At 28.5% G+C, this 52,941-nt stretch overlaps 2 protein-coding genes across 2 annotated transcripts; both read right to left on the bottom strand.

Moving 5' to 3' along the window:
• Positions 1–25,122: 25,122 nt before the first annotated feature.
• LOC129314607 (uncharacterized) lies at positions 25,123–30,285 on the bottom strand. Its single transcript, XM_054958086.1, has 2 exons — positions 30,107–30,285; positions 25,123–25,383 (listed from the first exon to the last, which is right to left on the bottom strand). The coding sequence occupies exons 1-2, from the start codon at positions 30,247–30,249 to the stop codon at positions 25,260–25,262; spliced, it is 267 nt and encodes an 88-aa protein (XP_054814061.1). The 5' UTR covers positions 30,250–30,285; the 3' UTR covers positions 25,123–25,259.
• Positions 30,286–32,556: 2,271 nt separating this feature from the next.
• Positions 32,557–38,534, bottom strand: LOC129312684 (uncharacterized). Its single transcript, XM_054955355.1, has 5 exons — positions 37,986–38,534; positions 37,600–37,650; positions 34,536–34,669; positions 33,789–33,889; positions 32,557–32,934 (listed from the first exon to the last, which is right to left on the bottom strand). The coding sequence occupies exons 1-5, from the start codon at positions 38,352–38,354 to the stop codon at positions 32,753–32,755; spliced, it is 837 nt and encodes a 278-aa protein (XP_054811330.1). The 5' UTR covers positions 38,355–38,534; the 3' UTR covers positions 32,557–32,752.
• Positions 38,535–52,941: the final 14,407 nt, after the last annotated feature.

Here is a 52,941-nt window from a genome sequence, read left to right as displayed (position 1 = left end):
TGAGAGAAGTAGTATTGTTTTATATAACTCATGTTAATCCAGCTAGTTTCATATTTTGAATTTTACTTTTGAGGTAATATTTTATTTTCGGTAAAGAAAGCGACTAAAAGCTGAGGTGTCCCATGTAACTATTGCATGCATATTCCCATGCTTGAAGCAATTTTTTAAAAAGTATTTTACTCATATTAAAAATTACTCAATTAAATCTTGGACGCTAGGAAATCTATTAATAGAGGGATTTCACCGAACAGGATTTTTGAATTATTTTATTTTTTAATCAAGAAAATTGAAACTTGTATCCATGTGCAAGCCGAGAATTCCCATCTAGATTATTATTAACAAACAATTTATATCAATTAAAATTTTTTTATTTATTAAATTAAGTAACATGGCAGTTTCTTAAGAATTATTAACCCGTCAAACATATTTTTTTTATATTTTATTTTTACAAGGAAGATACAGGCTTTTATAAATTAATTAATAATAACTCAGAAGTAAACGCGGAAAGAATCAAACTTTAACAATATTCAAACAAGCGTAGCCATTGCATTTAGAGAATGTCACTTCAACTAACTATTGTCAATCTTATAAAATATATAGATTGTTGATATACCGTTCGGGAAAATAACGCACACACACACACAGACAGAGAGAGAGAGAGAGAGAGAGAGAGAGAGGCACACACGCACGTTGGTTTTGATTTGTGGGCGATGACTTGGCAACTATGGCTTATTCGTGAAAATTAATTATTTAATTTTTATAATTTTAATTCAATTATCTATAATTCAATCTTTTAATTTTGACTCATTATAATTTAGTCTCTAAAATTTTAACTCGATTATAATTTAATTTTTAAATTTTAACTCCTATAATTCACACTACAATCAAACTAGTATTTAACCATGGTTTCATTCATTTAGTAGTCACGTTTTTTAAATATGACAAAATTTCATACTAACAGTTAAAAAAAAGTGGCTATTTTAATTATGGCAAAAAGTAAGCCATGGTTTCAAAAAAATGTGCCTCCAAGCCACGCTTTTTGGGAAAAAAAAAATGTGAATATTGATAATCTAACATATTGTCAGATTTCAACCATGTTTTTTCAAAAAACGTGGCTGTGAGGCTTAGAGCTACTTTTTTTATAAAAAAAAAAAAAGCGTGACTCATTACTTTTATTTAAAAAAATTAGTAACATTTTTTACAGTAAATTATATATTTTAAAAAATTTTCAAAAATTTAAATATTACATATTATTATATTAAAATCATGTTAAATGTGGCTGCTGACTTATTTTATTAAATAAAATTTGATAAATTTCTTTTGAAAATTTAAATCTTTTTCACAACCTTTTGAACTATTTAAATACTACAAATTATTATATTAGATTGTTACTTTTTATAATATTTTGAAAAAATTATTTCACACAATTTAATTTTTAAATTGTTTTCGATAATTAAATTGTAATTATTTTTTGATTAGATTATCAATCCAAATTATTTAAATTATTTTTGTTATTGATTGATGTATATATATTTTTTTCTATTTTTAAAATATTTTTAATCAATATTTTAAATATCTTATTAATATATTAGATTTCACAACCTGTAAAACAGAAAAAAAATATAATAAAAAATTTAAAACAAATGAAAAAGACAAGTAGAATAAAATAAAATAAGAAACGAAATAAAAAAATTAATAAAATGATAAATAACTTACATAAAAAAAAAGAAATCAGAGTTGGAGGATTAGAGAACCTAAGAAGATAAGATATGGTGAGAAATAAATAAAGGGCGAGCAACAAAAAAAAAAAAAACAGACAGAGATATATATAAAAGCAGATAAAGTCACGTTTTTCATAAAAAATGTGTATGAAAATTTGAAAAAAAATGTGCCTTTGAGCCACGTTTTTTATAAAAATGTGGCTCAACATGAGCCATTATCAATTTTTAAAAATAATTTAATTTAATTGTTTTATTTTTTATTTTATATCAATAAAATCAAATACTTTTATTAATAATTAAAAATAATTAAATAGTCCTAACAAAAAAATTATTATATTATTAACTATTTTTATGTAGTTTAATTATAAATTTAAGTTAATAACATTCATAATATTAATTATAACTCATTAATTAATTTTTAACAAATTAATTAGTCTTAATAATTTAAAAAATTATTTTATTTTATACTGTACAGAAATAATGATTGTGAATAAATTACTCTAACATAATCATCATTATATAATTAAATATATTTTGTTATGCTAATTTTTTATAGTTCTAATTTTAACCAAACAATATTTATATAAAAATAAGTATATTATATTTGCGATAAAAAAATTTTATTTGTTAAACAAAATTTAAGTATAAGATTATGAAAGTTATGTTGTTAATATCAATACAAATAATTTATATATTATTCCTGACAAAAAAATTATATATTATTAATACACTATCATACCCATAAGGAGAATATTATAACTCAAAAACAATTTAATAAAACATTCTTCACCAAAGTTTTAGCAAAGTTAAACATAAAGAAAACAAAAAAAAATATTTATTAATTCATTACAAATAATGATTTCAAAAAGAAAATTCATTCATAAAAAGAGCCTAAGAATTGTTCAAATTCATATTTGACATACTGTTTGAACTAGCATTGAAAGATGAATCCTATAAATAAAAACAAATAGGTAGCATTAGAAAATATAAGATGAAAAAAGTATAAATAAAACAAGTTAAGCGTAATTACTGAATTAAAGTGTCGCATTTGCCATTTCATTTCTTTCATCAACCGCATAAATCTTTCTTCCATTTTCTTTTACATGATCAAAAATCATTCCTCCCATTCCCTTTCCCTTTCCCTTTCCATAGCCATCCTTTCTCTTTCTAAAGCTAACTCCTCTTGCAATCTTTTGTTTTATTCTTCAACTTGTGACATCCTTACTCTCATTTGATCAAATTCATTTTCTGCAAAGGGGCCTAATGTGCCTTGACTTGAACAAAAATGTCTAAATACCTGTGTTGGTGTTGAACATAATCCCAATCTCCTCACATGTCTATAGTGATTTGGGCTTAAACGTTATCATTACCAACACTAGAACCTGATAAATATTGACTTTCATATTCTGAGTTTTTCATAATTAAAAAAAGAAAAATTAGAAAAATTTTGAATTGTTAATTGTTAATCAAATAATTATTATCTTATAATGGCTGCAGTCATTTTTTTCATTGGAAGGTTTGCCCTCTCTATTTAAATGAGTTGCTTTGTAAAGTTCTACGAAGTTCACTTGCCATCCATCTTCTTCTTCCTATAAAAAAATATCTCTATTATTGAATGAATAAATAAATATATATATATATATATATATATTTGATACGACAAATTAAAAAAAATATCATATAACCCCTTCTTCTCGCGAAATTGAGAGTTTCACTCATATGATGAATCTTCAAATGACCCTTACTTATAGTATTTTTTCGTGAAATCATCTATAAAAAAATAATTATTATTAATAAATATATTTTATTTTGAGAAAAATTATTCAAAAACAAGATCTTACTTCGGTGTTGGAATTTGCACAATTATCAGTAAATGTTGCCCAATCTTCCCTAGAGACACCACTCGACACAACATTTTTCAATTCTTCTACTGATTTAGTACCATCTTGATTGTTTTTCCACAAATAATATTTTAATTTTTTTCACTTTTCTCCCATTTCTTTTAAAATAAAATTTTTGTATCCAAAATCATCAACCAAAAATAAGCCTGCATAAGATATATAAAATATATTAATTAATGACAATTATGAAAAAAAAACATCACTCTTCTTCTAATTACCTTGACAATATTTTCATAAACATGGTCTTTCATTATGTCAAGAATCTTGCACCAATTAGGATATCTTAATGGAAAATTATTGTAATTAATCACAAGAATTCCTAAAAAACTTGTCAATAGCCCGCCAACATCTCCAATTAGTTGATTAAGTATGTTTCACTCCACATGAATTCTTCCACCATTTTGAAGCAAAAACACATCTTTTACTTTCAAACATTAAGTGAAAGTATTTCCACTTTCATTTGGAAAAAAAATTATTTGAAAAAAAAACAAAAAATGTACATAAAAAATATTGACTTTAAATACTTATAACTGTTACTCTTCCTTTGAAACCTTGTCCACGATGAGTACACCTTTGTCTCTGCATAGATTCTTGTTCCCTTAGCTCCTCTTGATGCATAAATGCCTCCTCTTATTGGATGGGTGTCCCTTCTTGGCTTTGATTTAAATAGTCATTAAGAGCATCAAGCATGACTCTATCATTTGCGAGTGACATTGGGTCAAAAGGCATATCGCTGTACAAACATTTAATATGACACAATCTAATTAGAAAAGATAATTTTGAATATTTCTCACACCCATCATATAATTGCTCTTACCCATCTTGCATCAATTCAAAAAATTCTTTCGTCTCTTCATTCATCCTCTGATTTTGATTTTGTGATGATTCTTCAATTGAAATTAAAGTTTCATTTTCTTGTTACACCCCAAATGCATCACAAACTAATTCATGAATATGATTACTCATCTCATTTCCTTCTCTATTTTCTATGTTAATTGGACCACTGGAAGTAGTTCATCTAAATTCACGTTTTCCACAATGTAAAACTAAACATGTATATTTAGAAGGGAATGGTTTAGCAATTAAATGGTTTCAAACATCCTCTCGAACATTTCATTTCCTAAAATTACACTTAGGACAAGGACAAATAATTTACCCTCAACACCACTGTTTGCAAAAGTAAAATCTAAAAATTCTTCTAAACCATTCATATATTCTCTTGTATTGCGAAGTTTAGATATCCAAAATTTATTCATTTTTTGTATAAAATAATAAAACAATTACATAAAACTTTAACATACTTTTTATTATTAAAATAAACGTAAATAACATAAATAAAAATTTCAACATGCATATCATAAATTTAACCACATTACATAAATTTAATTTAAACATTAATATAATATTTAAATCATTCTATATAGAAAAAAAATTAAACCTAGTAAATCACGTCATATTTCATCCATAAAATTTAATTTATTCAATTTATAGATATCAAATTCAAAATAAAAATAAACTCATAAATATCATCCATAAAATTTTATATAATTTAAAATGAAATATAAAATAAAATAAAAAATAAATTACCTCAAATGAGAAAAGCAATGAAAGTGAATAGAACAGCAAAAATGAAGAGTGAAATATCAAATTGATGATTGAAAGAACTTTTTTAAATCCCTAAAAATATATAATAAAATATAATAAATATAAAAATATATATAAAAATAAACAAGAAAAAGAAGAAGAAGAAGAGACACACTTGTAATGCATTGCATAAATGTGAAACTTTCAAAAGGGGCGGGAGAATTTATAAGGCTTTTGAGCCACGTTTTTGCAAAAAAAGTGGCTCCGAGCCATGTTTTTCAAAAAAATATAGTTTCTATCGGTGTCAATACCTGTTACCCACTATTTTTTCTTTCAAAAAATTAAATTAATCATGGTTTAAGAAAAACTGTGACAAAAAACCGTCGCTATTACTACCATATTTTGTAGTGTCATTCCTTATATTTTTAATCATTTAAATATTAGACATTAAATTTTAAAAAATAAAATTGTAAATATTAAAATTACGCTAAAATTTATGACTAATATTTTAAATTACTAAACTATTTTAATCTTTATAAATATTATAAATATTAAAATTTTAAAATATTTTAATAGTTTAATATTTTATTTTTTAAAATATAGAAACTAATATTTAAATAATTAAAATTATAAGGACTGAATTGTAAGAGGTAAAGTTCATGAACTGAATTCTAATCAATTTAAAGTTATAAAGCCCAAGTGATAATCAGTTAAAGTTCAAATATTATTATAATTGAGTTAAAATTATAAGGATCAAATAAATAATTTTTTTTATTTATTTTGTCAAACGTGAAACGATTTTTCTTTTGATGTTTCCATTTTAATTTGCCTTATGAGGGATATCGTTTGGGGGTGCACGCTAAGTTTGATAGCTAAGTCATCAGCTCCAAGTAAAAGGGATTAATGACAGCCTACGTGAGTGTACTTCATTAAAAAAACAAAAAACAAAAAAAAAAACCTAAGAAGAAGAAGAAAAATTGCATACTTTTTATATATGAAAAAAAGGAAAATACACCAAATAATTTGTTAAAGTCCAAGGGAAATTAAGTAACCATCTTATCAAGTGTTGAACTTGTTGATAAGGATGCCCTTGGTCCGAGCATGAGAGAAAAACAAGAGATCAAAAAACCGGTCAATAATTGATTGAACCAGTCTCGAATTGATCACTACTTTTTTTATTTTTTAAAAATTTTAATCCATGCTTCTAAGTTACAATTTATGATTAAATGTAACAAATAAGCATGAAAAAAGTGAAGAAAAATGAATAAACATGACACAAATATGCAAATATGTATGTATTCTAAAACTATAAGTTATAAATTATGAAATAAGTAAATAAATTCTGGATGAATTTGGCCAAAGAAACAAAATAAAGTTTGGATGAAGATATGTAATGGAGTATTGATCAATGTTGCCTTCTTTACTGTCATTGGATTTAATTATTCATTTTTATTATTATGGATGATTTTTTCTTTTTATTTTAAGCATATGTTATTTAGAATATATTAATTTATTTATAATCAATTTGACTACGATTTAATCATAATCTGACCATTCAACTATGATTTAGTATCTCAATCAATTTTGCCTGATCTAATTTTCAGAACCATATTGAAAAATTGTTTATCTTCTCATGTTGACTTTTTTTTTTTGGCTGGAGGCCACATGGAATTGCTTCCAACAGTTACTCACAAGTCACAATCTCCACCTAATGCAAACATATTTGTGAAAATAATAAGAAGTCGTGCGCCAAAAAAAAAAAGTTGAGTAAGCAAAGGTCCATTATCAAAGAGTCCAATATTCTTCACTCATTTCATGTCATGGAGTGGGAGTATGTTTTCATGATGTAAAATGCAGTGTCGTTTTTAATTTATTAAGGTTGGCCCTTCATCATAGTGAATTTTCATTTTTTTTATATAGTTATAATTATTGTGAATGGTAGTGTCCATAATACGAGATGAGATTGTAATAACCTCATCTCACATCCTGTCATGTTAGTGATCAAGACAAGACAGAATTAGGACATCTTAATAAAAACAAACAAAAGGTAAAAGCGAGGTTTGGATAACAATATTTATTAAATTACATAATTTAAAATTAATTATATAATAACTACAAATGACTTCTGGACTACAACTATAACAATTACAGAATTATTGTGTCGGGCAATTCAAGTGAGCTTATGGTTATGTAAAAAGAAAATAAAAAAAAATACTCTGAATCTCACTAAATAAATCAAGTATTAAAATTAAACATTGATAATATATATATATATATATATATATATATAAGGGATGAAATGTCCTCATGATAATCTTAAGTTCTATCACATTCCAGACATATTTCATCACGTCCCACAAAGTTTCAACCCTTTTTTTTTTTCATCTGAGATAGACCAGTCCTTACACTAACACTCCTAACTAACTATTATGATAATCAATATGATTTGATTCTCTAGACAAATAATTTTCAAAGTGTCTTGTGTGAACCTCTAAGAAAATGAAAATCTATAACAAGTCTTTTTTTGACTTATGATATGCATAACCTCCTTCTAGGCAATAATAACATTTCGTTACTTATTTGTCTATCTTAGATGAAATTGCTCTGGTTAATTATTTCGAACCGAAATGCTCATAATTACATTAATTACATTTTTATTTGTGATAAGGTGTTTGGGTAAATGGCGTAAAAAAACAAAAGAAGCTTCACACAACCTCTGGATGGTGTGAAGCTGACTCACTAGCAACCATCAACCCTTCCTTTTTTTTATATTATCTTTTGTTTTTTGTGTGGATAATAAAATAATATTAGGTAAAACTTTGTTCATCCTTGATTTCTAAAGCATGCCAACCTTTCATTTGGAGTTAATCCTTATATGTTCCCTTCAATTCTATTTATAAAACGTTTTTAATTAAATCACGTAAGTTAAAAAAATTGGTTAAAATCAGTTAAGAGAATAATTTTTTCAAAAAGTTTTATAGAAATTCCAAATTACCTTATTTCAAAATTATTAGATATACCTTTAAATGTTAAAGTTAAACATGCCACCTAAATGAACTAATTGAATATATGTAAATATTTTTTGAAAATAACTTATCAATACTGGATCAAGTTTTATATGGTATTTTATATTAAGAAAAGGAGGAAGTATGTTTCTCACACACACATATACATATATTTGATCAATATATATATATATATAGCTATAACTATATGAAACATTTTATGATAGGAGAAATTCTTGTATATATGGATCTGATGCATCACGTCATTCCTGTTTCATCTAATAAAAATATGACATTCAGATGATATTAAATATAAATTAAGTATGCCATTAATGATAGTAAAGAAAGAAGAAACAAGAAATTAAATATATTTTCTATTATATAAATAAAAGTAAGTAAAAATAATAAGATATAAAATTTTAGTTAATTGAATTGATGTAATTTTATTAAATGGAATATGGATGGCGTGATGCTGGTCCGTGCAAAAATTTCTCATATAATCATTGTCAATGGGTGAAAATAAAGATAACTTCTCCCTCATTTTCTATTCCTTTTTTAAAATTTGAATATATGACGATAACTTCAAGCTTTTTTGTTTTAAAAATTGTAATCACTTTTTTCGTTGATCATATGATATTTTTTATGGATGTTTTTTTTTTTCCGTGGCCACTGGCTGATAGTTTAACTTATCAAGCATCAATCTCAAAATCAATACTTTACTCATAATTTCTTATATTCTCTTAATGTTAGGGAGATCTGCCTATTTTATATTATATTTCTTAAGATTATTATCAATGGTCTCTTATAAATGTTGAAATTACAGATCTGCCCCTTATGGGAAGCAAGTAATTATGTCGAATTAATGAGTAATAATTTAGTATATTCTAGTTTAATGAGATTTGACTAGAAATCAACGATTAATTTTCGGTTGAATATAAACCAAGACGTATATCTCCACATCAATGTGTAATACTCCATCATGATAATTCTCTTCATTATGAGATGAGCTTAATTATAACCATTGTTTTGGAAACTGGAATGGAACTTGCTAATCAAAATGACCCGGTCCAACGTTGGACCAATCTAATAATTGAACTGAATTGATCAGAGTTGACCAATATGGTTTTGAGAAAATCGAATTTGACCTGAAAACCAAAGTGGATCAACCTAGTTCAAAGCAAAAAAAAAAAAGTAAGTTAAGTTTTTAAAATTTGCGTTTTCTCTTTTCTAATCTCTAATTCTCTTTTATATTCTCTTATATCATCTCTTATCTCTCCTCTATAGCCCAAGCTCAATCTCTGACCTCTCCTCCATCCTCTGCCTCTAGCTCTAACGATCCAGCCTTTGACATCGAAATCAAAAGCTTGTGAGTCAAGACATGATGGTGTGCCTTCAACTCCAGCATTTTGCTTTGAAATTGCAAGCTTGTGCCAATATACCTTTGCCTCCAGCGAGCTTGTGCCAACATGCCTCTACCTCCAGCTCTAGTAATGCAAGTGTCTAGCCTTTAGCATCAAGATCAAAAGTACCATCAACAAATTAATATTTTATTTATATATTTGTGTATATAAATATTATTTTTATTTAATTTTTATATTACAGGTTCAACTGCCGATGTAACCAATTGAACATAAAAACCGCGACTTGTTGCTCTTTCCAATTTGATGTCCAGTCTAGGTTTTAAATCACTGCTTATAACAATTATTAAAATTTCCCTTTCTACAATGGCTTATAGTATTGGTGTGGTTGGTTAGAGCGAACATTTCTTCTTAGCATTAGTTCTTTTCTCCATCTCTCAATCTTGAAGGTGCATTTGTTGCGGACATTAGAAAAGATTGGGATGACTCTAACCTGAACTCTTTTATGTTTCACATATTTGTTTACATGGTTATTTCCTTCCGTAAGGTCCTCTCCAAATTATTTAAGTTTTTTCTTTTCCTAAATGGTGCTTTTATGTTCTCTGGGCTCTAGCTAATTAAATAACTTTATAACTATCTTATTACCCTTTGTATAATGAACTTGTTTAATTTGAGAATAATTTTACAGAAATTTAAAAGAATTAATTAATTTTAATAGAATTTTTTATTGTGCAATATTATCTTAAAAAAAGTCCTTAAAATAAGTCCAGGAGGAAGTGCTAATTATTTAAAATGAAAAAAAGGAATATTAATAGCTTGCTTAGGGAGACAAACAGTTAATGTATAGGAACAAAAAGATAGAAAAACAGCATCACGTAAAGGTAATAAAACACTTAAAGTAAACAAGAAAAAGCATTCACTTGACTTCCTATTAATGTAAATATGCACAAAATATGAAGGATAATTTTGGCAATTCATTTTTCACTCATCTATTATGCTAAAAGACATATGTGTCCTTTTCTTATATTCTATCTGGTCCCATTTATAAATTACTTTCAGCCTATTTTGCTGGAATTAAAGAAAACCTTAAATTTCATTAACTTTATCTTAAAATTTAATAAGTTTTTACTTTTATCCTTAATAGATATTCTTAAATTTCATTACTAATATTTTTATTTAAAACATTTAATAAGAAAATAAATGTAAAAAAAAAGCAATGAGAATAAATAAGTGTTTTATAAATAGAATTAAATTTTTTTTTCTTTTCTTTCTATACTATAAACACGATAAGAGGAGTATAGCCTATTCCTTTGAAGTAAATGGATGAAGCATACGAAACAAAATATGACAAGTGATTCTCTATCACATTTTCGTTTCCAATACGCTACCAGACACGGCTTTATCCAAATCATCATTGCCTCTCACCAGAAGCACTTCAGAGTTCAAAGTACCACACTTTCGTATTTCAATTTAGTTACTGGTAATAACAATGATTAATGATTAGCTAATTAAGGTAAGTGTACAACCAAAATAACTAGATAATAATTTAAATCAAACAAACTACAATTGTCATAAACTACATTCAACATGTTGAACTAATCATACATTGGATTTTTGCTCATCTATCATTGTCAATAATAGTGAAATTAATACTATCAAATATTCCCTCTAAATCATAATATATATTATTGGTAATTAATTTATAGTTTAAAAAAAGTTAGGTGTAATCTTGGTCTTTTTTAAAAAAATTTATATCTTTTTAATTTATATCCTCATTAAACATTTTATATAAGCACCTTAATCATGATAATTGAAATTTCAAAATATTTTTTTTTCAAAAAATAGTTAATAAATAAAATGAAGGTATAGTTAAAAAAATAATTATAAAAACTATATAATACCCTATATTTTGGAGGAAACAAAAGTTTTAGAAAATATGCTATATTGTGGTTTGAAAGGAGTAATTTAGACTTTCCTATTATTAGTGAAAAGTACTTGCACCTTATTAAAAAAAATTAGAGGATAAATAAACCTATTGAATATTAGAATATTAGGTCCACTTTGATTGTGCTCTCATTTTTTAAAAAAAAAACTATTCTGTAATATGATTTTAAAAATTATTTTTCAAAACAAAACAAAAAGAAAACTCTTGATAATGCTAATTGAAAAATAATTTTAAAATTAAAAATTGGCTGCTAGTAATGGTTGTTAGCGATTAATGGTGGTAAATTATGATAGTAATTATTATTTTTTTGCTTAAAAATAAAAAAACCTCTTTTTTGGCAAACAGAAGCCAAACAAGTCCTTTTTTTTTGGGTAAAGTAGTCAATTATATTATATGAAAAGATTAGTCCATAAAATAGTCACACACACAGAGAAACCAACTGACCGAAAAGTTAATCTGAAAATGCACAAAGACACCAACCCAATAGAAAGAAGGCCAGCAATATTTTTCTACACAGCTTGAATGTTAGAAAAAATATGCATAATTTTTCAAAAATTTTCAAATTCACTCACCTTAAATCTCATGCACTGAAAGGAAGAAAAATGACTCGAAAGGGGGATTGTCAAAACACATACAAACAAACTAATACACAAGGAGATCATGCTAATATTAGTTTTCTGATTATGCCCAATTAATTCATCACAAAATAAAATCAAATCTAATAAAACAAATATTAATGAATACTGTAAGTACTTACTCATACAGGATCATGCTAATATTAGTTTTTTTGGGATTTGTCTTGAAATTGCAGGTTGTCACGGGATATACATACATATATAGTTAATAATGATGATGATGATGATTAGATGACATAATTAACACAAATATGCATCCTCTCTGCATTTTTATATTTCAAATCAGAAATTGTTGTTGGAGTGTAATGATTAGTGCATGAATTGATTAAAAGAGTTTGATTAGTGAAGGAAAAATCATTATGAAAATTAAATACCAAAATATGACAAAATGGAAGAATCTGCCAAGTCAACTAATTACCCAAATTTAGTTAGTTCCTTGTCTCGCAATCTTCTACTTCTTCTTCTTCCTTCTATCTGCCTTACCCTCTAATTAATGATGATCATTAAGAAATTGGAAGGTCAACAACCCTTGAGTTGTCTCTGCTTTTATTAACTTCTCAAAATCTTGACGCTGATCTCTCATTGCTTTATATATATATATATATATATATATATATAATTGTCAACACAAGTAAACAAACAAACAAACAAGGCCTTAGGTGGTTGTAGTTGTCATTGTTTCTAATCCCACCCACATGACCTGTCCCAACCAATAATGCCTCTGTATTTTGATATTTCTTATCTTTCATGGAATAAAGCCTTTGAGTTAGTTTTCTCTATGCTTTTTTTTTTTTTTTTGGGGCTTTGTAGAAATAATGCACATTTGATTACAAATGTCAGCATGATTGGTAACGATACAAATCATGTCCTATGAGAATATCAGTTTAAATCTCAACTCTCATAGTAAAAGATTTTACTAATTGGTAATTTATAAATATTTTAAAATTCATGTCCTATAAAAGTAAGTTTGGCCTTTATGCCTAACGTAAGGTCATAGGTAATTTGTAAACATATTTTTTTAATTTTTTATTGATATCCTTCAATTAGAGACTATTTTATTCAAAGTATAGTTGATCATTAAATGCAGGTATCTATCCGAATGAAGATTTAAACCTTAATTAGTCATGTTGTATAGTATCTTATAAATACTTTTTAAGTTATAATCTTTAAAAGTAAGAAGAGAATGGTATTGTTTTTGTCACATTTAATTTCTTTATATCTATTCACATGTTTGTCTCTTCTATTTTAAACACAATTCACAATATTTTTATTTCATTATGATTATTTTTTTTCTTTTTTACTTTCCTTTTTCTTTTTTTAATATCTCTTTTACTCTTTAGAAGCACTTTATAAATATGGCATCTTAAAATTTTTAACTCCCATTGAAATTTGCCTTCTACATTACTGCTCTGAATTTAGCTCCACCCAAAATATAAATTATTAATTAAACTGCAAGAGAGTCATACTCTAATTATAAAAAGTTTTAATTAATTCAATTATTTTAAAAAAAATGAATCCAAGGTCCACCAGTATTTTTTTAGAAATTTGTCTTTTATGCAAATAGCCACAATACCATTATATTCAGTCTACTGTTTTTTTTTTTAAGAAAGAGATTTTATTTTATATAATAGCCATATGAATAATTGAAAAGCATGAACCCTAATAACAACTCATTGATAAAAAACAACTTATCAATTTTTTTTTATTATATGAAAGAAATGTGCCAACCTTCATTTGTACGAAATAAAAGGCTTTGTCAGATTTATGGATCAATGTTTTGAGAATTATTAAGGAAAAAAAAAGACAGAGAAAGGAAATTAGAGAGACAACTGGCGTCCACATGGGAAGTGGGGATCAAAGTAAAAGAAAAATGGCAGGGAATGAAAACACTAGGCATGTGAAAAGAAAAGCTAAAAATTATTGGTCACACTCTGGCGAAAAAAGAAAAATTGGTCACAATATTCATACAATTTTTTAATTTAGTCCTTGAAATTAAAAAAAAAATTCAAACCCCTCCCTGTAATTTTCCACCTTATTTAAGTTTTTTTTTTTACCAACACCTCATTTAAGTTATTTCTTATATTTTTTTGGCCAAAGTTCATAATCCAACCCAATTTATGATTTGGCAAAATGTTATTGATGCGTGGATTCCGTAGCAAGCATGGTATTGCATATTCCAAGAACTTCATGTCATTTACAGTGACATGTCCATGGTTGAAGCTTTATTTTTATTTTTAAATTAATATATGAAGGTGAGGTAATTTTTTTTTAAATTATGTGTTAACATAATTAGAAATTTAAATAACAAATTTGAAAAATTATGCAATCTTTATCCAACATTAAGTCATGGCAATGAGGATTGGTCTTAAAAAACATGGTTAATTTATGAAATGTGGGTTTATGAACTTAAACCCCATATATCAAGCTCATAAGAGCAGGACAATTTTTATTGATAGCTCTACTTGTGCTACAAAATTTTATTGAAAATTGTTTGGTTTTTATTCTGAAAAAATTTAAATTAATTTTAGCTCTCCATTTCATATAGTTTTGGAAAAATATCAATTGAAGACTGTTGGAACAAATTTATATCAGTTGAGGATTTATATCAGTCGATGATTACTTGTTGTTAAAATTTAAATTGATATTTGTTGATTCAAATTAATCTTTTATCAATAAGTATTCATTTAAATTTTAATAATAACTTATACTAATTAACAATAGTATTTTCAAGCTTTTTTTCATTTATAATTTGACAATCAACTTTTGATTAATATAATTTTTTTCTGGTGATCTTTCGTTGCTATTTTTCCCTATAGTTTTTCATTTCTGCCCCATCGTATGTTGGTCCTTGGTTTTGTCTTTGGTCATCTATACTCTCTTTTCTTGTCTTAATTATTATAGGGTAAAATTTTAAAGTCTTCAAGCATGAAATACCAATAGGATAAAAAAAATTTAATAGTTAGGGTTTTTTTTAATATTATCCCACCTTGATTATATCAAGTAATAATTCCAAGATAAACTTTATTGCAGTAATTAATTTTTGTAAAAGGAAAATTTGGAAAGTCAAAAATTTTTACAAGTTCAATAATATTAACTGCCATGTGTGAAATTAGTCAATTTTGTCTTAAAAAATATACTACCACTCAACAACAATAATTATATTTTGAAAAATAATATGATAAAAAATTGATAAAGAGGATGTAAATGCATCGGAATGATAAAATAATTACCGTATTACTTAATTTGATAGCATATTTTCAATATTATGATTGAATGGAGCGTAAATGACGCAAGATACATCATATATGTACTACTTTTTAAAAACAAATTAAAGAATAAATTTCGACTTGAAATTTTAGGCAACCGGCCACAAAGACAATTACAAGCGACATTTTACAACTGAGCTTTTTATTTGATATTTGAGATAAAATATATGGGAAAGCTTGATATATTTTACTTTTTTTTATAATTGATTTTTTAAAATTTAAGAATTTTATAATTTATCATTAATTTGAACTACTTTTTTAATCTTTATAATTGAGCCCTTCAGTTTTTATATTTAACCTTTTAGGATTTGTAAACCAACTACGACTATATTGCTCCGGCCTGCAAAAAAAAAAAAAAATACTACTATAATGCACACCATTTGAGGGAATTTTTGAGCTTGTTTAAACTTATTTTTATTTTATGATTTTGAGAATTATTTTGTATAATATGAAAAAGAAATATGTATTTTTTTTTCATTTTTGAATGGAGGGAGTAAAAGATATTTCTATTTTTTTATTCTTTAAAATAATATTTAATTTTTTCATTCTCCTAAATATTTTGTTAAAACATGTTATCAAACATTTTTTTTAGTTTTTTTTAGAGAATAGAATGTTGTTCCTAAAATAGGTTGTCAAATAGGCATTTTCTCTATTCCTTCGATAACATCCAAATCGGATAAAGAGAATTTTTATTTATTTGTGTGTGTGTGTTTTTGAAAATCTCCCTTGCCACTTACTCAGAAATTTTGGGTTTTGAATTTTTTATTTGAAGATTAAAATTTTCTTAAATTACAAGATTAAAAAAAGTTGCCCCATCATGCATTCATGCCAGACATGCATCTTTCATTGGGGATGGGTCCTGTTTTAGCTTCTTAAATTTTGAATTTCAATTTTTTTATTTTAAGATTAAAATTTTCATTTGAGATCTTCAATTAAAATCTTCTTGGGAGTATAATTTTCTAATTTAATATTAATATCAATATATTTACTTTATAACATTAAATTATAAGATTAAAAAGAAGTGCACGATCATGCATTCATCCCAGACATTCATCACTTTTGCTTTTGCTTTCCAACAAACAAAAGTGACTCGCTCTGCATGCAAGTCACGGGATGTTGAGACATCGTTTAAACTGGGTGGGCCCAGGTATGTGAATTTTGTGAAGTATGAAAACTAAAAGGAGAATGACGATAAAATTTTAAAAGAAAAAAATTAATATCATTTAGTTCTTAATAATTTTTAAAAAATAAATTATAAATATTAATTTAAATAGTTGAAAATAGAGATTGAAAATGTAAATTAAGATATACATTTAAATTTTTAATGTCTTATTTATAATTAAAATTCCAGAATTTATTACTATTTTTTAAAAACTATATAATCGCAATTCTCTCAAAAATAAATTATATTCTCCATAACCTATAACTGTTGTATTTTTGTACTGGTGGTATTGATTATTTGAACATTTTTTAAATAAAAATACCCATTTCAAAATATTAGTCTAATTATATTCTCTCTCCCTCATTTCTTGAGGGTTGGATTTTAAGAATATAAAACATTTTAGTATTATAAGATATAATTAATATATATTTTTTAAGTTCTCATAATAAATGAAGTATTTTATATTTATTTTTAAGTAAAATATCTTATTAAATAAAAGTAAATATGAAAAGATGATGTTAATTTAAAACAATTAAGTAATTTATAAGAATGAGATTTAATTAAAAATGTCATGCATTTTTTAATATAGAGAGTAACTTAATATTAAATCAAATCATTTTTTTGCCAGCAATACTAATAAATAAAACTGAGTTTAACTTAAAAATATTAACTTCAAAATTCAAAAAGCATAAAGATAAAGCCACAGCTTTGTTCAACACTTTTTGAGCATGGTATTGGCTTCCAGTTTCGTTGATGAACAGCATGACGTGGCTTCTAGAAATCGATCAATATGTAAAATATACCATAAAAAATTTAAATTAGAAAGCATCTAGCACCTCCACTTCAATGCCAATTTATCAATATCAATTAACATACATATATAAAAAAATTATTACATTAGAATACCATAGTATATTAAATAGGGTAAATAGGCAAGTTATTTCTTAAATTTTGAATGTAATTATACTACGGATTTTAAATTTATTAATTATATAAATTGTTCGTTCAAATTTTTTAGAAGCAGTACAATATAGCCCTTGTCTATTAAAAAAACTAACTTTAACAATTAATTAAACAGAAAATAATAAAAAATGTACCTTAAAAATTACAAAAAAGGATCAAAAAATATTTTTTATATTTTTTTTCAATCTTTGTCTGTAAACTTTGTGTCCTTTATGGTAATTTTTTTTGTCATTTTTCAGGTTTTTTTATCTTTTTCTAGTTAATTAATTGTTAAAGTTAACTTTTATTAACTGTAAAAATTAAATTATATCGTTTTTTAAAATTAAAGAAATAAATTGTACAGTAAATAAATTCAAGATTTATTATGCTACTTGGCTTAAGATTTAGAAGATAAACTGTTCATTAATCCTATTAGGAATTCCTTCCTCTTGTTCCAAGCATAGTCCCTTCGATTTTAATTACGGTATAAAGTTTTATAGTTCTATCTGAAATTCTGAATGTAAATATATGGTAGAGATGCAATAGTAGTTAAAGTTTTTATAACATTGTCCTTTTTTAATTGTGCCAAATTGTAACTGATAGATAAACCTTATCATAGTCATTAATTTTAATGAATTGTAAAATTGAAAGATCAAATATTTTTCACAAATTTAAAGATATTAACTAAATTCATCTATACTCGATAAGTTGATTAACTTTTCCATATAATTAAAATTTAGAAAGTAAGTCACTTCTAATTACCTTATTGAAAAAAGTTAACTCATTAATATTATCTAAAAAAATTTTAAAAATAAATTCTAATTTATCTACATTTTTATATAATTATTTGATTAGGTTAAATTTGAGTATTATCATATTCTATTAAGATAATTCTTTTAAAGGCATTTTCAATATTTAGAAGCACTTGGATTTAAAATCTTATGCTTGAGCGGTTATAACCCCTTCCACTGGAATCAATACGTGGTAGTTCTAATTTATCCATATAAAAATGCATCATTTTTAGAAATATTTTTTTCCTTATAAGTTACATGCAACTTCCTACCTAACCTATAAAAAATTGCTAAAGGGTAAAATTAAAAGAAAATGATTCATATTAATAAAAGTTAGTTCAATTGATAAAAATTTAACTCATAATTTATAAGATAGTCTGTGATTGAATTGAGCTGCTAATATGAGGATTGACCCTAGTGAGTTTCAAGATCCAACTCACCTTAACTTTTATTTTTTTATAAAAAATAAAGATTTATAGTTCATATTTTTATGCAAAGTAACTTATTTATATATAAAAAAAAGACCATAATTTTTTTTAACAGAGAAGCTTTTATATAGGACTAGAGTCAGGCGGAATTAGTGCGTAAATGGAACTCACGTTCATTCAAATTCTATCAATAATAATAATAAAAAAGAGAGATGACACATTTTTTTTAAAAAAAATATGATCCAAGGGGTTTTTTTTACCAAAAAAAAAGAGAAAATGTAATCTAAGGAGTTTTTATATAAAAGAAGCACCATAAAAATATAAAATTTCATTGCACTTTTTTGTTACCTAACTAAAAATAAGATTTCATGAAAAAAAGCATAATTATCCTTAATAAACTTTAATAATTGAATGGGCTGATTCTAATTACATATAATTAGTTATTAAAATCCAAATAAATATTTTTTTATATAGGATCAATATTTATACAATTAAATCTACGCTGTCACTTATAGTCATTTGTTAATTTTGAATTAGTTGTTGTTAATTAACTATGTATAATTACTAGTTAAAACATGAATGCTTGTTTATATAGGATCAATATATGTACAATTAAATTTATGCTATCAATTATAATCATTTATTAATTTTGAATGAATTATTATTAATTATGTAAAGTTATTCGTTAAAATCTATATTGATACTTGTTTATATAAAATCACTTGTACAATTATATAAACACGCGTTATTTATTTTTTGCAGCTTGTTTATTTTCAGATAAGTAGTTATTAATTATGCATAATTATATATTAAAATCTAAATATATATTTATTAATGTATTTATAAAATTTTATTTTTAGACATGCATCGATGGAGTGAAATTTTAGATTTTTAAGATATTTTTTAATGCAACAACTCTAAAAAATTCTGTGTCTTTTTTTTATTTTTTTTTGGGTGGGGGCATGAAATTAAATGGAAAGGCTCAAGAAGGGCGTGAGTATCATAACCGAAGTCCCGAGCTCATGCAGACATTCATTAATGCAGAACCCATGTTTCTGCCACATGCACACATCCCTTTGTTTCGGCTTCCATTGTACGTACCGTAGCATTTATGATTCATCAGCCTTCACCTGCGCTGCTCACGCTTCCCAATTAATGTTTCTTTTTTATCTGACCATCCATTTATGAGAAACTGACATTCAAGATCCTGGTCTTCGAAACGACTCGCTGTCTTCACATGTCTTCCCTCTCTTCCTATTTACTAAATATTTTACGTCTTCTCGGGTAAAAAAAAATTGGTTAAAAATTTAATTCTTAAATTCTTTTTATATTTTTTCAAACATATTTTAAAATACAAAAAAATATAATATTTAATTTATTTAAAATAATATTAAATATAATAAAGTAAATGTATAATTAAAACAATATATAATACTTACTAATATTCTATATTTTGAATGAAACAACATTTTAAAAAAAAATCTTTTATCATAATTTAGAAAGAGTATATTATAAGTCAGTCACTAAATTATTATTATATTTTTATTATTTATTAAATATTGGTGAAAAAAATATATTATTACATTATATATATTTAATAAAGATAGAATTAAAAATTTATTAAATTTTAAGAGTTAATGAGTTTTAATTTTTTTTTATTTTAATAAAACATATTAAAAATGACGTATTTCGATCCTCATCCTATATATAAGTTGCCTTCCGAAAGTAATTCATGATTCTTTTTATAATCATTTTGCATAAAAACTGAATCATTAATTATTTTTTTAATTTTACCCTTTCATCATTTTTAATGAGTAGATAATAAAAAGTTACACAATAGAGAAAATTATTTTTAAAAATTACTTATTTAATAAGGATAAATTAAAAAATTTTTTTCTTTTAGATAATATTAATAATTTAACTATCATTCTTTAATTTTGATAAAGCAGCTGCAAGAGACTTATAAATAAGATTAATGTGAGTATAAATGAAATTAGAGGAAGATGTAAATTTTAACCAACTCACATAGTTTAAAAAATTGGTTAAACATAATAGTTACTCCCTTTGGATCATAATATAAGACATTGATAACTACTTTTTAATTTTTAAAGAAGTGAGGTAAAATTTTAATCTTTTAAAAATATATATATCCTTTTAATTATACTCTCATTATGTATATTATTTATGTGCCTTAGTCATGACAATTGAAATTTCAAGATATTATTTTTCAAAAAATAAGTAATAAATAAAGTAGGGATATAATTAAAAATAATAATTATAAAAACTATCTAATGTTTTATATTTTGGACTAAATAAAATTTATAAAAGATGTCCTATATTGTAATTTAAAGGAAATATGGTAAAATTAAAAAATTTAGACTAAAACACTCTTGCATTTAATCTTTTAACATGTGAAAGAATTGAGGCCCCGTTTAGGATTATTGAATAGTTTTTTATGAAATTTGAATTGAAATTAAAATTAAAATCAAATTAAATTTTAAAAATATTTTTGGTATGTAAAAAAAAAATTTGATGGAATCCTAGTACTATTTTTGTTTGGTATATAAGATATAGAAATAGAATTATACTTAAAAGACAAAAATATTCCTAAAAATTAAAATGTATTAAAAGCATAACTATGATTTAATTTTTCATATACTATTTAATATATAAATGAAATATTATATAGATGATAGATATTAAAAATAAGTAAAATATTTTATAAAAAAACTATAAATATATTAATTATTATATGTATATATATATAATTTATATATATTTGAGAGAATAATGAATGAAAGCACAAGAGCTCGGCATTTTGAATTGTCCCTTTCGCCACCAAGCTCAATTCTTCCAGTATTAACTACAAATGAGCAAGGGTATAATCATCTTTTTAATTTTTTTATGATGATAAAATTATTTTTAAAGTTACAATTCTATATAATTGCTCCAGCTTTCATAGCTCCTCCCAAATAATCTAATTCAATCCTTTATCCTTGAACTAAGATTCTTGAGAATTCAAATTAATATGTAACGAATATAACTATTTCATGATTCTAGCCCTGATTCTTTTTCTAGTTTTATGATTGCACTCTACTAAACATTGCATGAGTGTCTTGTGAGAATGAATTCTAATTTTATAAGGGACAATTTAGAGAAAATGTGATAATTGTTTTTGGAATTTTGTAATTTTGTTTATAAAAAAATAAAACAGTTTCTTCCACAATAAAATACGGATTGAGTACAATGAAAACTTATAGTCTTAATGGGGTAAGATTACTTGTAAATCATGAAAACTAAGTCGTAAATACTAGTAAAAAGAAGTATTTTTTGGCTGAAAGTTAAGAGAAACATGATGTTCAATACATTTAGGCCTTGTTTAGTATACAAGTCTCAATTTAAAAAGATTAAAATTGAGATTAGGATTGGAACTAGAATTAAAAGTGGGGATGAGATTTTAAAATTATGTTTGTTATGGAGTAATATTTATGAGGAATACTTCCTTTTATTTTATTTTATAATTAAATATAAATTATGAAAGATTATAATATCTCTTGAAATAATAATAATAATAATAATAAAAAGCTTAGAAGCCCCTTAGGAGAAACCGCTGGTTCTAATGCAATTTGAGTTGTTCTTTATGCGCGTCTTTTTTTTGTTAATTCCTAAGCTTCTTACTGTTTGCATTCATGGCAGATTGCTGCTATTCTTTGTGCACGACATACTCTCTCGCCTCCCTCTTGCAAGGACAAAGCCAGGTCCTCCTTTTGCTTATTGTACAACTGCTAAGTCCAAAATGCATTGGAACTCATTGCACTTTAAGGATAAGTACAGTGACTTCATCTAGCAAATCAAATCCCATCCCACCAAGGTTGACACTGGTAGAAGAGAGGCTTGGGTCATCAATCACTCTTCTTCTTCTCTCATCTTTGATCTCCTTCTCCCTTCAGCTTTGGCAATGGTGCTGGAGGACGACGTCGACATCGATGGATGAGAGGACGACATTGGCGGATGAGAAGGGCATTGACATTGGCATTGCTTAGTCTAAAAGTACATTGACTGAGTGAGTGAGGATTGAGGGAGAAAGACAATGGGTGAGAAGTGAGGGCAATTTGGTTTGAAAATAATCAAACTCAAGATTAATTTTTTAATATTAAAAGGTGGTGGTATTGAGTAATTTCAGTTAAGTGAGATTGGGATTATGATTGAATTTTTTATTTTTCATTTTCTTATATCAAACATGAAAAGGTGGGATTATTCAATTTCACTACCAATCCCACACTTTCAATTCTTCCTACCAAACAGGGCCTTAATATGATGAAATGGAGTTTATAGATAGGCAAAAATGATATTTTTTTGATTTTATGTATAAGATAGAGAGAGGAGATTTCTATTTTTTTGTTTTATTTATAAATACTATATTAAATTTTCATTGTAAATTCTTTCATTTCACCTTTGTTAAATATTAGAGAAAAAAATATATTATCAAAGTATGCATATTTAATAGAAATAAAGTTAAAAAATAATTAAATTTTTAATAGAGTTAATAAATTTTTAATTTTTTTAATTTTAATAAAACATATTAAAGTAGTTTATAAATAAAAGCTGATGAATATCTTAAACGAAATTTATTAATACTTTTTTTATTGTACATCAGCGTCTTTTAATGGAAAATAATCCTATTCGTACGTGCACACTTTTCTAGTGAACAGTCGAATCATCATCCATACTTTTCTACTTTGAACATCAATCTATTTATAACTACTCTCTCTATTTTTTATTATAAAAACATTATCACTTTTTATTTAGTATTTTTTGTAAATAAAATCATCCATTTCAACAACTATTTTTTATATATTTTTAAATCACCCTCATAATTTATATTAATAAAAAATAATTATATAAAATATTTTTAATTCTTTAAAATGTAGTTATTGTTTTTTTAAAAAATTATTTTATTAAAAATTAAATTTAATTAAAAATATTTTATATTTTTAAATATAAAGAGAATATATATATATTCAATCAATGTCAAATTTTAAAATTTTTTTAATTGAAAATTCTTAATTCCTAGTTATTATTTTTTTAAAAAATATTTTTATTAAATAAATAGTTTTATATTTATTTTAAGATAAAATATTTTATCAAATAAGAATAAATATAAAAAAATAAAATTAATTTAAAAATAAAAAATTATTTTATTAAGGATTAAATTTAATTAAAAATATTTTATATTTTTAAATATAAAGAGAATATATATATTCAATTAATGTCAAATTTTAAAATTTTTTTAATTAAAAATTCTTAATTCCTTTTGACGAAGAAATATGTAAAAATAAATGTCATACACACACACACACATATCATGTAAATGTCTAATTTTGTTCCCAGAAAAAGATTGAAATGTCGGGGTTGTTAAGTAGAAAGGATTTTTCATTTTACCCCTCATGCAATGTCTAATCAAATGTCCTGCGTCCCTACAACAGCTTAAGTACTCAAACCGAGAGATAGTACCTATCCAATGAGGTCCTAAATAAAGACTATTCTCACATTCCAAGCTAGCAAACGGACAAAAAGCAATCAGACATGTTAAAGTAAAAGTAAAGCATTTCAACGCACCCCACCACTCCCACCCTTTGCTTTTAGCTCGGGATGTGGACGGGGCCAGACCAGACCAATCATATTCATCATATCAGATATTGTAAAACTTCGATATCCGATAGACGCCCCATATCGAGTTAAAGGGACTTAATAGAAACCCAGACTAAGACTCAGAGCAAGTAGGGGCATAATTTTTTCAGGTAGAAGCTTTATTATTAATACAGTTATATTTCAAAATTTGAATTCAAGACATGCGACTAAATTAATACAATGCTTTTACCAATTGAGGAGAGGGTTGGGTGGGTTTGTTCAGCAAAAATGGAGCTGATTTTTGCATAAAGCATGCAGTATGCTGAATATACTTCCGTTATTAAAAAATATAAAATATTTTTAAATTTTTTAAGATATAATCATTATCTTTTTTTTAAAAGTGCCTTGATAATAACTTTATATTTATTGTAGAGTGTTAAATAGAGATAAATATAAAAAAATAAAATTAATTTAAAAGTAGGTAATTTTTTTTATTAAATGATAAAATTCAATTAAAAATATCTTACATTTTTTAATGAAGGAAGTACTTTATATTAAATTGATGAAAATTTAATGAGAGCTTATACTAATTCAAATTAAGTCAGGACAAGATCTTTTTGAATAGAAACTCCTACATTTTCAACACTGGAACTCAAAACCTATAATTAAATTGATACACTCCTTCACCAGTTTGAATCAAGCGTTTGGTTTGGTGGTTTGTTGAGCATAAATATTGATAAACAAAGAGGGAAATAATAATTAAACTTTCCATTGGATAAAGTGTAGCTGAAGAAATTTGAAAATGATATCTACATACAACAGTGAGAAGGATACATGAATGGCACTAGGAGACTGTCATATACCGACAAGAAAAGGGATGAGATATTACATCAGTCATCATCATATGAGACATGAAAATTGGTAGTGCAGCCAGATGCCTCTGGGTCCTCAGCCCCACAACAGTCATAAAACCTGGCCGCATACGGCGGGTCATTGGGCCCCAGTTCATAGTACCTTCAGAGATAAGAAAGAAAAAGGCAACATGAGGAAGATCATGACAACCTAAAATAGCAATAGCCAAACTAATTCTTTTGTATTCGTTTTTTTTTCCCTTTTTACTCACAAAATTTGAATTGAAATTTAAATTCAAGATCTTAACAAGAAAATCAAACCCCTCCTTATTTGGACCAACGGAGCAGCCAATGTGGTCGGTGGTCATGTGTTCATAAAAGAGGACAATGTCACCGTAAACGATAGGCTTGCTCTCTAGCTCATGGAGTATGAAGAACATATAAATACAAGGCACCTTATCAATTATAATTAAATCTAAAGGTTGCAGTGATATATATATATATATATATATACACTCTTTCCGTTTAAAACTATAAAACATTTTTAATCGAATCTCACCTTTCAATAAAATAATTACTTACTTTTCAATTAATTCTAACTTTTCATATTTATCCCTATTAGACACCTTACAATAAATATAAAGTCATTATCAATAAAGACACTTTTAAAAAAAAGACAATGATTACACTTCAAAAGATAAAAAATGCTTTACATTTTTGAACATACAACTTCCTAAAAAATGCTTTATATTTTTAAACAAAGAAAGTATATATATATATATTGCATATTATAAATTTATATTCTTCAGGGCAGACATTTTTATTAGAGATATGGGAATATACATGCCGCTACTGGGGAGCATGAATTAGCATACTCTGCTTTATTTAATTTAAGGTATTGCAGATTATAATTACTTCTAATATTACAGAGTATAATTACTTCCAAGATTTTCAGAATGAGTTGAAAAATCCAGATGATGAAGAAATGGTTCAGAGACACTAAAAAAGACAATTAGGGATATAACATGTTTCACGCTATTTTTTTTTTTACCAACATGTTTCACGCTATGACTTATCTGATTCTAGAAAAATATGGTCTGAACAGTACTATGTGGAAAAAAAAAATGTTTCTATAAACTATTAAATGTATTAAAAAATCGCCAACAACCATACCACACCTGTAATGAATCAGCCAGCTGAATTAGTTGGTCATCAAACATATGATGACTACCAACTTTTCTTCTGGAGAAAATAATCCTAGAAATCCCTAAGCATTTACTGAGAGGCAAATAAGCTTGCATACAGAAAGGCAGAAGAACCACTTTTCATAAAATGTCAGTATTGCTACTGAATAGTGTCTCAAATTCATACAGAACAATAAGACACTGTAACAAACACACAAGAAATATTATTGGAAAAAAGAAAATTCAGGGAAGACTTTTCAGTTTCCTTTTAAGTTTCCAAATTTGGAGGAGAAAGGGAAAACGATGAGATGGCAACAAGTCTACACGATTCATAATCATTGATGCATAGCCTAATAGTCTTTTTTTTTTTTCCGGTTGACTTTAATTAGGATCTCAAATTGGATTTTTCAGACCTGATCTTGAAGACACCTCTTGTATCATTTAGCCGAAGTTTATTGGCATACAATTTTTTTGGGTTAATTTTGAATCTGATAAGGATTTGAACTCAAATTTTCAACACTAGAAACAAAGCACCACTGATGCAACACACACTCACACACACTAGCATAATTCTGGACAGAGGGAGAGAGAAGAGAGAAATATAGAAGCAGGGAGGGGGAAGTGAGAATGAAGAACAGATAGAGGCAGATTAGGGAGAGAGACAGGGGGAGAGGGAAGAACAGAACAGTAGGGGAGTAAGAGATTGAACAAGAACGTAGGGAGAGAAAGAGCAATCAGATTTCTACTATTCATTCATCATTCAAGTGTGTTTTTCCAAATATAAGAGGCAACATATTTATAAGCTTAAGGTTATCTAATTATTCCATTAAGAAATCATCCCACTAAGAAAACATGGACCCAATCATCCCATTAAGAAAACATGGACCTATTAAGAAAACATCCCACTAAGAAAACATGGACCTAACATCCCATTACGGCAAAAGATCCTACTTTCTTCTAAAATAGCATTTTCCAAATTTCCTATCAATCACTGAGCATCAGCCCATTGACACAAGAATCATGCAATTTTGCAGCGTTCGAATGAAGTAGAAAATGCACTGCTACTTGAGAACTTGAGATTACAATGACGGGGTAGGTTGACACATCCCAAAGAAGGAAAGAAAAGAACGAAAAAGGAACCAAATTTTAATGAGTTTTAGTAGAATTTGGAAGAGACTTGGAATTTTTGAGTGGTAAGAAAGTAATATAATGGAATGAAAGAGATGATTTTCGTTTCACAATACTGTGGCTAACAAGCCTAAAACTACGTACTGTCCTCTCCCCTTTTCTTTTCCTCACATGCCTTTAGTGCTTTACTGGTCCTGCGTCAATGAAGCTCTATCTGGTCCTTGCTATTTCTAAGATCCGTGATGGAAGTGCAGATGTGGGTTCAATAGCAAACTGCTATTGATGGAGGCCCATCAAATTGTTTAGTGTTTTCTTGGGTGAATGTAGGTAGCTGAACGAGCTCCAAATCTTTTTTCCCCCAGAAACAAGCTCCAAAATTCAAACAAACAAAAAATAGAGATAATTGGATCTTTAGCTTGTGAGTCTTGAATTTGATGCTGGCGCATCTTGCATCAATTGTATACTGAGACGATTATATTACGAAGTAGGTATTAATGGAAGTTTCCCAACAGTCAGCTTGCTAGTTTCTAAGGCAATACTTGCAATAAAAAATTGAATTCCTTTTGTATGAGTCTTTATTAGTGTCAACCTTTTTGTTTTCACAAACTTCCCTTGTGATGGGCAAAATAATCCAAGCTTAGAGTCTTAGAGTTGAAAAATAAAAGCAAATTCCTGCATACTTCCGAGCTATAAATCAATTCCCCATGGAATTCTTATCCTGATCATGGTGTGACGCTTTATCATAATACGTGGTCTCTGGATCTAGGGTAGTCTTACTCGGTACACTGTTTTGTGCTCGATAAAGTTGAATATTTTACAAGAACGAGTCTCTATTTTGTTACTGCTGTCTTATAAGAGTCCAATGTTCTAGCTTTATTTCTCTTAACTTGCAAATAGCTTAAAAGATGCTGAAATGGAAAGAAACTGCATAACGAATGTGGAGGAAAAAACCAAGCCCAAAAAACGAAACCAAAAAAGGAAGGGAGGAAGGAAAGAAAACAGATGAAACCAAAAACCTGTCAAGTAAATCAGAAAAAAAATTAGAAATTAACGTGATAAATCACTGGTATATTCTAAAAAGACTCAAGGAGAGAAGGTGGAACTAGAGAGTTGAGAAATTTGAAAGATACAAAAATAAAAACAAATAGTTGCCAGAAAATCACTGATTGTATGGGGGGCAAGTTGGAAACGAAAGAAAGTGGCAGTCAAAGAGTATTTATAAAAATGAGTTATAATGGAAAAGGTGTGGGCAACATTAGAGGAGCATGCGGGGAGTGCTAGCCTCTAAAGTGCTAGCATGCATTCTTGTTTATATTCATGTATCTGTGACTTTGTATAGCTGTCTCAGTGTGATTTTCTATGTTTATGCTGCTGAATTTGAGGGTTCCATTGCTATTTTCCTTACTGTCTGCTTTACAATGCTGAGTGTTAGTTCTTGTATGTGAACATTGTTAAGGGGTGTTATTCAGTTTAATTTTCCATGTCTTCTTTTCCCATGCTAACTTTCTCTGGAATACTAGAGGGTTCCATCATGATGAAACGTTTCACAGTCAAAGAAAAATAATGCATTTAACATGATCTCAACTCCAAACAACGAGTTATATGATTGATATATAAAGCTGTAAAATCAATAATTGCAAGAACCAAAATGTCATGGACTCTAAACCCATAGCATGCTGTGAATTCTTCAAGACTAGCACTGGACTACTTTGATCTACAATGAAAGTGTCTCATGAAATGGAAGCAATATCAAGTTATGCTTCGAAATGTGAAGTATAGAATCTGATAATACTGGTCTAGATATAATATAAGTGAAATAGGCCCGAATCATAACAAAAATATGATTAATTTGATACAATTTGCCGTGTAATCTACATATCCCCAACTCCTCTTGTTAGGGAAAAAAGAAAATTGAAAATTAAATAAACATAAGGTTTAAAAAAGAGTCTTTCACAATCGTGAACTTACAACATTATACATGACATCAATCTATATTAAGGGAACCTTTTCTTTTCTTTTTTCTTCTCAAGTAGCATAAACCACTCCAATCTCCCCTGCATTTTCTAATTGTCTTACAAGCCTCCATTGAAGCCGTAAAAAACCTACACATACGTCACCTCTAACCCCAAATAAACTTCTATGATTTTTTGGAGATAAAAAAACTCCATGTTCTAACTTTCGAATAATGGAGCGAAAATCCAAGATATTAGAGTATTATAGTATTTTTCCCCTCACAGAAATACACAAGAAGGGGGAGTTCAAACAGATAGAAAGTAAAGAATTAGAAGAAAATAAAATTGTAAACCAACTACACAACCAGGTAAATAAACTACAAAGATTAAGCGTCTTTTTTAAAAAAAAAAAAATTGAAAGCATATGAAACTCTCACAATTCCCACATATGAAACTAGTGGCAGATGACACAAATGGAGACGACTAGCGAAAGAGCTGTGCTGGAAGAGAACAGAGGATAAGGGAAATCCATGACATGATAAGAATTCAGAGATTTAAAGAACTTAGGTTGTCATTCAATCGCACGTGAGATGCTGAATCAAAAGACAAACATGGAAGGTACCTTTTCTGATCGTCGTGACGGCGACAAACGAAGAAGGAACGGTGGAATCGGCAAGACGCAGAAGTGTTGGAAGTAGGATCGTAAGATTGATTGCATCTCTTGCAAAGCTTCAACTGATTGTGCTTTTTCTCACTCTTCTCCATTTTCCAGGTTCGGACGCTCAACTCTCTGGTCGCTTACGGAAAGCTCTTATTATTATTATTATTATTATTTTTTAAAGTTATAAAAGCATATACATATAATATATTAATATCAAAATAAAATGCGAAATCCAGTTTGGCCAAAAATTATCTCAATTTCGAGTTTAACTTTTATTTATATGATCGTATTAAAATTTACACACAAGATAATATAATATTAATAATAGTTATGTAAATTAGTAAAAAAGTGTAATTATTTAAATAAAAAATAGATCGCAAATTAAAAAACAAAATTAATTTGATATATGTGGCACAGAGAATTATATTAATAAAAATTGAATTGATCTGAGATTTAATTCATTCTCATTTAGTGTGTGTATGCACATATGTCAACTCATCAACATGTTTTTACATACTTCATCCATTGAAAAATATAAAATATTTTTAATTAAATTTTACTCTTTAATTAAGTAATTATTTATTTTTAAACTAATTCTATCTTTATATATTTATTTCTATTTAATAGGGTGTTTTACTTTAAAAAAATATAAAGTAATTTATTCAATTAAAAGTACTTTTGAAAAAAAAGTAATGATTATACTTTAAAAGACTAAAAATGTCTTAAATTTTTGAACATCTAATCCCTCTAAAAATATTTTATATTTTTAAATGGAGGGAGTATTAGATTAATTTTAGAGTTAATTTATGTTTAAAACTTAAAAGATTAACATAATAATTAAGAAAAATGTAAAGGATTAAATTGATTAAAATTAACCGTAAAAAACAAATCAATAACTAAGGCTAACTTGAGGTGTTAAGATAATGAAACTTTTAATCTCTTAAATTAGTTATCAATTTGGTTCTTCAAGTTTAATTTTTATGAATTTAATTTTTTAAATTTGTTTCAATTATTAATTTAATTCGTATTATTTAAAGATAAGGTAATAATGTTAAAATCTGTTGACAGAAAATTAATGGCAAATATGTATATTAAATAAAAAATAGAAAAAAATTAATCTTTTAGTCTTTTAACTTTTAAGTCACTTGTAACTCAATCCCTTAACTATGACTCGCTGTGACTCAGTCCCTCAATTTTTGAATCACTTACAAATTAGTCCCTTAACTTTTGTTAATTTTTTTTTTCATGGTAGCTTATATCTCATATTAATGAATAAGAAGAGAATATTTTAAAATAATATATGAGCATTTTTTATCCCTCTTATTTGATAATTTTTTTAAAAAAATTAAAAAAAAGGATCGAGTTATAGGTAAATCAAAAGTTGAGGGATTGAGTTGTAACGAGTTATAGTTGAGGGATTGAGTCGCAGTGAGTCATAGTTGAGGGACTGAGTTATAAGTGAGTTAAAGTTGAAGAACTAAAAGATTAATTTTTCCAAAAAAATATAATTATTTAGATAGAAAAAAAAGATTCAATTTTTTTTAAAAATGCAATGTAAGAGATTTGATTAATAAAGATTAAACTTATCTTAACTATATAAGATGTCAAATCATTCATGTTCTTATATATTAAATTAATTTGAAAGTTAATTTATGTTTTAAACTTTAAAGAACTAACATAATATGCTTAAATAAAAAGACTAATATAATACTTTAAGAAATTGTAAGGGACTAAATCCAGCAAAAAAACTTGTGAGATTAAATTAATAATTGAATCAAACTTGTGAGAGTGCAAATTTCTTTACTACAAATTTTATTATCCCATTAGAATTTGTATCCAGCTTCAACATTTAACTACTTAATTTTTAGCTTTAATTAAACGAGATGGGTTTCAGTGCACTTGATGAGCACCATGGAGCTCATCAATTAAACATATTATTTTGCTTATTACTCCCTTTGTCTCAGTTTACAAGACATTTAGATAAAATTATAAGTATCAATAAAGTTTATTAAATATACTTTGCAAATTTATTTTTTCAAAACAAAAATATAAATTTTTAAAAATATTTTTCATTTAATATAATTAAAATAGAGAAAGTATAACAAGAAAGAAAGAATAATATTAAAATAAGTATAATTAATAAAGCTTTATTTTTATTAAAGTTTGGAAAGCTTTTCGTGTGGTCACAGTTGATGGTTCATTAAAGGCTGGAGGAAAGTCTGAAGGCCAGAGGCTGAGGCTTGACGTTGGCAAGACGATGAAGGTAGAGAGACACGATAATGAATCGGCTGGAGAGGGCAAAATGGGATACCATGGAAAAGATTCAGATTGTTTAGAGGTGAGGGAGGAATCTGATTCCAGAAATTTTGTCAGAATAAGGATTCTTAAGAATCCTAAATAAAACAAGTATATACCATGATTCCATTTCTGATTTCATTTCCTTACTCCCGATTCTTGGATACCCTTAAAATGGGTCATTTTATATACATGTGACCAAGAAGGTAGTTCAGATTTTACAAACCTTTCCCCTCCTACACTATCTATGTATCATTGGGCAAAAAGAACATGCACATAGTGGAACAATCCAAAAGGGCAGCAATGAAGTCATCATAAATGTTCCATATTCATTCTGCCTTCATCATTCTCTTCTGATGAGCCTTCACTTCTAGAAATGATGTTCATGAAGGCCTTTGTGGCTTGGCCAACTGCTCTAGATGTCTTTCTTGCAGCTCCAGCAACAACCGGTTGAAAGGATATCATAGGCAAGCTCGCTCTCTCTTGAATCAAGGCTGTTCATATAAACTATCATCAGATCAACAAAGAAAGAAAAAGTGTTCTCAAAATCTCCTCATCTAATCCAGAGACATGGAATTCTACAATGTAAGTTGTTTTTTAATGGTTGAACAGAGAATAGGCTACTTAGTATTGTGATTTTCTGTCAATTGAAATTTAATGCTGAATGTATATAAACAGAGAGAAAAAAAATGAACTCATTTAGTGAGGAGAAAAGGAAATAAAATATAGTTGAACAATAAGATTTTCAATTTGAGAATCCACAAGTCCTTATACCATTTCATGCCTGAAAATATGAGTTCGTTCAAATTCCCTCTTCCCAAGACACTAATGTCCTATAGGCTCGAAACAAATTTTATCCTCAAGCACTAAAGTGTGTGCGGGGTGCTAAAGCGACAACAACATTATCATTCCATGACATCGTTCATAATAAGAATAAACACAACAAAGTTCAAATGAATAGATTATAAAGCAAAATAAGCAAAAGGAAGATAAAAAGTGAAGTTACTGTAACATAGTTAACCATTTAGATTTTGAAAAAATGCCTTTGTGATGTAATGAACCCTGGCATTCTTGAATAAAAATAACAGGGAGGAGGATAAGACATCCCAGACACGATGCATATTTAGCTTCTATTAAATTCATCCCAGACCATGCTTGTTTAGCTTGAGCTATTGCATTAAACCCAGAAAAATTTGATAAACTAAAGGAAAAAAGACACCCCGGCGAGCTGTTAAATGCTGTAACTAACATCAATCATTAAACCAAGAATAAAATTAAATGGTGGGGAGAGAGAGAGAGAGAGAGAGAGAGAGAGCAAAAGGAACACTAATAAACACGTCACACGTACAAACAGTTTGCTTCTGTGCCACAGAACCAATCTGTCGAATTCCAGCTTCAGCTGCTTGCAAAGCTTGAGCTGACTTGTTAACCCCGTCATGTATCTCCTGGCTGAGTTCCAAATAAATTATTTTAGATATATGCAAAACGTGGTTAGAGCATCACTTGGAAAATAATCCCAGATGAATAGAAATGGTCATCAAAATTATTTCAACCACTGTTCCCCACATTCAAATAACCTATGTTCTTGCATATGAGTCTTCAAATTTTTATAGAACTTTGCACCAATGTTAGATATTACATTCCCACATATATCCAACAATCCTGATTCTATGTAAGATCAAAATCTTATAGGATCCCATTTACATCTAAAGATCTTAATCTCGGGCTATATGGCCCCTAAAAGTATCAAAAGTTATGAGCCAGTATATCATTATCTCATTGCTTACTGTTATCATTTTACTACATGACGCCAAAACTTTCAGGTTAAATGTCGCAGCATTAATCCTGATAGTAGAAAAATTGCAAAAATTTCAAGTATCAATAATTGAAGGCACCAAGGGATTTCCCCTGCAATTTTGCTAAAACAGTTCACTTCTGCTTATTAATTATGACTCCATCCACAGCTTGTCAAATACAAGATTTGGACTGACAATTAGACAATATTCATGATTGAATTTCCTATTGCCAAATTTTGAAAAGAATTAAAAGGAATGGAAAATAAAATAAAGGGAATAACTCAGAAATTGATTTTCACCTTAGATCACTTAGTTCTAGTGTAAGATCACTGATTTCCATGCCTGAAAGCCTTATAGCAGCCATGGTACTAGGGAGTTCCTCACGAGCTGTATCTGCTAGCTTTGAAAGAGACACTGCAGCATTTCTCATTGCCTAACAAAAATTTAGAAATCTTAACATGAAGTAATCAGAATCTAATTATGAATAACAATTGAATAATTATGATGAGTATAAGGATGACATGTAGCATGTGCAGACCACAGAACATATAGTTAACCAGAAGAGCAGGATCACAAAGAAGAGTACTCTCTCCATTCCTTTTTATAAGTCACCTTTTAAAAGGAATTGATGATCCTTTTTACAAGTCACTTTGCATAAAAAGATGGATAGTTAATTAATTTCTTCCAACTTTACCCTTTTGCAATTTCTACGAGTAAAGTAAAAGGTTATATATGCAAGAGAAAGTGTTTTTAATGATAACATATTTAACAAGGGTAAACTGGACTTTTTTTTTCCATTTTCAAACAACATCAATAATTTAACTGTTTCCTTGGTTCTGAAAAGGTAGTTGAAAGTGACTTATATATAGGACTAAAGGGAGTAGTAACAACCTTAAGAGAGTAAACAAAGATACTAGAAACTCAAGTGAAAATAAAATGGTTTCTGCAAAGCCTAGAAAAAGAAAAATGGAAAATGGAAAAGATATTCGCAAGAATCAAGGTTACAAAAGAAGAAATCACCAGCACACCATTGGATACAATACTATGTTTGATATATTTCTACGAGTGCACATGCAAATAGAAGATTCCATGATTGGCAGTTTCACATTTAAAAGACACAACATCTGCAGAAACATGTATGCCTTTAAGAAAAGTTTGATGCCTATGTCTCGAATAGTTCAATGCAGCATGACCAGTTGTAGTTGGGCAGGTAGTTTCTTGGACCCAGAGTAGTTGTGCATCCCAGTACATTATTATATGATCAAGGCACAAAGATTGATGTATAATCATGTAATAAGAGTTTTAATCTAGGGCAGTTAAAGCTGGGTGGAAGAGATGAGATCAGGCCAGATATAGATAGTTGTTAAGACATAAGACTCATCTCCATTCCCCAAGATCATGTTCTCGCTTGTAAAATTTTTGAAACAAACAAGTTTACATTTCACTTCATTCATTGAATTAAATGCAAAAAATTGGCGAAACTGGCTATCTGCCTGTATGCACTGAAGCTTGAATTAAAGCTACTTTCTCATCCCTTTTCTTAGAGGTTGAATAGAGGGATTTCTAGATGTTTAGCTGTCACTTTATTGCTAGTCAAAAGCAGATTATTAAGGGCATTGATGCAATTGAAGGGAGAAATTGGCAGAAATAGTGTCAATATATGGTTATCCTAGCTTTCAGAATGACACCTGATGTTTTTGGACCTGCAAATAGAGTCGGGAATAAAGGCCGGGCTTGGAGGGCTTGTTTAAATAATAGTTTGTGCTTGCAAAATGGGGGACTTTTAGGATAATCGGGTTTCTGGGCCTAGCCTTGAAAAAAAAAAGGCTCGAGCTCGGGCGACCTGCAAACCTTGTTCTATTTTTTTTTTTCTCTTTTACATTATAACACACCATTTGGCAAATAGAAAAAAAATCCTAAGTATCGACCATTTCAAGTTCTCTAGCTCTCGTCCTCTTTCAACTCAACCTCTCCCTCTCACCCTCTTCTTTCTTCAAGTTGTCTCGCCTCTCTGCTCATCCTTTGGCTCTCTCTGTCTCTCAACTCACCTCTCCCTCTCATCTCTTGACTCAGCGTACCTCTCTCGGCATTCTATTGCTTTGTTCTTTTGGCTCTCTTACTCTCAAGCATTTATATATTTTGTTTCTGGAACTTTGTTGTGAATTCTAATGGCATCAACTAACATATATTTAGACTTTTAAATCTTTTACTTATTTTCTAGATGATGTGATGCCTGGATTTATTTTTTGTTAAATTTTAGAGTTAAATTATAATGTTAAATATTATGATGTTGAATTAAATCATTTTCCAAAAATAAATAAATTATAATATTTCTTTTTTTTTTTGAAACAAGGCTTCTGGGCCCCCCCGAGCTCTTTCAATAAGGGCCGGCCTCAAGATTTGGTAAAAATTTGAAAAATGGACTTTAGGACTTGGGCCCTTAAGGGCCTATGGGCTTGGCCCTAAAGGACTGGGCCTGCCCGTTATCCTATCTACCTGCAAAACCAGAGCCCTTGTACGACCAAAATTGAAAGGGATGAGATTAGATAATACAGGAACAGGAACAATATTCAGAATTCCATGGAGCTCTTAACTACAGGAATTGAAATATCAAGAGCATCAAATAAGGAATCGAAGAATCTACTGCTAAGATCTGGGATTTTAAGTATTTTATTATGACTTATGCCTTCTCAATACACAGATGCAAAATTCTTTATTTCAAAATTACAAAGACTAGGACTTGAGCAGAGATAATGAGTATATTTTGAATTTAGGGATCGTAGCCCAATCATTTTTTATCTGGTCTATTTGGATCGAGAGACAAGCTTGAGTTTTCAACAGTTTCCCTTTGCCTAGTTGCCATTGAATAGGGGCAGCCTTATGGCTTCAATTTGGTGTTCAGCTCAAGATCCCCATTGTTGGCATTTGGACATGTTTCTGGGCTCAGTTAGCCTGAGCAGGCCTAATTAATTATTAATTAGTTGGTCCAATTTGAAAAAATTTCCGAATTTGATCCTACTGATCGCGGAACAGGTTTCTCCCTTTCAAAACCCCAGATCTGATGCAGCAGTCAAATACATCAAGCTTGCATTATTTTCTTCCATTTTGTATCTTTTAAGACATAAGGAGTGCCTCTCTTGGTTTACAATTACTACTTTCTTCATGCATTATTAAATAAAGGGCAGAAAACAGGATAGAAATAAGCAAGAACTGAATTAAAATCATAAAATCGTAAAGCTTAAAAGCATCTGCAGCTATAACTACAATAAATAAATGTAAGCACAAACAAACAACAGGAAATAAATCTGACATAGAGATATTAGATGAGATCATCAAATATAAACATTGCGATTGTCAACTTACAAATAGTGTGGGAACAGCAGCAAAAACTAGGCTGGTGAATGCCACTGAAGTCTGCATATGTGAAAGTCAAGGTACCCAGAATGAGAGACAGATAAAATATAATTCAAATGTAAAGAAAACAAGTCCTCTACATACGCAATTTAGTTCAAAAATAAATTGCTCTATCTGTTTGTGTTAGCCTACCATGTTTATTCAAAATCTTGATTTATTAAAACATTACCATGGCCATTTTACGAACATTGACATATGGTAATATAGCATCAAACAGTAAGGATTTAAAATTTATTCTCTAAACAGAGGGCCAAGAAACCTTTAGAAAACTCACGAACTCTAATTTACTGTCACTACCAGTACTGAAAAAAATAGGGCGGAAACGTCGGTCATACCGTGCATGCAATGAATGCCAGGAGAAAGAAAGCTTGATCACTCAAACTTAAATTGGCCATGGGAATAACAAAAGATGGTGTTCTGGGACTCCCAACTGCACTATGAAATTTGTCATTCGCAACGACCGCTTCAGCCGAATCCCCCTCAATAGCTTTAGCCCGAGAATCTGATGATTGCGCAGAAGGGGTGGAGCAATACGTAACAAAGCGGGATGAATTGGGCTGAGAATTCAAGAAAAGGGAGAGGCGGACGTTGGATTTTCGCAGCAAGAGATTCAAAGTTTTGCTGGTTGGGTGTGGGAAGCCATGAATTAACGATGATGAAGCACAGAGATGGGTAGGATGCGAGGTTATGATTAAAGATCTCATAGCGGATCAGGAAATGAGACTACAACGACAATCAGAAATGATACATTAGAGAGATGGAATTCGGAAGAGCAGGGCACAGAACGAATATGTAAAAATGAACGGCGCTAGCTATCCTGTGACTTGCAGGCGGTCACGAAGAAATCGAAGAAGCATTCACTTCGAAGCGGTGGGTTGTCTCCCCCCCCCCCCCCTCCAAAAAAAAAAAAAACAATTTTTCTTGACCCTCAACACTTGAGGCCACCCAGGTGGCAAAAACGGGGAAAAAAAATATCAACCGAAGATTGCTAGAAAAAAAATGAAAGTATTTAAGAATTAATAAATTTTAAATTTTTAGTGTAGTTCCTTATATAAAATTAACTTTTTAAGTGAAATGATTAAATTTCTCCTAAAGTTTAAAATAAAAAGTCACCTACACTATCATTAGCATCGGCCATTGGATTGTCAAAGACCTATTAGTGTTTAGATAGCTAAAGCCCTTGCCATCAATGGGGTTGTTAGTGGTCAGCTATTGGAACTTTGATACTGGTGACACTTTTATTCATGCATAATTGATAACGGTGACTAAGGATAATTTGATTTCATAACCTCTTGATCGACTGAAGCCCCAGCCACCAGTGAGCATGCTAGCAATTGATCATTGGAGCTAAGGTGGCACTAACATTTTTGTTCAAGGATAATTGATAAATGGTGGAGGGGTTTGATCACAAAACTTCTTGGCCATTTAAAATATTTAGTGGCCACAAACCATTAAGCTCGTTTAATTATATGTGGCAAAAAAAATATAAGTAGTAATTTAAGCTTCTAAATCACTTTCATGTTATAATATAATAGTGTATTGTTAATTTTTGAATGACACTTATTATTTTACTAATATTTCTTGTTAATCAAACATGGTCAATTATAAATTAAGAGCTTTACAACTTTATACATTTGGATTATTGTCAAAATATGAATGGATATTTGTTGATGATGAACTAACACGTGCAATTAACCCTATCTTATTAGTTTTTTTAATTAACTTGTTAAAAACTTGCATCGATTGTTGTTAAAACCTAAATGGATATTTATTTATGAAGGATAACACTTTTATAATTAAGCTTATCCTATTTGTTTTTCTAACTTATTAAATCCCGAATAAATTGTTATTAATTTCAAATGAGTTATTATTAAAATTCAAATGAAAACTCATTATTAAAAGATTAAAACGTACAATTATTTAAAATTAATAATAATTCATTCAGGATTTAATAAATTAGAAAAGCGAATAGAATGTGCTTAATTGTACAAGTGTTGGTCCTTCATTAACAAGTATTCATTTAGATTTTAATAATAACTCATTCAAAATTAATAACAACTCATTGAAAATTAATATGATAGGTATAATTGTATGTATTAGTTCTTCATCAATAAATATTAATCTATTTAGATTTTAATAACAACTCATTCAAAATTAGCATAAATCCATTTAGGTTTTAACAAGTCCTTCCTCAAGAGCAAAAAATATAGAGTCTCTTGAACACAAAATATAGAATCTGCTAGACACAATATATATATATATATATATGTATGTATGTATGTATATGTATATGTATATGTATATGTATATGTATGTGTGTATGTATATGTATATGCGCGCGCGCATACATATAAATGAATGTGTGTGTACGTATATAGTTATATACTTAGCCTTGTTCCAATTGAATAAAAAAAGTGGATAAGCAAGAAAAATGGGCCAACCGGTTTAAGCTTAATAATTGCTAAGGTTGGGCTTGGGTTTAGAGCTTCAAAACAAAATGCAGGCTTATAAGGGTCAGTCCTAATGGGTTAAGGGCCTAAATGAGCTGGCCTTATAGGGCTGAGGGCTAGCTTATTTAGGCTCATTTGTTTATTTATATTTTAAAATATTATTTATTTTGTTTTGTTTAATTCAAGATAATGAGTTCTTTGGACAAAAAAACAATTGTTTGATTTAGTTTAGATTCTAAACAATAATTTGATTCATGCTACATATGTGTGTTAATATTTCTAAATTATATTTTTTTAATAATAGAGTATTTTTATATTTACATGATTTTGTATTGTATGACTTGACTTAGAATTTATAAATTTTAATGTTTTATTATTTGAAATAAGGGTATTTTTGCATAATCAAAATACTATTGGTATTAAGAGTTAAGATGTTATCTATGTAATTTGATATTGGAGTAAGATTTTATGTTGTAGTGAAATGAATTAATTATTTTCAATTTGAAAAAAATGAAAAAAAAGTAAAAAGACCCAAAGCCCGTAGGGTTGACTCTCAATCCATTATGCTTAGGGCCGAGCTTCAAATGTAAACTTTTTAAAGGATACCTGAACTTAAATGGGCTGGCCCTTTTAAGTTTGTGCGCATTAAGGGTCGAGCCAACCTATTTTTCCAATTATATGGATGTGAATCTTTTGTAGATAAAAAAAAATCTGTCTTCCTCTCCTAAATATTTATCATTGCACTCCATATATGATTGATATTCTATGTTTTATTTGTTTGGAACTTGAAAGTTTTGCCTCTTGGGGAGAAGAAGGGTGCTACGATGATTCCTGACTTGGAAGAAGAACACAAATCAAATGTCAGTGATTTTATGTTCAAGCTTATTAATGGTAAGCACGTTTTACATGCTGACGCAGTACTGGCCACCCCCAGCTATTTTTGTTCTCTTCACACACGTGCATCAATTTCAATTAGCTTTTGCTTAAAGGCCTTATCTTGCACACTATGCGACTAAAGAAAGATTATTCTCGCTCTTTATATCTTTCTTTAAATCATATAGTATATATTCAAATCAATCGCCATAAGTCATGAATAGTGTCACATTTCTCTTACTTCGAGCAATATAACATACGGTAACCATATCTAATTCAACAAAAAAAGTTATATTTAAAGAATTTCAGAGGACGAGTGTCAATAATTTATTATTATATGTAAGGTTCAGGGAAGGAGTGGAAGGCATACGGTGTTCATAGTATGGTTTATTCATATGCATATATCATGCCACTAATAAATTTTCTTTGTCAGTCATACGTACGTTCATGGGGACCTGGTTACGAAGACAGATTCTCTCCAACCTGGTTTGAAAAGGTCTTTGATTGCATAATACTGGTCCTGCATCACCTGCTGGAAATTCTTGAACGAGTTACGTATATACGCCATGATCTTATCAATGTTAATTAAAAGATGTTTATTTAATGAAAATATAACACACACACACACACACACACACACACACACACACTGAGAAAATATATATTAATTGATTATATATATACATACATACATATTTATCTTCTAATATTCCCAGGTGGATGGAGAAAATTGAATGGGATACGAAAAAAGAAGGAGATGCACAAATCGGCTGTCCAAATAATGAATGCACTTCTTAAGGACGATTTCGAGCCAGGGAATGGAACCCTGCTTGAAAAGTCTCCACTTTTACCGGTAAAAAAAAGATTAATCTATTATTCACAAAGCATGATGAGTAATATTAATATTTTATAAAAAAGATTCATATATATTATTCACAGTGCATGATGATTATAACCTAACATGGTGAGGGATTCAATTAATAGAGTCGGTGTCAATGATGAAAAATGGTCAAAAGAAAATTGGCAAAAAATGGGGTGAAAGAAATGGTGGAGAAAATTCTGGAATTATTTCCATCAAGCATTGAGGAGGTGAATGACCAGGAAAAAAACATTGGTCACTTTTAGATACTAGAAAAAAATAGAATGGAATGGATTAAAAATATAAAGGAAAAAATGAAATGATTAAAAGAAATAGTGAACCACGTTCATAAAGGAAGGAGATAATTTAGTTCAAGAAGTTGAGAATCATGATTCATAAAATTTTTGAAGTGTGCGTGTGATGATTCTCATATTTATAGTATATATTAATAAGTTTTTATCATACTTACTATAAAGAGAAAGGATGATTTATTTTATTTTTGTGTTTATCTTTTTAATTCATTCCATTCCATTCATTTTGGTACTCAAGCTTGACCATAGTCTTATTGGTAGCAGAAAAGAGGTAGACCAAAGTATATCATTTTCTGTGTAAAAAGAAAATCCTTAACCAAAATATCTTGGTCAACCATAGATTGATGATATTAGATTTCTTTTGAGCATTTTAAATATTTTCTCGTGTGTTGTGTTTCCTCTTGTTTTTTGTTGTTTTCTTGTGTTCTTTATATTTGTTCTTTTTATGTGTTTTTGTATTTTCTAGTTGTTTGTCTTATGCTTTCCTTGTGCCAATAATTAATTTATGTTTCTCTCTTGTATGGATTCTCCTTGGTAAACTGATGGGGCAAGTAGAGGATATGAGTATGATGCTCATATAAATTTTAATTATGCCATTTATGCTTGTGAATTCTAATATGATTATAGTTGCAATTATTATGGGGATTGTCACTCTAATGAGCAATGCCTTCATTTTTCACCTTTCAATTATGTGAAGGATGATTACACTAGGGCCTAAACTAGTTTGAATAGTAATACTATTAATTGTAGATGGAATCTTGAACAAACATTGTCTTGATATTTTACTCACTCTCTTCCTTCATATGTGCCACATCCTCATATATCACACAATAATTATATAGATGAAAGCAACCCCATTCATAAGGAGAAGTCTATAATAGAGGATATGCTTCAACATATCTTACATAATCAAAATGAAATGAGAGCTTAACAAGAAAAGAAAATTAATAAACAAGCATTGGCTCTTCAAAATTTAATACTTCATGCATGTAAAATGGCCTCTAACTTTGAGTCTTTGAATCAATAAGGTATTTTCAATGATATATCAAATGATGTTTCTATAAAAGATGAGGACTCAAGTGAACAAATGACAATGCGGAGTATGGAAGTGTTTCCAATAGCTTGTGATGATTTTGAGTATGATTGTGAGTTGGAAGTTAATGAGAAATGGAACAAAGAGTGTTTGGTTGATACTCCAATTGTGGAGCTTTATCCATTAGATTTTGAAGAAAAGAGAATAGAGGAAATTCCAAGAGTTTATATACATGATCCTCCTATTGATGTTATGACTCTTATTGATGAGAGTTAAGTTGATTTTATTGGGTGTTCAAAATATTTGAGGGCTTGTAATGATAATTGTGAAAAAATTGAATTAGAGCCTACCAATGATCTTAATGAATCATGTACCTAAAAATCAATTTTGATTATGGAGTTATGTATCTTTTGTTTGAATGGATGCCCATTCTTGTTGAAGCCTTGTCAAGTGAAGAGAAATGAAGACAAAGTGATATTAGTCTTTGATACTTATGATTAGGTATTTGTGAAGAAGAGTTAAGCTGTAAGACTATAAATTAAGTGCTCTTGATAGGTAACCCAAGCTTTAAACCTTCCTTTTTGAATTTGTCTTATCGTTTAGTTAGTTTTGTTGAAGTTATGTGTGATCTTCTTGGTTTTGTCGGTTTGGATGATCATATGAGGAAGTGGAAGCCTTTTAAGAAGTGGTGCAAATGACAAAAGATTACAAGATTCCAAAAGAAGGGAAGATTTCAAGGAGCTAAAGCTATTTACATTGTTTTTATGAATTTGGACTAGTTTTGAACATTATTTTGAGCTTTTATGAAGTGAATGCAAATTTTGATGGTTTGACTCTCATGAAATTTTTTTTAAGGATTGATTGTATCTTGATTGGAGAAATTTATTTATGATTGATGGGTGATAGTTAGCACTACCATAAAAAAAACTTTTTACAGCGGTTAAAAAATACTTTTTACATTAATTCACGTAGCATTGTTGTTCCGGGGGATGTAAAAAGTATGAGACTTTTTATATCGATTGTAGCCAGAACCGATGTAGAAAGTCCACCTTCTATATCGGTTCTCGCTAGAACTACTGTAGAAGGTGGACTTTCTACATCGGTTCTTGCCACAACTAATGTAGAAAGTCCATTTTCTACATCGGTTCTATCTACAACCGCTGTAGATAGCAATATTATTTTGAAAAAAAATAGGGTTGTTTTTCTAGGTTGTAAACCTTACAATCCAGAAAAATACCTCTAAAATAAATAGAAATAAAATTTAATAGCCATAAAATAAGAAAGAGTTATTTAATTTATTCAAATATATAACAATTTATATTCAACTTTCATTTATTTAAATCATAACAAAGGAATTGGAATTATGATTAAACAATATAAACAAAATTTTTGTATGCTAAATTAAAAGAACCTAAAATTCCTTAAAAAATACAAGTGTACAAAAGCAAGGGGAACAAGCTCTTGATAGCAACTCCTTCTTTGCCTATATGAGCAAGTTGAACACACATACCCACACCAAGTGTTGATACTCTTCATTCCCAAAATCTGGTAAGGCCTTAGCTTTTTTGTCCTATGAGTTTTATACCCTTGTAGAAGAAAATGAAACTACTATTAACTACTGAAAACAATATAGGTACATATATACTACAAAAAAAAAATCATATTGTAGATTTAATTTTAGCTTACATTGGACAGTTATCTTAGAATAGAAGGCAAAAATCATATACAAAAGGTGCTCAATACAACTAAAGAGACATTGGAAAGAAAAAAGTGGTTAACTATAAATAGAAAATTTGAAGCAAACTACCAAGAATAACCAATAATAGCCATTACTCAAGTAATCTGAGTATGCAAACATAAAAGCTTATAAGTATTGAATATTTGACTATTTCTAATATTCCAACCATACAATACCTTTCAGATAGGGCAAGACTAGTTTAAAAGTACTGAAGAATGCCTCGTTTTCTTGCATTTGCAACCACTTCCTCCTATAGTAGATACTTTGAACATGAAGAAGAAGAAAAATAATTAATATTAATAAATAGATAAATAAATGAAAATGAACCAAGTAAGTAGCACTTTGTTGAAGTTAACTTAACATTTTATGAGTAGAAAAATATATCTAAAGCCAACTTAAGGTGCGGAGCATGAATCCTTTTGCTCACCTCATTAAGACATGAAATCATTTAATTAAAAAAACAAGGAAAAGAAAATTTCTTAAACATGTAGTATTTATGCCATGAAACCAAAATAACATCATATATAGAAGGGGTATTAAACAACAACAAAAGAAAGTATGAAAATCATTAATAAAAAAATCACCTAGAAGCTAAAAACATGGTTGTAAAAACAATACTATCACCATTTTCACTACAAGCAACCTAAAAACTGCACAAATTAGTATGTAAATCTATCATGACATATTGAATAACTAAAAACAGGGTAAGGGAAAGAACCAAGACCTTAGCATTGTCTATATAGTTGTTTGATTATATTTTTATTCTCATTTTATTTTGCTGAGGCTACTGCAAACATATATAAAATATAAATGAAAATAATTCAGTCATGAACTTGGATGCACGAATCGAACAGGGTATTAACTTTTACGTATCCTTTAATTAGCAAATCCAACCAAAAGCAAATAAGTAATATCAAACAGGATCAAATTCATATTCAATGGCAACATATAAATAACTGAGAATGAGTAATATTCAAGCTAAGGGAACCCAAATTTGACAAGAATGACACCAATGAGATGCTACACAAGAGAAAGAAGGTGAGAGAAGGAGGAGAAGAATGGTGGAAGCACCCCAAATAGAGGCTGTAGTGTGAAAAAAATAAATCTCACATTTGGAAACTAATCAATGATCCAACTATTGAAAATGACGCATTGAATGTTCCAAACTATCTGACAAAATTTTAGCTTAATCCAACGGTTAACGAACCTGTAAGAGCAGATTTACTAAAACTGTCCTGTGAATATGCGAAAATAACTTTGGAGGAAGGAGGAGAAGGATTTGGAAAAAATGGATCTTGGGTTTTAGGTATCTTGTTTAGGGAGAAGAGATGAGGAGGAGGAGGATGACAACACAATATGGAGGTGAGGAGAGTAGAAGACAAGGAGGAAGATGATGCAAACACGTTCTATGTGAGGAAGATGATAAGAACTAAAACTTTAAATGACTTTTTACATCGATTGCTAGGGTAACCGATGTAGTAATACATTTTACATTGGTTACCACTAAAGCTGATGTAAAAAGCGTTTATTTTGTTAATATTTTTTAAAATTCTTACATCGGGTGATAGAGCGCCCGATGTAGAAAGTCTACTTTCTACATTGGGTAAAAAAAACACTCCATGTAAAAAGTGTGTATTTTTTAAATTTTTTAAAAAATTCAAAATACTTTCTACATCGTACTTTTTAATAGAAAGTACTTTTTACATCAGTTGAAAGAGCACTCGATATAAAAAGTCTAATAGTCATGATTAATATTATAAAATTGCCACTATCTGGACTTTTTACGTCGTTTGCCTTCCAACCAATATAAAAAGTCTCCTGTAAAAGCCAAATTTTGTACTAGTGTAGAGATTAATTTTAGAGTGATTTTAGTGTTGGAAAGAAGTTTTAAGATGTGTGCAAATCAGATTTTTAAAGAAAAATGTTACAAAATTTTGCTATCAAAAGTTCTGACAAAAGTTGCGAACCAAATGGATGCATCTCCTTATATAGCAAGGATATGTGACCCTAGAAGACTTACAATAGTGCCACGTATACAAAGAATACAGAAAATAGAAACCCAAAACAATTGACATAAAAGAATAACTATCAGGGGGCCCAAATAGAGCTAAGTGGGCTGGTTATCTAAGGGTAGTCTATTGGGCTCTGTTAACATAATAGCTTTAAGATTATAAGATTTGAACCTTAGACTTATACTTACAAGGTCAAAATTCAAAAACACTCTAATACTTATACTCACATTTCAGATAGTTAAACTGTGCAATAAACTTTCTTAAAGTTGTGTATCAACAAAATAAGCTTTACGAAACCTCATAAACTTTCAAATTTCCATAGATAACCATTAATAAATCCATTATTTTGTTAATATAGTGTATGATATATTTGTGACTATGCACGATTAATTTTGTACTTCTTGTCTTACATATACAGAAAAAACACCCTTGCTCAGTCAAAATTTTGTTTACAGGAAAAAATATAATTTTTAATCCTTGAGTTTTCCTTTAATTATTTTAGTCCTTAAGCTTTGACATGAAATAACTTAATTCCTGAACATTTCAAACTCAAAACAACTCAATCATTATAGTTTCTTGACTCACTCAATACAATTTAATCCTTATAATTAATTGCTTAATTTTGTATTGAGTTAAAATTCAAGAACTAAATTGATAATTAAAAGAAAAATTAAGGGACTAAAAATTACATTATTCCTATTATATATGTGCAAATAATGGTTTTATTTTAATTTATGTTCTTTGCATAAAATAGAGTTTAGAGCGACTACACACATCACAACTCAGGTGAGGGAGGGTCATTTTTATTTCAAGAAAATAAAGAAAAATGAAGTCTATTCAAATAAACTAAGTGCCAATTTTTTTTTAAATGGGGTCATGCATTATTGTAACTACATTCTACTGCAGTCATTATTTTTAATCACACTCGATCAATTTATGTCCATGTCATTAGTACATTTGTACTATATATTAGTAAAGGAGTTAGCAAAGATACAATAAAATTGCTTTCGATGTCACTTCATGGTCATAATGTACATTCTTAAAACGATAATGACTAACGTTACAAACTAATTAAATTAGAGAGACTGCAAATAACAAAATAAAACTATATAAACTAAAACTAAATACAATCAAAGGATAAAACCTATTGTTTTGTTTTCCCAAAATCTAACTGAAACAATGGCTACTACTTTAAGTTCTGCCCATGATAATGTTAAAGGAAACCCATAATGCATTATTAGTTTGTAAAGTAAAAAGAACTAAAACAAAAATTATTATATACTTTTAATCTTTTAATTTTCTATAAGTTTTTAATTTTATAAAATATCATTGGTTTTTTAAAAAGAACTAAAATAATGCATCATTGGTTTCTGTCCATAACGCATTAATGGTTTACTTTCTTAATTTTATAAAATATATTTTTAGTCCTCTAATCCTAATACCCTTAATTTCAGATAGTTGTTTTTAGTGCTAATCATTGTTGTTTTAAAAAATTAAAATTAACATGTCAATATTTAAAAATATTTTATCAATATTTAAAATATTAATGTAATAATTTTTTTATATAATGAAGTTTAGGCAAGTTGGATCACAAAAACTCACTAGGATTAAGGCATAATGCAAGACTTAAAAAATATGTTATAAAATTAAGGAATCAAAATGAAATCTTATGTATAGTTAAAGGATTAATAGCCTAAAAATTAAAATAGAAGAATCATCTTAAAAACAGAAATTATTTTCATATGTTTAATTACAATAAATATAAAAGTAATTAAATATAAAACATGATCGTATGTATGTATGTATGGATGTATGACATCGTATAAAAAAAGATTCTCCCTCACTTCTAAACACAAGCCTACACCGCACATTCGATTCTTGTATGGTAAATTCTAATTGGCCAAACCAAGCAACAGCTCTCTCTAATTTTTGCTTCCAAGGGCAAATATGCGTTTTCGATTTTGATCTACTTTTCTTCTTCCTTTTCTTCTTGTTTCACTTTCACTCTTCCTCTTTTCTCTTCTTCTTCATCGTCTTTCGCTTTAACTTGTGACGTTCAATTCTTTACGCAAATCAAATGTTTGAAACAATGATGCACTCGGAAGAAAAGCATAAGATGCTATGCATCTGTCTCATTGGCTTTTATCTTAATCTGAGGTAAAATTCATTCTGCTAGCTTTCTCCCCCCCCCTTTTCCTTCTCTGGATCATTTGTTCAATTTCATTGGCATCGTCGATCTATTCTTCAAATCTTGATTTTGTAAGATTTATTTCTCTTTTCTGTTTCATTATTTCCTTCTTTCGCTCCCAAACGTGTTGCTATTTATTTCTGGATATTCCATTGCCTTTTCTAAAAGGAAAATGACAATTAGAGACTTCATAAGAATATTAATGACAACTACAAACTCTGAACTATTAAAATCCCAAATAGATCATGGTTCTTACTTGCAATTAAAAAAATGTGAATAAAGTTGAAAAATCAATAAAATAAACTTAGGATTATTTGTAACATCAATTGAGAATTTATGAAATCAATTGTAAATCTCAATTTTTTGCTGTTAATATATATAAACCACTTGAGAAATCAAGAAAATAAACTTGAGATTATTTGTTCACAAGAGTTAGTTGTGAATCATAAATCAATCATTTGTGACTTTTTTGCTTGTAATATATAGATAAATTGGTTGAAAAATCTATAAAATATACTTGAAATTATTTGTCATGTCAGTTAGAATTTACAAGGGTCAGTTGTGAATTGCAAGCCAATTACTTGTAATTTTTTTATTATCATTTGGGAAATCGTCAAAGGATATTTGGGAATCTTTATGATGTTAGTTAGAAATTTACAAAAGTCTGCTATGAATTTCAAACCAATTAACAAAAAATAATTTATTACAAATAAGGACTATGATTTGTTATTGATATTTCAATAATTTAATGTTTGATGAAAAATCTTTAAGGTATGTAAATATCATTAATGTTCTCATGGGATTCTTCATTGTCATTTTTTTAAAAGTGTTTAACTCGTACAAACTAATGTTCTCATGATATAAATTACTCCCTCCGTTTCTATTTGTAGGAGAAAAAAACTGTATTACACAGTTTAAGAAAATCAGTAACTACATTAATTGTGTTTGAAAATAAAAAAATTTGACTACAACACCCTTCATTAGTTGTGTTAATCAAGCCTTCATTAATTGTTTCTTATGACTATAAATGATTAAATTATGAGGGATAATTTAAAAAGTTTGTAATAAATGTTTATTGAAAAATGTGATTTCGTTTATATAAAAAAACAAGTTAAAAATAATAGTTTTTTTTTAATAAATAGAAACAGAGGGAGTATGACATTTTACTTTTCATCTGCAATGGAAAGCTTCTGCTTGCTGAAGTTGGATTTGATATATATATATATATATATATATAATGTGTGTGTGTGTGTGTAATGTCACGCTAAAATATCATTTCGGCTTCCATAAATAATTATAGAAGTTTTTATATGGATATGTAGGAAGGCAATTTGATACACATGGCTTATAAATAATATATATTTAACTTAAATTTAGTTCTGTATTGTCCTTTGCAGTATATTTGTTTGCTTGTTTCAAGGTCTTTTTAAAAGGATGAGTCAATTACTTGACAGGTGAGCAAACTGGGAATTACTTGATAGTTAAGCAATCCCTGTCTAATATGTATAAAATATATATCAATATAACCCCTTCCTTTAGTACCTGGTGCATTGGTGTATGAAAATTAATCAGTCCGCTGAAGTCAATTATGCAACAGACAATGGATTTGTCCAAGAAGGAGAAACTACGCAGGGATGCCAGGAGAGGCAAGTGGTCTGAAGTATTTGAAACGTACAAGAAAGAAAGGGCGCTTCGCACGACCAAGATCACGGCGACAGGAGACACAGTGTTACACATGTTGGTGTCTAATGGGGGAGAGAAGGTGGTGGCAAACCTGGTGGACTTCTTGCTTCGAGAAGAGAAAGCTCTGAAAGCTCAGAACAAGGATGTGATGGTTCCAGTGGATGGAGATGACGAAAAGACTCAGAACAAGGATGAGGTGGTTCCAGTGGATGGACATGGCGAAGAGACTGAGAATAAGGATGTGGTGTTTCCAGTGAAGGTCGTCCTTGGGGCTCAGAATGAGAGAGAGAACACTCCTCTGCATTTAGCAGCATCAATGGGGAAAGTTGAAATGTGTAAGAAGATCGGTCGTGCAGTGCCCTCCTTAATTGCTAAACGCAACATCACCGGCGAGACACCCCTTTTCCTGGCGGCTCTCTGTGGCAAGAAAAAAGCTTTTCTTTGGCTTCATTATATCAAGTTACCTTGAAGTTTCTTCAACCGACCACTGCATAAGGAATGACAAGGATGCTATTCTTCATTGTGCAATTGCAGAAGGGCATTTTAGTAAATTGAAATTAAATTTCATTTGTTTGTTTAAAACTGTTCTTGCTGTTTTTGACTTGCTATTTTGGATGGTTTATTGCTTTATGATTTGACAGATGTGGCAATCGAAATAGTTTACCTTTATGAAGATCTTGTGAAGAGAGGTAGAGTGGAACATATAACTTTGAGTCCGATTAAGAAAGGTAGAGGAAGGCCTAAGAGAACACTCTTGGAAGTTGTTGAACGCGATCTCTTAATTAATAATATTTCTAAAAGTTTGATAAATGATAGAGCACAATGGCGTCTTGCAATCCATATAGCTGACCTCACCTAGTGGGATAAAGGCTTGTTGTTATTGTTGTTGTTGTTGTTGTTGTTGTATGAAGATCTCGTGAAAGCGACGAGTATCAACAACGAAGGGTTGTCTCCACTCCATTTGCTAGCAGCAATGCCTTCAGCTTTCCGAAGTTCTAGCCTCTTTGATCGACCGTACATTGATTATCTCATTTACCATCGTGGGTACTGTTTTTTTTTTTTTTTAAATACCTGGCCATTGTTTTTCTAAAAGAACCACGTGAATGCCAAGCTTGAAATGGCACCTAGACGATTTTAAAATAAAAAAGTTTAGATACTTACTCTTATATATTTAAAATATTTTCATATAATCAAATTAAGACATATTTTGATACTTCCTTCGTTAAAAAATATAAAATATTTTTAATTGAATATTATATTCCAATAAAGTATTTAGTTCATTAGTTGCTTTTAAATTAACACTATTTTTTCATACTAGTTTCTAGTTAATAGGCTGTTTTACTTTAAAATAAATATGAAGTAACTTATTTTTTAGGAATTTTTTTAGAAAAAACACAATAATTACACATTAAAATGTTAAAAATGTTTTATATTTTTTAACATTTGACTAGTCAAAAAATGTCATATACTTTTTAATGAGAGGAATATGTCAATAATATTATTAATAAAAAGTTAGTTATAAAAAAACATAAATAATATATAAAAGTTTAGTATATTGAGAAATTATGTTGGAGCCATCTAACAATTCATACTACGATACGTCGTTTATTTCCTCTTTTGATTAGATACCTTCTTTTTTCATGCATTATATAGATGGTTTGCATCATTTATGACTTCTGAATATTAAATAAGCTTTATCTTATATCAGACTAAATTAGACGTAACTGTTTCGACATTAATGAAACCATGCATTTTAGCTTGTTTTACTGCCACCTGATGCAATCAGTAACTGGTTTCGACAAATCTCCTTGGAACAACCTCTAAAAGCACAGTATTATCAATGTTGAATAATGCGGCTGAGATAGGAGCGCAAAATATAGAATCAGCTGAACACGATGTATATGTGTGTGAGTGTGTCTATGCGGGTATATATAAAAAGAAAAAATTTGTACACTGAATGTTGTTTCCAATTAAATAAAAACATGTGGATATGGATTTTTTATAGATAAAAAATTCTGTCTTACGCTCCTAAATATTTATTATTGTACTCCATATACAATTAATATTCTTGTTTTATTTGTCTGGAACTTGAAAGGTTTGCCAATTAGGGAGAAGAAGGGTGCTACGAAGATTCCTGACTTGGA

This window comes from Prosopis cineraria, unplaced genomic scaffold (genome assembly GCF_029017545.1).
Source record: "Prosopis cineraria cultivar Desert tree isolate PC_DT_omini unplaced genomic scaffold, ASM2901754v1 PC6, whole genome shotgun sequence".
Classification (NCBI taxonomy): domain Eukaryota; kingdom Viridiplantae; phylum Streptophyta; class Magnoliopsida; order Fabales; family Fabaceae; genus Prosopis; species Prosopis cineraria.
This window is presented reverse-complemented; position numbering and strand designations above follow the sequence as displayed.

Excerpts from the sequence above, each read along its gene's own strand:
- LOC129314607 (XM_054958086.1), bottom strand. The coding sequence starts at position 30,249 with ATGGAGAAGAGTGAGAAAAAGCACAATCAGTTGAAGCTTTGCAAGAGA. Across the intron at positions 25,384-30,106 it reads CGTCACGACGATCAGAAAAG|GTACTATGAACTGGGGCCCA; the intron begins GTACCTTCCATG and ends TTATCTCTGAAG.
- LOC129312684 (XM_054955355.1), bottom strand. The coding sequence starts at position 38,354 with ATGAGATCTTTAATCATAACCTCGCATCCTACCCATCTCTGTGCTTCA. Across the intron at positions 37,651-37,985 it reads TGGCATTCATTGCATGCACG|ACTTCAGTGGCATTCACCAG; the intron begins GTATGACCGACG and ends TCACATATGCAG. Across the intron at positions 33,890-34,535 it reads CTAGAACTAAGTGATCTAAG|CCAGGAGATACATGACGGGG; the intron begins GTGAAAATCAAT and ends TTTGGAACTCAG.